Source organism: Fukomys damarensis, unplaced genomic scaffold, assembly GCF_012274545.1.
Source record: "Fukomys damarensis isolate Sample0158 unplaced genomic scaffold, DMR_v1.0_HiC HiC_scaffold_11, whole genome shotgun sequence".
NCBI classification, from domain to species: domain Eukaryota; kingdom Metazoa; phylum Chordata; class Mammalia; order Rodentia; family Bathyergidae; genus Fukomys; species Fukomys damarensis.
In genome coordinates this window covers 37,613,653-37,679,198 of record NW_022900923.1, presented here as the reverse complement: position 1 = coordinate 37,679,198, position 65,546 = coordinate 37,613,653, and the positions used below count along the sequence as shown (strand labels likewise).

At 38.1% G+C, this 65,546-nt stretch overlaps 1 pseudogene; it reads right to left on the bottom strand.

Annotated features, from left to right (window-relative positions):
• Positions 1-42,577: 42,577 nt before the first annotated feature.
• On the bottom strand, positions 42,578-44,849 carry LOC104870001 (annotated as a pseudogene).
• Between the last annotated feature and the right edge of the window lie 20,697 nt (positions 44,850-65,546).

Sequence of the window (65,546 nt, the reverse complement as noted above, 5' to 3'; positions counted from 1 at the left end):
AGGAGTTGAGAGGCCATTTTCTGGTCTTCATGTTCTTAAAGGGAAGTCCCTAGGCAGCAGGGGGCACTTGAGCCTCTTTCAAAAACTAAATTTCTCAGATCCATAAGGGACTACAGAGGTAATTAGTTCACTCTCTTCGATGCACCCATGAGACCCAGAGCAGTTAAGCTAACTCCCCAATGCCACACTGCACACCCTGGCTCGGTGGGCGCTGCTCTCCCAGCTGAGGCCGGCTCCGGGCCTCCGGTTTCGCCTTACTGCAATCTGGCCAGGGGCCGGCTTGCTCCACCGCCGGGGATCGGCTTTGTACGAACTTAGGTTTTCTTCGTAGGTATTTTTATGCTTCCACTTGGAAGCGGAGAGCTGACTTGATGACGTCCCCTTTCCTCCTGACCACGAAGTTTTGGTCCCATCCTCTTTGGCCAGGTGGCTTAAACTACCCAGATTAATGCGAGGAAGTGAAGCAAAGAGGCCAAGCGAACAAAGTGGCTTTTCGGACAATTCCGAAAGGCAGACACCTGGTGTCGTTACCTAGGATCTTTGAAACACACAAGTGTTTCTATAATGATGTCATATATATAATATATGTACGTACATAAATATTCGTATATGCCATTCACACACGTGCTCCTAGTCCCCAGAATCCATCACGTGTACTTTTAAAACAAATGCTTTGAGTCCAGCGGCTTCGCCGCTTTAATAACTGGAAATAAACTTAGAGGAGATTGCTAGGAGAGACAGTATGGAGTCAGCCATACTTTTTTAACCATGGCAAGATTCCCAGATGGCTGTACAAATATGTAATGATTTAGCTTCTGACATTTTGTTTTGATTTTTTTTTCATTTTCATATTATTTCAGAGTAAAATTCCTAAAGGTCAAGATTATATTTAGTATGCTAGCCAGTTTCATTTAATCTACTATAGTTTCAGTCGAAATGGTGAGTTAAAGAAGCCAGACAGGGAAAAGAGACACCTAGGAAGGCTCAGAGGATCTCAGCTCGGTGAGGAGATGTGTGAGCTGACGACAAATTATTTAATCTCTCCAATTTGTGAGTATCTTTGAAAAAGAACAGTCAACCCCTATCTTTGGGGCCACAGAGAGAATTGAATAAGATAAAGCAAAGTGCTTTAAGCAGAGACTGCTGTATAAGAGATGCTTCTTAAATAGTTGCTGTTACTCCTCTGTCGCTCAGTACTTTGATTTCCCTGGCAAAGGGACTAGAACGAAGAATTAAGTAGATTATAGCTCAAACATTTAAAGTGTCAAAGCTATGAAATTAAGATACAGAAAGTTACATTTTAAGAAAAGGTCACCCCGCTTTTGAAGAGTCACTGATTCAAGCGACTGAAGAAATATTCATAAATGTGCCAGGGAAGGAGGATACAACTGTTTGCCAAGATGCAAAGTCCCTGCTCTCATATAGCTTACATTATAATGAGAAAGGCCAAAAGAAATAAAAAATCCAATAAGTACTTGCTATGACCGATGATGAGTCACAGAAAAAGAAAGCTTGGTAAGGAGACACTGGGAGGGAGAGTGCTCTTTTATTAAAAGTTTGTCTGGGAAGGCCTTTCTGACATTTAAGAAGAGGGCTTGAAAAAGTGACAGAGTGAGACGTGTGGCTGTCCAGAAGAAGAGTGTTTCACACGGGGAGGAGCAAGTGCAAAGACCCTCAGCGGAAGTGGAGTTGGCATCTTTGCAACAACAGCCAAGAGGTCAGGGAAGTTAAAGCCAGAGAGCACAGGGAGAGTAGCTGGTGAAATCAGGAGAGAGGGTAAGGCACAAGTAGGGGACGGAGCAGCAAACTTAACAATCCTTGAAATGATTTGTAAATGAAATGGAGAGCCACTGGAGGAGTGAGCAAATCTGAACTGAGTTGGGGACGAACAGCTGCAGTGTGGAGAGCAGGTGGAGCAACTGAAAGGAGAATATAGTAATGGTCCGGGCAAAATATATTAACCCAGACCAGGGTGTCGACAGCAGAAGTAGTAAAAAGGGGCAGCTTTAGAAATAACTCTAAGACAGCGCCAGCTAGACTTGATGATATATTAATATGGGGTTGGAAAGGAGGTAAAGATGAAGCCAGTGAGGTTGGCATTTGAACCAGATCACGGCCCAAATCACACCAAATCAAATCAGTCAGTCAAGTAAGAACAATGCTGCTTGAGTCAGGCACAGGCACGTTTTGCAGGAGAAAAACAGCGACAGGGTGAAGACAATTCGACCTGAGACCAGGAGACGTGGGTAAGGGTCTACTTGCTATCTTTTGCAATACCTGTTAGAATTTGTAGACTGATAGGCAATCAATAAGACAGCCCACTTAAATAAACTACACATCCAACTGCAAACTGGATATTCCACCTTTACAAGAAGACACATACACTGTGTGAACACTGATTGACAGTCAGATGGATCAAAAATGAGTTCATGAAGACCTTTCGGCTGCAAAGACTTCGTCTAGAAAGAATCTGGTCAGTGGCTACATGATGTGCAAAGTGTTGAAATAATCCGTGTCCTATAGCTCTACTTAAAAACTACAAAACTACAGCTAGCTAGTAATACAGTATTCAAAAGTTGGGAAATGTCAAAACTGAATCCACTGCATTTCTGTTAGCAGCATTACACATCACTTTTGTAGTAGGCAGGGAAAATTGCTCCGAGCCACTGGCCTCCTGGCCAGGAGCAAATGCTCGGGGGAACGCCTAGTAGCCTGCCCAAAGAGGCTCCTCCAGTCCAGGGATCATCACAGCAGGAGCCAGCTCAAAATTAGTTTCTATTCATTTCTCCACCAAACTTGTTCCAAAAATCCTCCCTTCATTCTATGAAACACCTTACAGTCCTTTACGTGGACGACTTAGTGTTCATACCTAATTACCATGCAATACATAATATTAACATCAAATTAACTTTTCTGTAACCAGTATTTGATTATTATACTTAAAACTTCTCAGTTGTGTACGGTCTCCATGTGTTTTTTTGTTTCTTTGTTTCTTTGTTTATATAGCTTGGCTGGCCCCACACAAAAATTAGAGTTATATTGATTAACCTTTTTTTTCCTCCATAAACTAACTCAAAACAGATGTTACATACCAGATTCCATGTACATGCAATTTATCTGCAAAGAGAGAAGCTTGCAAGAAAAAGATAATGTTTTTCCAAAGAAGAATAATGAAGGGATATTGAAAATAATTCTCCTTGAGAGAGATCCTAGCCACTGGGGTGGACGAGAAAGGTCTAGCCTTCTTTATGCAAACACAGTGCTGGCAACAGGTGTATTTAAAAAGCTGGTAGTGATATTGGCAGCCACTGAATTTGGCAGCTAAATGGTGATGAGGCTTAGTCAAGCTGTTGAAATATCTGGACTGAACTAGGCCAAGAGGAGGAAGTCAAAGTACAGATTGCAGACAACTCAAGAGAGATCACTTTTGTCTGACCTGACTATAGTCACTGTACAGTGTCAGTAAACAAATTCTTATCCTGCTTTGAAAACACCCTTGAAAAGTATTAGGAAGTTGTTTTCACACCTTTTATAATCCCTTGCAATGGATTATTAATAATCATATGGATGAACTTCACATGAAAAACAGTAAAATCAACCTTAATTTTATAGTCACATCAAATCCCTAGAATTTAAAATCAGAGAAATATAACTCTCCTGTGTCCCAATTATCTACTTATAATATTTGGGGAATACCACTCACAGTTAAAAATAGGGGCATACTGATAGTGCCTTTTCCCAGCTATTTTTTCAGTACTTATAAAACAGGAAATGTTTCAGAACACCATATATATTTTCACCTTCGGAAAGGTAGTGTTTTATATTAGCTGCAAAAGAAAGAAATATACAACTAGCAGTCTGTATTTATATAATGATTCCTTTGGTCAACAGAATGCAACTGAATTTATGTTTCTTGCCTCTGACTATAAAAGCCAAAGGGCCAGTATGCAGTCATCCGTAAGTCACAGCAATGAAGGAAATATATTCAGAAATGATTTTCCTTTTTATTCGTGTACGCCCTACCCTTGATGCGGAGCCAAACTGAGAAGCCATTTCACAGAACATAATTTTCTCAGCAGTAGTGGCTTTTTTAGTCACCGCCCATGTTCACAAGCACCCTTTAATTATCTGTGCTTGACAGAGAGCCGGGGCAATACAGTAATCAAATTTCAAAGATATTTTTTTTTTAATTGGAGGTTTCTTTGGCATATTTTGTATGCTGCATGTGTGTGTATGTCTAACTGGGGAGGAAAAAAAAAGGTTATAAATACCCTGTGATTTCACAGAGCTCGATGGAAGATCTTAGAGCTGTCCAGGTGCCCTGTCCTCTCTCCTCTACTCTTCCTGATAGATGCCCTCCTATGACTCTCGCTCCAGCTGTGGAATGCGCCAAGTCCACTTAGGCCTGAGCATTAGAGACAATGGTCTGTTTCCTAATCAGAAAGTAAAGGATAATAAATAATTCTACTTACTTTTAGTATTCCCTCATAATTTGAGATGCTACTGTTCAATACTCAAAGGTAAATCCCTAATAAAATTCGTGTAGTACAAGAGGTGCAAAATTACATTTAGTATTGCTTTCATCTTTCGAACCCACTTCGTTCATACTTAAACCTTAATTGTTGATACATTTGTTCTATTTTTTCTTTAGCTGTTCCATTTCATGGCACTTCAAAACGCATCAGTAACTATTTCTTCAGTTCAGTCGTAGTTTTAGGGTACTGTGTTTGGAAACATAGGATGTGAGTACAACCAGATTTGAAAACGTGTCACATCTTATCCACAGGTATACCGAAAGCAGGCTCTGGGCTCCCTATAACAATAAGCCCAGCTAATCATGAACAGCTCAACCTCCTCCATAACTCTGCTACTGAATCACCATTCCATAACATTCTTTATTTCTTTAATGACTGTCATATGAGCTTTTCCACGCAAAAATTAGCATGGAAAGAGCACCTGAAACAACACTTCTATTTTAAAAAGTTGTCATTTCCAAAGCTTGAGAATGGGGGGAGGGAGGCAGATATGTGCTTTAAAACTTCTTTTAGTTCTACCTCTTTTTAATAGGTAAGGACAAGAACCTTTAATTTCAAAAGCCATTTATTTGAAGTACTGTGCTGGTGAAAACAAGCCAACATTTATCTACAGGCTTATGGGATCATCTATTCTTTGAAAGGGTAAAAGACAAACAGGAGAATGTCACCCCATGGAAACTGCAAACAATTTTAATTGGATTGTATTGTCACATTTTCCAGTTGGTGTTATTTATCACTATATAACTGATACATTTAATCAGTAGAACTTTGAGGTTATTTTAAAATCATGTATACTGAATCAAGCATATTATCACAGTTTTAATGCATAACTTAAATCTTGGCAGGTAGCTCAGTAGTAGAGCTCTCACCCAGCATGTGTAAGGACTGAGGTTCAATGCCCAGCCCTGCCAAACAAAATATTAAAACGTTGCAAGCATTGTCATATTATAGTTGAAACAACCAGAATATTTAATTACTCTAGTTTTGTGTCTTTTTCTTGCTCAAATTGAAAGTTAAAAATAATCATTTTTTTCAGAAGATATAAATAAAATACTACTTTGTGTTCTAAGTTAAATGAAAGTATATTTCATCAGGATTACATCTTATGACTCCTGTCTAATTAGGTATATTTTACTTTTTACAATAGGAAATTGAGGAAAATATAGAAATACATATGACACGGAAAAAACATGAAAATGAATCATGTCCAAGCTTAATTTTAGTGTTTTTGTATAAATTTTTATAAATACATTTCTACAATTACATAACCAAAACTTCACTATTAACTGCTAGGTAAGGTTATTAAACTGCCTTGCAATCTAAATATGTAGAGATTATTTTGTCAGAATAATCATATCATCTGAATCTTTGCTGTTAATTATTTTAGCTACTATAGTCTAGAATCTGCTATCCCTTTCAGAGTCTAAGATTTTAATATCCTTTTTAAATATTTCATATATTTGTCTTATGATTCTTTAAAGTGCTGCTTCATAAACTGTACAAAAGCAAATGAAAATAATACTGCTTGTTTCCCAACATATATTGAGATACTTGCTGATTAAGAGATGTCCATACCTTTAATGAAGCAGCAACTCAAGAACCAGCTGTAGGGGCAGAGCTGCTTTGGGGTAGAGAATTTTGTCTCTGATGCTCTACCTGGGATCATGTATTGTGATCCAGTGAAAAACTAAAGGTGGTGGGATTGACCACACAAAGTTTTTTATGTAAGTTACTGAAACAAAACAGAAGGCAGCCCGTCTCTTTGCCTGGTTTAAATATAACCTGTTCAGGACCAAGAAGGTGAGCTCGTATCACATACACTTAACATACTAGCTTATTTTCGGGGCACCACCGGGGAAACATCCGTAAATTTACGCGGGCTTCACTCTTGGTGCCGTCATGAATTTGCTATAAATTTGGAGTTTTCTGCTTTTAAAATTAAATATTGCTGGTGTGTATTTTCAAACTGATACTTGCAATTAACATGTAGGCTTTCTTTCCTCTGGCTCTTAAATGTTCTTTGATATCTCTGTAAAAGTATATGTGCTTTTAGAAATGCGATAAACATAACGCCTACTTAATAAGAGCCTAGGGGGGATGAAGGTTAGAGAACAAAGGATGAGCTGCTCAAAGAGAGAATTACAACTGAGGAGCTACTTTGGATCGAGTAGAGTAGTCCGGGAACCCTTCTCTGAGAAGGAGACATTTAAAGTAAGATTCGAAGGTTCTCAAGGAACCAACAAAGCACAGCACCTGCACTAAGATCCAAAGGCAGCTACTTCTGTTTCTGCTTCCTTCTACCAGGAAGAACAGCACGAAGGAGTGTGTTGTTTCCGGAATACAAAGATGCTTCCTGAGCGCTCTGGTTTTACCTCAGTAACTTGAAGGAGCCAAGTTACCTTTGGTCTAATAAAGTTTGCGAACGTGTTCGTCAACTTTCCGTTACTACAATAACACATACAGTGGACCCTTGACTTACTAACTCTATCGGATCCCAAGGGCTGGTTGTAACTAAGTCATTATAGCGGGGATCTGGATGTTAACCTGGGTACACTCTATTGATAACAAGAGGCAGGTGAATTTTCCATTAACCTAATAAAGCCAAGTTGTTTGTACACCAGGGTGGTCGTAACTTATGGGTCCATTGTTCCCAAGAAAAACTTGAAAAGTTTTACCTTTTCTCCTTCCCCAGACATATTAAATTACTGCCACATATCAAGGCTATATTGGATTCTGTAAATACAACATTTTATAGTTTCTAAGACTTTTTTTAAACAGTCAATATCTGTGAGCTTAGAATGCATCTTATGTTCAACAATATTTTAAAGTCAACAAACTGTAATAAGTGGTGCGTAATAATGAAACTATTTTAAGAGAATTAAAATATTTTAATCAGCCGGGCGTGGTGACGCACGCCTGTAATCCCAGCACTCGGGAGGCTGAGGCAGGAGGATAGCTGTGAGTTTGAGACCAGCCTGGACTACATAGTGAGTTCCAGGTTAGTCTCAACTACATAGTGAGACCCTGGCTCTAAAAAACAAAACAAACAAAATATTTTAATCAAAATTGGGGTAAAATGCAAATCATAAGTAAATTGTAAGGATTAGAGAGGAAAGCACTAAATTAATTAGTATTTCTGTGTAAGTTGTTCTATGTAGACTATGTTCCAAGCAGACTGTCTTACAGAGGATAATGAGTAGAGAGAGAAAAAGAGACTATAACCTCCATATTTCCAGCAGACGCTGTGAGAAAGAATAGCAAATGCCCAGAATAGATGGCAGTAACAAATCGCTGTGATTTGTTTGAGGTAGCTCCACGAGTGTGGTTCCCAGGACTTTGTTGGAGCCATTGATAGAGAGGGGAATGTAATCTCAAAACTCCTCAGTGCCTTCTCCAGCACGACGGGGGAGTGTGCCTGAAAATAAAGTGGATGCATGGGAAAGAAAAGCTGAATAGGGAAGTCAGATGCCTGACTTGAATCATCCACACCTGAAGTCAGACACTAACTTGGTCACACAAGTGAATACATTAACTCTCAATTTTAGTTTGCCAATTTAAACAAGGTTTCTATCCTGCCATCTAAGGAGCTCTCGCCAGTATTACTTTGCATGGCATATTCATCTAGGAAAGACTAATGACTGGTTTACAAGATCGCCTTCCTTGGAGGAGAGAGAAGTGAAAAAGGATGGCCAGTGGTAGACCCTGCTGCTTTGTGCCTTCTCTGTGCTCGGCTTCTCTTGTAAACCTCTGCTGTCAGAGCCTGAGTGCTGTGCGCTAATAGGTTGGGTCAGAAGAAATAGGATGGCGATTCCTTTTGCAGGAGAACTTCAGCAATCGTGTGGTCTTGGAATCAACTGTAAGACTTGATCATTCAGCAGTATGTCCTGGGGAGGCCAAGAGTATAGTTTTCTAAGTGCTCTCCAAATCCAAAAGTCAGAGAAACCTGCTGCCCTAGGATAATATCTCACTCCGGGCTGGGCAGCAAACCCACACAGAAAGATATCCTGGATTTTTTACAGCCTGTCTAGACTTTCTTAAAGATTCCATTTGCTCAGGATTCCATTTATTGCCTGCTGTGAGACTCCGTGACCCCTGAATCAAGAATTCCCTCTCTTACTCCTTCCAGCCAATTCAGAGCCATCTGGAACATTCTCCAGTTTCAGTTTCCTTATCTTCAGATGAGGTTTAATGACATTTAACACAAATAATTTCCATGAGTATTAAATGGATAAATACTAACCAATAGTATTGTTGTTATTAAAAAGAAAATTTAGCTCAGTGGTGCTGCTGTCACCTGCCTCACAAGCCCAAGGTCCTGAGTTTAATCCCCAGTACCAAAATAAAAAAGTAAAGAAAAATGAAATAGACATACTAGATTCTCCCAACTTTAAAATCATGAAGAACACTTTTTTGTATAAAATTCCTGTAACATATATTTTAAGAACACTATATTTAAATATGATTACAGTACAAATGTTAATTTTACAGACTGATGATTTTTGACAAATACATAAACGTGTTCAAGCAAAATATTCCTTTTCCTTACCCCAGAAATTTTCTTTATTCCCCTTTTCAGCCGGGCCACTTCACCCTAGGTGACGTCTGTTAGTATTCTACATTTCCTCCTTAAAAGGCTCATAGAGTATGTATAATCAGTATGCTGTATCATCAGGGTTTCTCAAAAGGTGTTCTATGTTATAATAACTTTGAAAGCTTTTTAAAACCATCAATCTCTCACCTGCAAGACTATATGATTTCAGAGTGTGGACGAAGGGATTTCAGGAATCTGGTTTTTGCTGTTGTTGTTCGGTTTTTGTTTTTGTTTTTGGCTTTTTGAGACAGGGTCTCACTATGTAGCTGAGACTGATCTGGAATTCACCATGTAGCCCAGGCTGGTCTTGAACACACAGCGATCCTCCTGCCTCAGCCTCCCAAGTGCTAGAATTACAGGCATGAGCCACCATGCCCCGCTAGGAATCTGTTTTTTGTTTGTTTGTTTTTATACTGCAGCACTAAGGATTGAACCCAGAGTCTCTATACTAGGCTACAGCTCCAGCCCCCCTCCTTTTTAAATTTTGGGACAAGATCTTGCTAAGTCACTAAGTTGCCCAGGCTGTGCTCAAATTTGCAGTCTTCCTTCCTCAGCCTCCCAGAGTGTTAGGATTTCACCACACCCAGTGAAGTCTGCATTTTTAATATGCTCTCAAGTAATTCTAATACATAGAAAGGTTCCAAACCACTGTTAAGACCAGCATTTTTTTTTTCCTTCCAGGGATGTTGTCCATCCCTCTGCCTTGGGTAAGGAGATCAATCCCCAGATGTCCAAGTGCAGATGTATATAAACTCTGCCTGAAATAAAAACATTGTCTTAAGTCATAATTGTCAAATGCATCTGTCAGATAGTAGAAACGGTAATTGTCAGTTGCAGGGACACAGATTAGATATGCTATTGGTTTTATACAAATCCCCTATCCTGCTGGAGTTATAGCTCAGTGATATAGTGCTTGCCTAATATGCATGAGGCCCTAGATGCAATCCTCTGCCCTGGAAAAAGCAAAAAGGAGGGGAGGTGGAATGTAATGGGATAACAATTCCCGCATCTCTTTCCACTCCAGTAAATATATCAGGAAGTTATGGATAGATTATAAATAACTTTGAATATATTATATTATTTTTAAGAAACTGGTACCTTTAGTATTCTGTTGTTCGCAATGTATTATTTGCTGTGTATAAATAAGGTTATCACAGTGACCTCATACATGAATACTGGAGATGTTTTATTTATAGTTTTTGTCAGTGCATGTTTGTTACACATAATGAATACATTCACATTGGAGAGGTGGTACATATACTCATACATATCGAATCTTAGTCATTTTTACATCCCCTTCCCCTCTCCGTCCAGCCCTCCATCCCCTTCCCACCTGCAAAGCTCTACTTTATCACATTTTTAAAAATTTTGCTCTTTAAATTATTTATAGTTTGTTTTTTATACTCAAAGGTATGGCAGTGATAGTCAACATTTGTAAGATAAGACTACTACAATGAGGTAATTCAGAGTTTGAACATTAGATAAGAGATACCTTCTTTTGTGATGACTTCTTGTTTCTGTTAAACTGAGTTTTTGGGAATTTCTCATGACAAGCACACATCATGAAAAAGCCAGTGTAAAACCAGGAGTGAAATGAACATGCCCAATGTGATTTTGAGGCTTGAGAAGTTGTGTAGCTCCTAACACACTTTCTCATTCCATTTAGTAAGTAAATGTGGTTAAGAATAAAGTAAAAAATTACTTGTTCTTTCAAATTATAAGTATTTTTTTCCAGTGGTTACTGGGTTGTTAGGATATAGGTATTGCTTTGCTTAAGTAGACACAGATATGTGAACAAATATTCAACATTACTAATCATCAGGAAAATTCAAATTAAAACACAGTGAAATATCATCTTGCATTAGAAAGATATTACTTAAAATATTTTTAATTTAAAAGAAGAAGAAACAGAAAGTTTTGACAAGCATACAGAAAAGTGAGCACTTCTATTGTCTTGGTGGGAATGGAAATTAGTAGAGACATTTTGGAAAACACTATGAATATTCCTCAAAACATTAAGAATAGAACCACCATAGGAATCAGCAATCCTACATCTGAGTACATATCCAATATAGTTGAAATCAGTGTACAAAAGAGATATCTACACTCCTGTGTTCACTAAGGCATTGTTAACAATAGCCAAGATATGGAAAAAAGGTAAGTGCCCATCAACAGATTAATGGATTTTTAAAAATGTGATATATAGGTTTATATAGACACATTATATAGTACACCATAAACAGAAAATATAGAGTATATACATAGCATATTTAATATATGCAAATTATAGCAGAATACACACACACATGGGGATATTGTTCAGCCTTAAAAAGAAAGGCAATTCTGTCATTTGTAAAAACATAGATGAGCGTGGAAGATGTTAAGTGAAATAAACCAGGCCCAGAAAGAAAAATGCTTTATGATCTCTTTTACATGTATAATCTAAAAAAGTTGAACTCATACAAGTAGAAAGTAGAATAATGGTTACCAGATGCCAGGGGACAGCGAACAGGAAGAAAAGATGTTGGTGAAAGGGTACAATGCCTCAGTTAGACATGAGGAATGAGTTTTGATAATCTATTGCACAGCACTGAGACTATAATTAATAATGATACATTGTATGTTTCAAAATTGAATAGTGAATTTTAAATGTTTACATCACAACCCCTAAGTATGTGCAGTAATGGGTACAGTAGTGAGCCCAATTTGACTATCCTGCAATATGTACATGTTTGGAAACATCACATCGAGCCCGTACGAATATTAAACTGCTTAGATTTAATTATTTGAACTAAACTGTTATGTGGGATTTTAAAATTTTGTTTACATATTTTTCTGTTGTTCATTGAAGGGCTGGAAAATGATGCTGGGAAATTTGGCTTTCCACATGCCAAAAATTGAAATTAGACCTATACATTTCACAAACAACTATTCTAAAATTAAAATGGATCAAAGATATAAATAGTAAAGCAGAAACACTAAATCTGCTGCGAGAGAGAATAGGTAGAACACTTGAGGACATAGGAGTAGGCAAAGAATTCATGAACAAAACCCAGACCACACAGGAAATTCTACAAAGACTCAACAACCACAAGGAATCATCTCTCTCTCTCTCTCTATCTCTCTCTCTCTTGCACAGCAAAAGAAACCACTAACAGAATGAAGACCCACAGCACGGGAAAAAAAATTTTACCAGCTATTCATCAGAGAAAAGACTATTATCTAGAATATATGAAGAACTCAAAAAAAAAATCAGACCCCCCCCAATTTAAAAATCCAATACAAAAATTGCGCATCTGAAATGAAAAGACACTTTTCAGTTGTAGAGGTAGAAACAGCAAATAAATATAACGAAAAAATGTTCACCATCACTGATCTTTTGTGAAATGCAAATCGAAACAACCCTGAGATCCCAGCTCACCCCAGAAAGAATGGCTGTTATCAAGAAATCAGTAACAAATGCTGGCGGGGCTGTGGGGAAAACAGAATCCTGCTCCACTGTTGGTGGGAGTGTAGACTGGTGCAACCACTGTGGAGATCAGTGTGGAGATTTCTCAAATAATTGAAACAAGAGGTTCCATTTGACCCAGCTATTCCTCTTCCTGTTATCTTCCCAAAAGAAAAAGCATTATATCACAGCAATATATGCACACCCAAGTTTATAGTAGCACAATTTGTAATAGCTAAATCTTGGACACAGCCCAAATGCCTATCAACCAACGAGTGGATAAAGAAGATGTGGGATATATATATGAATGAATACTACTTTGCTGTAAAGGATGAGCTTCAGACATTTAGAGATAAATGGATGGACCTTGAAACCATACTCTAAAGTGAAATAAATCAGACACACATGATTGACTGCTGCACTGTTTCGCTGGAGTGAGAAACTGAAAGTGGAAATATGGACTAAAATTGGGGAGATGGGTCAGTAGTGTCCAAAAGTTGTGGACTTCTTCCTATTCTGGGCAAGGAGGAGAGATAATCCCTATGTCCTGGACTGAATGAATGTTTGAGACTTTGCCTAATGGGAAAGACATCTTTGGAATGGTAGGTTTCCTAAGTCATAGGCAAGAATCCACATAGATGACTAGATGGGGACTGTGTTTATTAGAATGACGCCTTTGAAATATTAGTGGTCCCAGCTTCTGGTTAACTGTCTAAAGGCCTGCATTTTAGTTTTAGTTTTAGTTTTTTTTTTTAACATCAACTTAATCTGGCAGTCTGAACACTTTTCCCCATGGAACGCTGACTTTCATATTCTTAGAAAAATATCCCACAGGACTGGGCTTTCCTTAACTGCCTATCTTCCTTCTAATCTATGTAAATTTCTTCAGTGGCTGTCTTATGTAAAATATAGTAAAAATTGTGTACATAGTTTCTATTAATGTTAAAGAAAACAAACAAAAAAAAAGAAGACAGGGAAATAAGAAGTAGGAAGAAGTTCTAAAAGTTCCCCAAATTATATATTCTGTGGCTTCAAAAATATTTCAATATATATGCTAATTTGTTTCATTTATACCACTAGGTCATCTTAGTTTATTGAAAAGAAAGTTCTGTGCTATAATCTGTTTCTCTTCTGTAAGAGTCTTTTTTGGCTATGAATTGTACTCTAACACTTTGGCCATTCTTTTAAGATTATGGCACATAATCTTAATAAATAATGTTACTCTTTAATTAATTTGTTAAGAAATTTTGCTCTATTTTTTCATAGACAAAAGAAGACTTTTCAAAAAACATTTTCTTTATTAATATTGTGGGTTGGGGTGTAGCTCAGTGATAGATCATATGTCCAATATTAATATCTACTTATACTACATTGAAATAAAAAAATTGAAGGGCTCTGTAAAAAAAATTACTAAGACACCATGAAGTGAGAAGATTTGGAAATTTCTGCTTATTGATTGCAGCATGTCAGTGAATGGGATCTGAGCTGAGAATCCATATTCTTAACAATCTGAATTTTAAGCTATCTGAATTTGCTTTGTCTTGATTTTATTTTTCTTTGTTTCTTTTTGAGTCAGGGTTTCACTACAGAGCCCAGGCTGACCTTGAACTCGCAGTGGTCCTCCTGCCTCCGGCTCTGAGTGTTAGGAGGATTACAGGCATGAGCCATCATGCCTAGCACTTTGTCTTGATTTTAATTCGTTTATTTATTCCTAAGTACTTACTGAATACTCGTTACAAATTACAAGGTATCAAAGGACATATACTGATAAATGATACAAGACTTCTAAGTATCCTTTGATTCTCTCCACATAAATATACTTTCTACAAAAGGAGCTTCTTAGTTATGAGATCTTGTCTACCACACATGTAAAAATACCACATCCCTGAAGAAAGGATAGCTATTAGTCCTATTGCATTACCATTTTCTACTTCCCCAAATTATTCAATCTATCAATAATTCAAGAAAACTTCCTGTGCAATGTACTAGACAATTTGAAGCTGTCAGAGCAATGGCTTTAGACAGAGCAGCAAGATGATATTTTATGGCTAAGAAACTAGAAGCACACTCATCATTCACCAACAGATTGTTTTCCTTCCAGGGTAAAAGATGAGTCAGGCACTATTTTACCTTTAAGAGGATGCACTGGATGTCTCAGCAAACAAGGGAAGAGCATTTTAACCTCAGAAATGATCTTAGACTGCTGAATAAACACTGTTGAGAAGCTCCACTGTAATTTTTCCCTTTTTAAAAAAATTGAGTAATACTTTTTAATATTTTAATGCAGAGACTGCAAATCCCCCAGTAAACTAATGCAAAATTAATACAAGAAAATTTTACAGTGATCAAAGAATTATTTTATATTCTATCTTCTAGCCGCTGTCAACACACGCCAAGGAGGTACTAAAACAATTCAGATCCTCAAATAAGACATAAATAGAACCACAAAAGAGCTAGAATAAGGAGAATTTGCCATAGTTAACCAAGTTGAAAGTTAAACCTGGAATTAAAAAAAATTGCTCTTAGTCCAGTTTATATTTGCATAATATGTTCATATTAAATCTGATTAGTTTCATTGGTATTCTTCCAAGGAAAGAGATGGTTAGAAAATCAAGCGTATTTACAGCTTTTTGTCCATGGACTCACTAGAGCCATCTCAGTAAAAATAATTCTAACAATAAAATTTCCATTTTTAATTGCAAAATGTAAATGAAATCCTTAAAAAATCTTAGGTTTAAATTAACATGATTACTAAGCATTAAGATTCTGTAAGGAAAAAATGTTTTCTCCTTTCTCTAGCCCATTTTTTTGGCTCTTAAAGTACTTTTTATAAAATCTGGAGCAAAATACTATAATTATAAGCTTATATTAATGTAGTTTTTTTTCTGCTAAGAGCTCACCAAAGAGTCTAATGAGCCACTGTGTTAGCAACTACTGTCTTTGTTCATATAAACTATACCCAGGTATTTGGTGGCTTAAGGCCTGACCCACCTCCATGAAGAGACATTCACTGGGAAGGACAGTAAGCAATTAAAAAGAGTTAACTTCTTATGGTTTTCCATTTAGTATTTTCAGGAATTACAGTCAGTCAAAATGGTTAAGGATACTAATACTACTTTTGTTCTTCTGCAAATCAGCTATACTATTTTTCTTTTTTTACCTAAACTAAGTTTCTTTCCCCAAATCTCTCATGCATTTCTCATCATGACACTATTATCGGGGCTAAGGGAGCTAATCACATACAGTCCCCTGAGGCAGGGATAATACAGCTCATTAATTCAGGGAGCAGGACAGATTCAAGAGAGGTGAATTTCTTGTTCCCTCAGTCTGTTGACACTCACTGACTGCACTGAGCAGTAGACTATAACCAGGCAAGAGGAATGTTTCAAAGAATCATTAGACAGCAGTTTGAAGCAATATGATACAGTGGGAATAGCATTCTTACACTCTTCTTACCAGAATAACATTCTATATTCCAGATTAAAGTTACAAATTCCAATGGAAAAAATTAAGATTTATTATTCCAAAGATAAATGACACTCAACAAATGATTTCAAGAGTCATAAATTGAATTTTACTTTTGCAAAATGTTTATAACATCTTCATAGAATGTTTAAGTCTGGCTCTCCCACATACATGTTACATATTCTACACATAATTTTGAGTTACTGAAAAAAAAACTGCCCTTGGAGCCAACTGATACAGCTTATTAGGTAAAAATATCTGGGAATGCAATCCTGATCTATTATTTTACCTATCTAAATTCAGCAACATGATTCAACTTGTAATTTATAGGATTCCTTTCAGAGTAGCATGTGTACTATTACTTTTACTATTAACAATTTGTAGCAACCTATGTTAATAATTCAGAGGCAACTCCCTCAGTTTACAGATCAATTTAGTCCATCCTTGGGAATTACATCACCCAAATATCAAATACCCAAGAAGAAGAACTTTAAAAATAAGCGCAGTGCTAAGATTTGATAAAGAGACAAGCACATGTTTAGTCATTTTGTGCGTGAAATTTGTCAGGATAAAAGTAGGCCGGGGATGGGGGGTGCACACCTGTAATCAGAGCTCTCTGGAAGGCTAAGACTAAAGGATCTCAACTCCACCCCAGCCTCAGCAATTTAATAATTCATTGAGATCCCTTTCTCAAAATTAAAAAAACAAAACAAAAAAACAGCTCTTTTTAAAGGGCTGAGGTTGTAGTTAAATACAAAAGCCTTTAGTTCAATCTCCAGTACCAAAATAGATAGACAGACAGATTTAGAAAAGTATTCAGTTCAAAAGAATATTTATTTTATTGTACTCTTTTATAATTTATGATTTCCTTTCTCATTGTAAGCTCTATCTCCTTCTAATAAGGAAAATGCAATATAACCTTTATTATGTATTTTCTTTATGTGATCCACTAATTTTTGGCAATTAATACATTAAAATAAAATGTTTTTTAAAAGTGTTCCAGACACATGGTTAAAAAATCAAGGAGTTCAATAAGATTTAAAATGAAAAGCCACAATCCTCTGTCGCCTTCTTTTCCCAATCTTATTCTACAGTTGTAACAATTTTTAAATGTTTCTGGTTTTGGTTCCCCTGGTAGAATTCTCTGTTGATATTTTTGATCAATTTTAGACTCCATTAGTTTTCTTCTTCAATAAACAAAGATTAGGGAAACTAGATTCGCCGGTCCAAATTTTGTTAGCAGTTCTGGGGATTGAACCGGGACTGCCCTCAGTGCTCTACCACTGAGCTGTATCTCAGCCATTTCATTTTATTTTTTACCTTGAGACAAGGTTTCACTAATTAGCCCAGGCTGGGCTCAGAATTGCTGTCTTCCTGCCTCCGCCTCCAGAGTAGCCGGGACTTCCAGCGGGCGCCACCAAACTCAGCTCTAAACATTTTTATAGCGATCATCGGCTCATCGCTACATTCATTCACTTGACCACTAATTGTTTCTTCTATGCCAAGGAGCTCTTGTAGATGCCTGGTTGCACCAGCTAAGCAAGAGACAACAATCACTGCCTCTCTTGAAACAGAAAATATATATCTTAATGTAGTAAATTCCATATAGTAGGTTAGAAGATATCAGAAGAATAAAAAGAGGTGAAACAGAGCAAAGTAACGGGGCTGGAGGGCTGAGGGAGGGGCAAACAGTTTAGGTGTGAGGGTCTTGACCATCCAAATACTTGGGGGACTTCTCCTTCCCAAGGGAACCAAACAATCCTATAGGACAAAAGCGGGAACTAGGGTGTTTAACACTCACGTTTGAGGAAAGACAAGAGGCCACCCCCTGAGGAAGACAGGGAGAAGCAGGGAAATAATGAGGGTCACAGGGAAGGGCAGGGCGGAGGACAGCAGCGGGCCAGCAAGTGCCTGTCAGGGTCTAGAAAGGTCCTGGGCTTTTTCTCTGCGCCATCTCCGAAGTCTTTCTGTGGTTTCCAGCGGAGACATGACAGGATTTTTCTTACAGCTGAAAGGATCTCTCGGGCTTCTGAGTGTGACTGTTCCATACAGGAGCGAAGCACAGAGCAGGAAGATCATCCAGGAGGCTGTCGTGGTGATTTATGGCGGGGACTGTGACAGCTGGGATGAAGATGAGGACACGGACACGTTGAGGAGCTGTGTCCTGTATGGTACCGTGTTTGGAAAACACAGAAATAAAAAATCCAACAAAAATCTCCTGCTGAATCAGATTTAGGTTGTAAGAAAAAAAAAAAAGACGGATAAGACAATAATTTAAGTATTTAAAGAATTATTCTCATATACCAGTCATATACTGTACTTATAGGCTTCTGTTTTATCAGTAGGCATCTCTTACTGCCTCTGGTCACACTGGAGTACATCTGGGGTAAAACCCGATTGTGACTCTTTTCTCTCTAATGCAAGAATCAAGCCCCAACGCCCGTTTTCCTTGCAACTACCACAGAACTACGTGACCCACTATCCTGCAATGAGAAACACCTATTCAAGGTCCAGCTGAAATGTGGCAACGTGAGAGAAAAGAAGAAGACTGCTCCTTTTATTTTTTAATTGGTAACAGGGAATCGAACTTGGGACCTTGCGCTTACAAGGTAGGCAGTAAAACCACTGAGCTAAATCCCCAGCCCAGACTACTCTATTTTTGCTGGTGTGTGGATGACAACAGGTATGAGGCTTTTTGGTGGTGGCAACGACAGAGGAAGCAGCTTTCCAGTGCGGCCTACTCATGCTCCTGGCACAAAATTGTACTTGATTGGGTGGCAGAGGTCATTTCTTCCAGTGTTCAGTGGACAGCATCAAAAGTTTTTATTAGAACTATTCTGCGACATGCTTTGGGACATTATTCTTAGAAACAGTCCTAAGCCCATTTTTTTTTTCTCCTTAGCTTTCTCGCAGCTAAACTCTTAGGTTAGCTTTCTAAAATAATTTTAATAATCTCATGTCTACTTATTAAAGTCACATTCGCCTCCCTTTGCTTTTATCTAACACCCTTGTGAAATCCAGCAGCTGGAGATGGTATTTCTCTTAGGCAACTTTGTGCTGCTCCAATGAAGTACCACAGACTGGGTGATTTATGAAGAAGAAGAAATTTACTTTCCGCAGCTCTAGATGCTGGGAAGTCCAAGATCAAGGCACCAGCAGGTTGTTCTCTTTCTCTTTGAAGAGCATGAATCCCATTCATGAAGGCTCCACCCTCGTGACCTAAGTACTGGCCAAAGGACCCCCACCACCACCACCATCACATCAGGGCTTGGGATTTCAGGGCACCTTAGGGCAACACAAACATTCATTTCAGGAACACATATTTAGTTCAATAACCATAACTAGATCTGCTACGCTCGGTCTATAAATTAATTCCAGAAGTAAAAAATCAGTACCACTTAAACTATAATTTAATCATGTAAATCTTGTTTCTACAAATCCAATTAGTGTAACAAAACAAGCCTATGAGTTTGTATAGAAGCCTTTCTTTGTGTTTTGTACTGTCAATGTTTATGTCATTCTTAAAATCACTTAGCACCTTCAGTCCAGGAACACAATCAGATCTCTAGATCTGTTTTTGTGTTTGTTTTTCCTTAGAAACTCTGTAAAATTACTCATCCTCTGGTTCCAGTCAGGGCTAATTGTGGAGTAAGCCTTCTCCACGGTTGATTGTTGGACTTCTCTTTTTCGCCTTCCTTTGTTATTGTCTCTCGTTCTTGAATCTTTGCCTCTCTTTTTGCTGTTTAATTCTCTTATTTTTAAAAGTATATGCTCAAAAATTTTCCTAAGAAGGATGATTTGGAAGATGATTTTCTACATGTGTGCCTAAAGAGATGTTTTTATTTTGTCTTCAAAGTTGGTTTAATTCAGAAACATGAATTATAAATACTTTTGTTCAGGATTTTAAGAGCATTATTCAATGATCTTTTAGCATCTATTTGTCTGGTTTCTTGTAATTCTCATTCTTATGAATGTGACCCCCCCGCCAACATACACATGAGAATTCTGTGAGCTAGGTATACTTACTGTAGCCATTTCACAAATGAGGAAAGGAAAAGTAAGAAAAAGACTTTCCTAAGATCATATAAGTAGAAAAATAAAAGCCAGGCTGGTTCTAGAGACTCAGTCTAGAAATCAGCGCGGCTTCAAATCCGACAGGAGGGAGAGTGCTGCTTGTTTGCAGAAGGGCAATGGAAGAATGCCAGCGTTTCTGGAGAGGAATGTCAGGCCAGAAAGATCGGCCAGGAGGTGGAGTGGTTTTGAAAGCGTGGTATTTTTAACAGTATCATAAGGTCAAAGCCACTGAAAGGTTTAAGCAGAGACTTACAAGGATAGTGGACAAAAAGTAGGAACAATATATCAAAATTAACTTTGATTACTATGTTGTCACATCCAGTAGATACTTTTCCATCTTCACTTTACTCAAACTATTTGTACTGTCTTCTTAGAATACGATCATTTCTTGGCTTCTACAGTCCCTCTTGTTCCAAGTTCTCGTCCAACCTCACTGACAATTCCTTCTTAGTCTCCTTTGGGGGCTCCTCCTCCATTATTCAGTGTCTAAGTGTAGCAGTTCATTAGACACATGTCTGCATCTGTCCCTCTGACTACACGTTCTCCCTCTTCCGTCTCTTTTATTTCTAGGACTATAAATGAGATCTCGCACTGAACCCTAATTTTATTTCATTAGCCCATATTCTTCCACTGAGCTCCAGATTTATTTATACAAGCACCTCCTTGGATTTCTGCTTGCATTAGAGATATCTCAAAAGTAATATGCTTCAAATGAAATTTTGATTGCTTCCTTAAGCTAATTCCTTGCCTCACCTTCCATACATCTCTTTCCCTCACTTTCTATGTCCAATCCATCAGCAAGTCTTGTCAATTAAACCTACAAGATATTTCTAGACTTCATCACCTCTCCTTACCTCAGCTTAAACCTCCATCATCCTCTGTCCCACCACTGAAGTGTCTTCGTTAGTCTCTCTGATTCCACTACTGCCTCCCCGTAACCCACTTTCCACACAGAAGTCAGGCAAACCTCAAGACCCGCTTCACTACCTCTAAAATCCTTTTGTTTTCTTTTAGAATAAAATTCAGGTCCTTCGGTTCATTCAGCTAACAATCAAAAGAGCTAAGTTTAGTATTTTTAAAAGATGACTTTAGCCAATTAGTGAAAAATAGAATGAAAATGGCCTTGAGTGAATACAATACAATGGGTAAGGAAGATTTGGCAAAAATTCAGGCTTTCTCTGATGATGGCATGCACTACAGTAGGAATGGAGAGAGCAAATGGACAGGTTAAGATATGTTTGTGTGTGTGTGTGTGTGTGTGTGTGTGTGTGTGTATAGTACCATCATAAAATATACCCACAGAAGACCGAATAATAGAAAATTGCAGAACAAATACATACAGTTATATCCTGATGCCATTGTAGTTTGGAATCTGAGGTACCTGTGACCTATATAAATGACCAGCTGAAAGTACAAGTCTGAATATTGCCAAAAGACAAAATTACAACACATATAATTTAAAGATAGAATTGGCTGTGTCTTGTGATTCTAGAATCAAAGACCATGTCACTATAAATAAAGTAAGTCTTCTAATGAGCTGGGCAGAAGAGTTTAGCTTTATAGGCTGAAAAGGTTATGAGAATAAGATTGGATATTTTAGTTACCTGTCTTGTAAACGTTGACTTAGAGGGGACTTCCTTAATATGTCAGCTGAAACTGGCCTGTTCGCAGATTTGGCCATTTTCTGTTTTCCTCTCGTCCTTCTCCCTCTCTTTCTCTCTCCTGAATTCTTGGAAGGTCAGATGAATAATTTAGTTTCAGCTCAGCAACAGGAAACTTCAGCATGCATCACTCCATTCTGTTATGGACCAATGGACCCGGGCCAATAGCTCAGTACAAACCACGGGTCTCCTGTACATTTTATTTAACAGTATAGAGGTCTTATTAATTTTTGAAACATAATTATAGAAGTAGTAAATGAAGCCAGGATCACATATAATGTTTTTGCAGGAGATACAGAATCCAGATTAGTAAAATGCCATTGAAGAGTACCAACATTTTAGAGCAAGGTTTGCCTTCCTGATGAATATTTTCCCCCCACACATAGTATCCTAATTGTTGTAATCTTTGCCAGTTTAGTAGAAAAAAAAGGCCATTTCATTTTAATTTGTAGGTCTTTACTTGTAAGACTGTGTTCATCTTTTTCATCTTCATTGATAATTGACACATGTTTTCACCACCATCTGTTCCCGAGTTTGTAAATTGTTCTGCAAGATTTTCATACACTAACAGGGAAATGTGAATAAGCCTGAGTATTCTGATAAATTCAACCATAGATACATGAATCATTTATTTAGATTTAGCAATCTAAACAGTAATACAGTCAACAGATAAGACAAACACAAAATGCCAAGTGGGATGAATAAGGTGTGAAATTACACACTTGTAAATTACAGAACTGTTGCCGAAACTTCCTGCGTACACCTATGAATCAAAAAACACCAGCCATGCTTTTTTGAAATGAGGAACTTAGACTAAGTATGCAAGCTAAGAATCCTTGTAACTCCAAAATTCTGTGATCCATTCACAGTGTAATATGATTACAACACCACACAGAACTGTCTACTTTACAATGGAAAAGGACCTTGGTGACGCTGTATTCATTCATTATACTCCAAGTGTACATCTTGCGCTATATTTTTCGATTGGAGTTTGGAGATGATTGCATTGATATTGTATATTATGAAGTACTTCATATTATCTAACATAATAACCACTCAGTAAAATATTAAACAAAGTCTCCTCTAACATATTCTATTGTGTAAAAAGGAAGAAAATTAAAATTGAGAACTAAGAACAAGATCATTTAAATAACTGAAGAACCTACAAATTAGTAAATAGGATCATTAGTTCAATCTGAAAATTCAGAAGTTTTGAGTGAAACATTTAGCCAAAGGGACTAACATGGTATAGTATAGTATAGTATAGTATTGAATATAGTTTAGTCACACAGTACTATGAAAAACATTTTTTGTCTTTTACTGTATTATGGTTTCATCCTTCTTAAACCATACAACACCTTTCACCCAGGATAGGTTAAATGTGGAAACAGACCCCCCCACCAATATTCAGCTTTTTAATTCCAAAAATAGACAGGAAATTCAATGTAAGAGTAAGGTGTTTTAAGCTATAGAGAAAATCATATCTCCATGAAGGAATGGTGTGTTTCCCACGCCAAGGGGAGCCATCTTTCTCAGACTAAGGCAGGAGCTGGAGACAAAGACAGAGAAGGAGGAGAGTAGGAGTCAGTGTGTCCTCGGGGATGGGGATTCTTAGCTGCCTTCTACTCAGTGGCTGCAAATGCTGGAAGAAGGTGCCATTTGAGACCATAGAATTCACATCCTAGGGCCTTTTCCTGTTTCCTGCTTGGAGATCTGGGAAGAGAAACTTAGTTTTTCATGACGATGTGGATAAGACCCGGAACCTGTGAGCTGGGGTGTGACAGGCCTGGGGGAGGGACACTGAGATTGCCGCTCACACAGCATCTCACACACGTGCCCCCAGCCAGGTCTCCTTGACCCCACCTAGGAAGAACCTTTGGAAAATCAGTGCCAAGGTGGTCAGTTGAGGAAGAGTCCTAGAATCTGGGTAAACTCTAGGAGTTATGAGGAGGCAAATTCAAAATGTAACCCCCAGTTACATTTGAATTTCGAATAAAGAATAAAATTTTTTAAAGTACAAGCCTAAGGCATACTTACACTAAAATTTTACTTAATGTTTATCCAAAGTTCAAACTTAACTGTACACCTATATTTTTATTTATCAAATTGGAAACTATAAGGTAAAACAATTTTCTACGCTAATATATTATTATATTCTTCTTAAAGCAGAGAGACCTAAAAATTGGTGGCTGGAAAAATTACTGTCTATCCTAGATGAGGCAATAGATTATATTTCAAATTGCAATTGTTACTTACCAGAAAATTTATTGTGTGCCTTCTCTGTGCTTTAAAATGTTTAGTTTTTGTAAGTATTTATTTCTGTCTCTAGTTGCATAAAGAATCAATTTATGTTTCACAAAATGGCAAGGATGATATTGAGACATAAACTGATATTTACCATTAGAAAAAAAAACCCAAAACAGAGAACTACCTAACTTTACTGACTGACCTTTCTACATTATAAAAAGATTAACAATGTTTTACAAGGTTTGGGTTCCTAACCTAGCCAGTTACTAATTCCCAGAAAATTCCTCACCTAAGGGGTCGCTGTTATAATTGAAAGCAGCTTAAAATTCATGACAAAATTATGACATAATCAGTGTTTTATTGCTGCGACGTGAGACATCCAATGTCACTTGCCAGAAGATTCTGTGCTGCTCTCAGTTCTCATCATTTTTTAAAAAGTAGTTTAAAGAGTAACAGATTAGAAAGTCTACTAGAGGAGCCAACGGGAAAGCAAGCTGAATTCTGAGCATTCCATCAAGTTTATAATGTACGGTAAACCTCAGGGCTACCACTTTTCACTAGCCCGGCAAATTAGCTTGTCTACATCTAGGCTGGAAACCAAGCCAAGAATTAAGTATTAAAAGAAGTTAAAATGGTCTCTATTTAATCCATAAGGTCTGCAGACCAGGCCACACCTCCTTTAAGAATACAGAAGGAGAAAGTGTAAGCATCGACCAGATCCATGCTTGAGGCTCCGAGGAATTTGCCAGTGAGAAGCAAGCTCAGATGCCTCTGTGATTTATTTGGTTAAGTGCCAGCATCCAAAGTCCCTGGGTCCTGCTTGAACCTTCTGCATTTTGTACTCTTAGTAAAGATTGATGAGAGATTTGTACTCACAACTGCTTAGATATAGTCACAATTCATTATTTGGAAAGTTCAGTTTTTTGTCTTAAAGAATATTTATTCAGTAGAAACAAACTTTCTACATTTTCTTGATTCTACTCTACTACCTATTGTATTAGGGATTTGAGGACAAGACAGCAAAGCAATATCAACTATATAAAAATGTAATATATATGTTATGTAATGAATAAACAATATGAAATGTGTGTATTACATATAAATTTTAAAATTAAGTTTATTATTCATTCAGTTTATATTTGCTGAATCCCTACTCTTGCCAAAGACTATTGTAAGTACTATTTTAACAAGACAGATAAGAAGTTTATATTCTAGTAAGTAGATGTATCTTAGATGTATCCAACAATTGAGAAGATATAGTAACTGAGGTGAATTGTTTAGAATTAGTGGCCCTTGGGCCAGGGATTTAGCTCAGTGGTGCCGCACCTGCCTTGCAACCATGAAGTCCTGAGTTTGATCTCCAGTACAAAAAAAAAAAAAGAAGAAAAAAGAAAGAAAGAATGAATGAATGAATTAGTGGTCTTAATTAATTAGGCCTTAGTGGAAATGAAGATATACTTGGAAAATTTTAAAAGAATCTTGGCTCATTTTTATTATTATTATTTATTTATATATTTATTTATTTTGTACCTGGGATTGAACTCAGGTCCTTGGCGCTTGCAAGGCAGGCCACCGAACCGCTGAGCTAAATCCCCAGCTGGCTCATTTTTAAATAGCCTTCTTTATATTTGTATGTAAAGCATCTTGTCATTGGCATTGAATCTGAAAAATACTATGCTTTCCACTGGCTAATATTTGTGCCTACCTTTATACTATTATTTCATTGAAATTTTAATGTAGAAGTTTTTTGTTAGTTGGTTGCTGAAAGCAACTGACTCTCCTGTACTGAGAAATCTAGACTGAGTCACCTGATTACAGTTTGAGGTAGCAACTCTATAAGAACCCACAGAAAATGTTAAAGATTAAAACATTGGTCCCTAGATACTAAATACATTTTGATTTTCTTGGAATTATCTCAGGTAGTCACCCAGGTAAAGTGAAGTACACATGTACAGTTTCTGACTTTTGATTCAGTGGTTTAGATATTACTATAACTTCTTCTGTTAACTTCTGTTGACCTGACAGTTTCCACATTTGAAAGGGGTTTCAAGTTGCTGATTTTGTGAGAAATGAAGAATAGTCACTGCCAGTACCATCCTTTTTTCAACAATTAGTATTTCTAATCACATTAGACATATTTTCAGTATCTAGAGAGGATGCCTACTCCCTACAGCTATCATGAACCATTAACTTTAATTAAAATTTACAAGTCTAATGTTGTTACATCTGCTAAAAGCATTAAATTCCATGTTAATTACCAAAATGTTAATGTTGCATTAAAATAATGTTCCCTTTTGACAGTTCATCTATAGTTTAATTATTTATTTTGTTGGGGAATATGTTCTAAAAATTGAAAAGTGAGCTGACTATGAAGTCAAATTTAAAAAAGAGAGAGTAGCAAAGCTTCTAAGGGTTAAACATAGTTCAAAAGAAGTGACTCATGTTATTCTGCATTTAAAGGACATATGTCCTTTGGTCTTACATGTGAAATCGTTTTTAGAAAAATACTTTCTTTTTTGCAGCTAGTTTATTCATGCATTATTCCTGCATTCCCAAATGTCTACAAAGCTACACAATCCTTTATCCATATAAATCATTTAAAAAGAAAACTTCAATCTTCTGTGTTCACTATTTAAATATTGATTTATTGTTTAAAACATATTTGCTCCAGAAAGCAACCCAGTGTACCTCTGAGCTAATAAAATTAGTCAAAGACAATCTTCAGTTATCTACCTGGAATCAGTGAACTACCCAGTGTGAATATTATGAAACAATCTCACACCTCACTGAAAGGAATTACATATTCTTTAATATTAAATAATATTTAACAATAATAGCATTTTCTTCCGTCCTACTTACTGGACATATCCTCTAGATATGTACGTCTGTGCACCAAAGTTAGTTTTACATGAGGTGCTCCCTTCTCATACAGAAATCCATGTGGAGTTGACCAAGATGATAATGCAGTTTATAGTTTGTAGGCCACAAAGGTCTCTATGAATATTTTATCAGGGTGTCCCCAGTGTCTGATACTATGTTTGGTATATTGTAGGCTCTCTGTAAATATTTGATGGTGACTGAATGCTACTTTAAATCTTGTTTTCATAAATTTTATTAAATTTATCAATTTTTAATTTCTACTTTAAATTTTATTTTATAAAATATTATTATATGCTTTTCTCTTCTATTTTTTGTATGAGTATACAATTTATTTAAATAAATATGTACTTTCAAAGGTATGAGTACTCAATTGTACATAGGGGCACGTGATTCTTAAATACTTTCTACGTACTTGTCAAACGAAGCTGATTATTTGGGCAGAAATCGGTAGGATAAAATTCTTTCTATATGACAGTACTAGCTCATTTTTTAAATCCCAAGTACTGTAAATATATTGAGCCATGAGAAATCCTGTTTTTGAATTGCTGGGCAATGAAGTCATATTTTCTGTAGTTCTTCCCTTGAGTTTAATGTGATTATTAGTGGAAGATTAGGACTTGTGGGGCTCGATCCAGTTCCTCTAATCTTTACTTCACTATATCTCAGGGACACATAGCTGGGCTATAAAGCAACTGTTGAAAGCCTAGGACTCTTGTATTTTTCTCTCTTTGTTTATACATTTACAGTTATGGTTTATAAACATTTCCATATACATTATCTCTAATTATGTCAGATTTTGTTCCCAAATGGAGCTGAAGCAACTTACTGAGAACATGTGCAAAAACCTAAAACATCTGGACCAACAGAGGTAAAAGCCAAGATGAGCAGTTAGAGCCAAAGTGAAAAGAATGCAGGTGAGCTAGGAGAAGGTTCTTAGTGAGTTGGAATTTGGCCTTGAGCTTCCAGAATAGAAAAGCAAAGGGCTACCGTCAGTAATTACGAGGGTCTCACTGACCAGAGGAGCAAGAAAAAAGATTTACTAGGCCCAACAAAGTCATCTCACTTTTCAAAGTCAACCACACACTGTCAGCAATGCTGTTCCTAAACTCCATCTCTAGCTTCACAAGAAATTATGGTGTGTGGCTCTTTGCAAAGGGACCTAGAGAAATAAAGTATGGTAGTTTCTCAAACTTAGTTAAGAAATGAAGTTTTTCTTTTGTTATTGTTACTGATAGAATGAAAGTTAGGAGTGAAGCTGCTTTCACTGAGCTACAGCCCTGGGCAGAGTCTCTCTCACCTCTAAACTTTCCCGTCTCTCCTGCCAGGCTCTGGGGCATTGTGTGGCCACAGTGCCGTCTGACAGTTAAGAGCTCAGACTCCAGGTCCGGCTGCCTCCTCCACCCTTGACCAGAGATGGAATCACAGAAACTTCCAAACACCTCTGAGCAACAGTTTTCACCCTGTAAAATAGGAATATGCACAGGATCGATCTCCCTGAATTACCATGACTTTTAAAAACATAAAGACTGTAATATGATTAGCAAAATGGTTACATTAACTATAATCATTATTATAATTATCAGCACAGAAGGAAGGACATAGGATTTGGAATCAGACAGACCTGAGTTTTCACCTTTGTTCCGTTAATGTCTAGGACCCTGAGAAAATTTCCTTATCTCTTTGAGCCTCACTTTCCTCAACACTTAACCAAGGGTGATGATATCCACTTTATAGGGCAGATTTAAAATTAAATGATACCATACATAGCAGGTGCTCAGCAGACTTTAAAATGAAACAAAATCATCTAAATACTGGTTAGATGAGTCTTCTTCCCACAGCTAATACCAACCTTATAGTAATTTCTCTCTGTCACCACAATGAAGGAAAAGACTCAGAGGGAGCCTGGGATTTTCTTGAGTGTGTCTGTGTCTGTAGTGCCTGGGACGCTGTCAGCAGATGATCACTTAACGGGACCGAAGGACTTGCCCACAGTCTTGGCTAGTGCGTGATTTAATCCACACTCAGATGCAAGCTACAAGGAGCTGACAGTACCTAGGAAGAGAAGGCAGATGTGAAGAAAGTGTGTCCGACAGAGAGACCTGAGACACTGAAATGCTTGAATTTTAGGTAGAGCAGGAGGGAGTAGGAGAGGGACATGAGGAACAGTGACAGACAAGGTGGGATGTTCAGATAGAACGGGGTTGCAAAGCCAAAAATAGAGACATCTGTAAGCAAAGAGTTGTGAATGGTATGAGTGAGACTGCGAGATCAAAGGAGGTGGCAGCTGAAAGTGTCCCCTGGATGTCGTCACATGATGTGATACCTGAGGGGTAGATGAGACAGAGCAAGCTGACACGAATTAAAGAGAAAGTGGGAGGCGAGAAAAGAAGCTTGGTTCATTTTTCCTCCCGAGATATTAGGCAGTGGACGTGGAAGTGAGAGGCAGTGTTCTGTTTCGTTGTGGTTTTGTTATGATGGGTGAAGTTGAGAAATATGGATGAAAGGGGTCTGTGCTGAAGAGAGGCTGCAATGGTGGAAAGACAGATGAATCAGTAGGATGTGGTTATGAGAAGACAAGAGGGCCAGAGACCCAGGGTACAGTTATTATCAAGCATGGCTCCGTAGCTGAGGCAGGAGACTTGCAAATTCAAGCCCAGCTGGGGCAGTGTAGCAACTTAGGGAAACCCTGTTTCTAAAGCAACAACAAAAAGTGCTAGGGATCTATCTCAGTGCAAAAGTCCTCATTTAATCATGGGCACTGTAAAGAATGAAGGAAAGAAGGAAAGAAAGAAAGACAAGAAAGAAAGAAAGAAAGAAAGAAAGAGAAAGGAGGGAAGGAAGAAAGGGAGAGAGAAACGAATAGCTCTAAGTGTAAGATCATGCATCTCCTCCTTGAAACAATACAGCACAAAGCCTGTCAATAATACTTAACAAATACCTGTTAAATGTATGAATAAATGAAAGAAGATTGAGTCTTGATGTAAAACCATGGCGGTGGACCTACGGTGCACGTGCTGCAGTGGGCTGTTTGTATCACGGAAAGCTCTCAAATGTTCGCCGTCACTGACCTAAAATATCCCTGAAGTTGCATGTGTTCCAAGGTGAATCATGGGGGTGCTGTGCTCATGGGTGGATCACTCCATTGACGAGTTCGTAGCAGAATGTTAGGTAGGAGGCAGGGCCTGGTAGAGCCGGGGGATCAATAGGACTGTGACCTGGAAGAGTAAATTCTTGTCCTCAGCTCCTTGTTTCTCTCTCTTCTTCCTCCCTGCCATGTGTTGAGCAGTTTTTCTCCACCAGGCCCTTCTACCATGCTATTTCTGCCTTGGAGCCATGCAGGTAACCATGGACTGAAATCTCTGAAGCGATGAGCCAAGATAGTCCTCTCCTCTTTTAGATTGTAGAGGTCAGGCATTTTGTCCTAGCAATGAGAAAGTGACTAATACTGATGCAGATGCTTTTTTTTTTTTTTTTTCGAGAAGTGGCTTTGACCTCACTTTGTAGCCCAGGCTGACTTCAAACTCATGGTGATCCTCCTGCTTTAGCCACCCAAGTGCTGGGATTACAGGTGTGCAGCACCGTGCCTGGCATAATGCAGATGCTTCTGCACATAGGATAGTCAGCAGTTTGGGTCGCTTTTGAGAGTTTCCATTTTAGAAGTAGGATTCACTGGGCACAGTGGCATGTGTCTGCAATTGCAACACTGAGAGACTGAGGTAAGAGGATCACAAGTTTGAGCCCAGACTCAGCAACTTAGCAAGGAATTGTCTCAAAATAAAAAATTTTGGCTCCTTTGGCCCAGTGCAACAGAAGAGACTGGCAGCAGCTTGCAACCCTCTGGTAGGTCCGCCCCTTAGGCCCAGTGCAGCAGAGAAGCCCAGCTGTGGGGGCCTCCAACAGAGCGGTCCCCCGCCACCCCACCTCACGAACAAGAGAAAGAGGGCCTCTCTGAGGCTCCTAGATGAAAATTGAAGCCCCCTGGAAAAGTGAAGAAAATCTCTGCGATAAAGGCACACCGTATCACCATAGTTGATAAGACAGAGGGACCAGAACCTCATATCGGAAACTGGTCTAACTTCAGGGGAAAGACAGTGGAAACTTGCAGGGTTCAACCCAGCAGGAGGTCAGAGATCCCAACTTGGGCCTTGCAGCCAGAAGTCAGCCTGAACCTCAGGGGACAGCTACTGGCTTGCTGAGACTAATTAACTCAGATCTGCATGCTCCTGTCCATGCTGTCTATTGTGTCAACAGAGGCATATTCTGAAGGAGGCCCTCCATTTCTATTTGTATTTTTTATTTTCGAAGTCATATTTTTCTCTTATCTTTAATTATTTAAAAAAATTTCAAAGTTATTAAGTTAGACCAGGATGACAACTGAGTTTGGCAAAGTGGATCTCGAAGTTTTTCCTACTGAAAGAATAACCAAAGAGGTTGTTAAAGTGCAAACTCCTGGACCTTTTCTCAGAAAATGTGATTCAATAGAACAGGGCAATCGGTCCTAGAATGTGCAAGTCTCCTGTACAATCCTAATGCATCCATCTTTGGATCATCCTTAGAAATTGGGCTAGACTGTGCCTTTAGCCTGGCCAGTGTGGAGCAGAAAAGCTAATGACTGGAGAGCAGGAGACCGAGCACCAAGAGGCCTGGATATAGGATGACTCATGTAAATGGCTACTGAGGTCACTCAGGATGGAGACCAGACAGGGTGGAGAAAGGACTGCAAGCCAGAAGACAAGGTCATCAAAGAGTAGAGGAAGAGGTCTTGAGAGATGTGAAACTAATGGCTCCTTCACCACAGACAGGAGACATGGCCTCATGGCAAGAATCTCACTAGACCACAAGTATTTCAAAAGACTAAGAAACAATGGCCTGGTGTTGACTTTCAAAAGAAAGTCAGTCACTAAACAACAGTTAAGCAAATATTTATAAGAGAAAAAGAAGGTTCTATTTAGTAAGCCTTCAGAAAATCCACATATTTGGGGGAGACTTTTGTTTTAGCAAAAGTATAGATCATGGGCGGTACAAGATTGCCTACTAGTATTTGGCCTTAGATGTCAAGAGTTCAAAGAAAAAACTTAGACATATAAATGCAGAAGTGATTAGAATATAAGTAATAAAACTGTCCAGTTGAAATCCCACTAGAAAAGAAAGTATATTTTAAAAATAAGAGGATGAAATTCTAACTAGGACAAGAGTTAAGATTTGAGGAAGGAGGTAAAAGCCCTAAAAGAGGAAAAACAATCAAGAATGAAATAAAATTTAATAAGGTAATTTTAAAAAGGAAAGATTGACCGATATTTTCAAATTCTACAGAAAAGCTGAGTAAAACAATACCTGCCAAATAGGAGGTGAGCTTAGTAACAGAACTTTTAGTGATGTCCTAAGACTGGAAGGCAGTTTACTTTTGAGAAATGAAAGTTGGAAACAGTGAAGGACATCATAGACTTTTTCTTTGGAAATGATAGGAAAAGTAATACAGCTAAAATGACTTATGTGAAAAGTTATCTATTGGCTCATGCAAATAAAAATACTCAGAGTGTTTGTAGCTTTAGTCACTGCACAACGATGTCACTGCAGCCCAGCCTCTCCCCATTTCTGTTAGTCTTCCTCCCTTGCTCTCGTCTCAGCTGAGCGCTCACTTCTGGGCAGGCGAGCAGCCTGTTGCAGATCCAGGGCGATATATTTCTAGGTTCCAAATCTCAGACAGGAAACTCCACTTTCTCCAGGCCTGGGAAAACATTCCAAAGGTCAAGACTGACCAGCTCTAATTTGGCCTGACTTGGGTCAGTTGTGTTTCTCTAGATCAACCAATATTGCCTAGGATAATGGAGGGGCGAGAAACATCAAAGGTTGGGTACATCCGTAGGAGGCAGGGGGGCATGGTATTGATTACCAGAAGAAGGAAAGAGAGATACTTAAAAGCAAACACAACAGTCAGTCACTATGGCGATTGTGATCTGCCACCTTCAGAAACTTGATTGCAGAGGTGACAGGAGAAAGAGAGAGAGAGAGAGGGCGCTAAAGTGGGTTTGATCAAAAGTTTTAGAAAAAGGGGCAGCTGAATCAGGGAAGCTGAATATGGGAGAGGGAGAGGGAAAGGGGTGAAACAAAGCATTGAGGAAGAAGTTGATTACATCACAAGAACAGCAGGAAAAATTAGCTTTGAGCTGGAGGGGACGCATCTCTTCCTCTGAGACCAGACACGAGTTGTAGGCATTGGTAAAGAGTTAATGGTTACATAGAAGAGCAAGAAGTTCAGGAATCCCCATAACCCCTGCTATGTCTGTGATTTTATAAGAAAGATCACAGGCAGAAATGGAGAAAGACAAGTTATCTGGGAAAGGAGTGCAAAATAGTTTCTATGGGAGAAGGGGAAAGACTGAATACATGGGCAAATTCTGATAATAATGTTAAGTTTTAAGGGGTATAGTTCTCAACTTGATTTTTGTCTCTTACTATTAATGCCGTTAGGAATCACAAGGAATAAAACAGGACATAGGTATCAGATTATACAGTCAAAACTCAAGATGAAATCTGCAAAAATATGAATATACAGTGCTTTTGTTCATTTATTGGTTAACATGGGGAGCACTTTAGTGAAAATTTGTCTTTACAGGAAAATTGATTAATAAGATCACTTGGGGTTCTGAGACCTCTAGTATCCTCTATGTTGGTGGAACTGACCTTGAAAGAACACAGAGCAGGATTTTCTTTGTTTTCTGAAAAGGGTAAAAAAGAGAAAAAGAAGTTCAAAGAAAACAATAAGCTAAGACTGTATTTTTATATGAATTTTGGATCTTTAGCAACATTTACAGTATTTTGAAATGATTGGTGATATGGCTTGGAACTTGAATGTACCCCAAAGGCCCAGGTGTTAAAGGTTTGGTTCCCGTAGTGGCAGTTCTGGGAGGTGGAGCCTTACAAAAGGTCCTTAGGTCGCCAAGGGCTCGACCCTGAAGGCAACTGATTGTGTGACATCCCTCTCTTACTTTCTTCTTGTTTTACTCTCTACCCATGAGGTAAGCAGTTTGTTACGCCAAGCACTCTCTGCTTCTGCAATCTCAAATGCCCCCAAAGGCCCGAAGCACTAGGTCCATTCAATTTTGGGCTGGAACCTCCAAAACTGAGCCGAAAATCAACCTTTCCTCTACATAAGTCATTGATCTCAGTATAGTAATGGAAAACTAACTAAAACAATTGCAAATGTAGATGTTTTTTTGTTTGTTTCAATGAATACTAGTGAAGGACTCTTTCTAACTTGGTTTGATACAGTCAGAACCAAAGCAGTGCTATGAACATGAAGCATGCAAGCTGGAGGCATTTGAGGATCATTGCCCGAGGAAAGTTGGTACAGGCTCAGAAAATGTACTCTAAACTAAACTCAATTTTTTCTTGAAGGACATACCAGAGGTGATATGTATTTTCTTTCTGATCAGCTTATTAAGATAATATTGGGAAAGAGTAAAATAAAATGTAAAACAGATTGTATTAGCCATGTTATATAACCGTTTAGTTCCTAGAAGTTATTATTTGGGACTCTATTGTCTTGACAATTTGTCTTCAAGACCTTCATCTTTCTTTTCTTTTTTTTTTCTTATTCAAACATACTTGGCCTTTGCTTTTGGAGATTAAGTATATACTGTGCAATAAGAGAATAATGATTTTTAATTGTTGAACAACAATCTACTGTTTAAGGTTATCCTTTTATCTGCATATAACTTTGATGTTACAAACTACAAATGGTGAATATACTGGTTGTCTTAGTTACTTTTCATGTTGCTAAGACAAAATATCCAATACCCACCAGTTAAAGGAGGAAATAGGCTTACACTTTGTAGATGTTTCAGTTCATTATTGGCTGCTTCCACAGCAGGGTGGCACAGCAGAGGAGCACTACAGAGGAGAAACAGTCCATGGCAGAGCAGGCAGGAGACAGGAGGCAGCAATAGCTGCAGCAGCAGTGTGCATAACTTTCCTTTTTGTCCTAAACAGGATTCAAACCTTCTAGATGGTACCACCCACACCCAGAGTGGGTCTTCTGTCTTCAATAAATCCATTCAACCTCACCCAGAACTATGCTAATTTCAGCCAGTAGACTAATTTAGTATACACACCTTTGATCCTGGTATCACAAACCCTAGATCTAGCCAGATCCATCTAAGAGGACACGAGGCTCGGGGAGGGGGCACCTAGACTGGTGTAAGATAGATCACAATTATCATTCTATGAAAAATTTTGTTCATCTGAAGGAAAAAATGATGCCCATTAGTGCCTGTTCCACTTTTAGGACAGATTTATTATAGGGTTATTTTATTCTCATAATAATCTGAGAAAGCACGGAGAGATATTAGCTTTTCTGTACATCTTCTAAAATAAGTAGTTTGACCAGGGATAGATGGATGGATAGATGATTGGATGAATGGATATATCAGTAATCTCAATCCATGTGCTGAAAGTAAGAGCATGGCTGAGAGATACTGAGAGATCCTCAAAGTTTTCAGGCAACAAAAAATACTCATTGTAAACCTCCTCCCTTCACATAGGAGAGGAGCTTTTCTATGTAGTACAATTTCCATTTTTTATTGGATTATGCCAGGAAAATAAGAAGGAATCAGGATCTGTCCTCTAGTATAAAACCAGTTCTGCAGACCCCATTACCTCTTAAAGAAAACCATAGAATTCTTTTCTAATTAATTAGTTAATTTTAGTAAAAGGAGTAAGTTTTATCCATATGTTTTCTTAATTCAATACATTCAGTATTAGTTCTACAATGTACCAGCTACTTTCTGGGCAAAGTTGGTACTTTATCAAATCTGTATGATTACAAAGAATCAATGAGCAGTAGGAAAAAATACCACCAAATAAGTTTTCCAGTCAATTAGTGTCTGTCCAGTTAAAAAAAAAAAGTCCCCTTATTATGCTTGACCTGAGCACCAAATCTTACAAATTACCCTGGTAGATGGTTTAGCAGCCACCACCTGCCATCCCAGTATACACATCCCTTTGAAATGTGACTGTTACCTCTCACATCCACTCTTTCATATCTGGATGATGTTTGGGACTTGCTATGATTAACAGAATATGGAAGAAGTGACACTGTTGGATTCCCATGCCTTAGACCTTACAGTTTCCATCTTGAGCTTCTTTGAGTACACTCTTACATGATGACAGCTCAGAGAATTTCAGGACAAGAAACTAATTGGGGACAGAAACTTACCTGTTCCAGGTAAGCCCGAGGATTGAATGTTACCTGGGAACACCAGCAGAGAGACTTCCTACTTAATACACAGAAACAAGAGAAATAATTATTACTCTTGGAAGTGATACACAGGGAGTGTTTGTCATGTATCACTATCTAACCGGTAAAGATCTCCAGAAGGACGAGAGCACTCCAGAAGTTTCTGGAGCTGTCACTCATTGCTGAGTCTAAAGAAATCTTTCAGATACTTCCAAGACTATAAATAGGACAATGACTTTTTAGATTCTTTTCACATATCGTTGGAATGCTTAGAGTTATTGACCTTTTCTAAAAGCCATTTCAAAAGATGCATATATTTTGCTTTTGGAAACATTTCAGCCATGCATCATTTTTTCCAAATGAGAAAAATATGTATGACTTAAAATTGTACCTTTTGGCAATGAAAAGACTATTGGGAAAATGCACATAATTTCTAAAGAGCTAGGGAATGAATTCAGCCAATCGCTACTTTTTTTTTTTCTCTGTGTGGATTCAAATTACATTTTCCCTCCTTGCAGTCGCCATTTTGGGGAGAAAGGGTACAAATGATGGTAGATTTATTTTCTTTTGCAAAATTTGAGTTTACTTAAGCATCATTCACTTTATCTCTTTAAAGCAGACCAATTTTAAAGAAATAATTCTTGCAAATAGGATAAGAGAAAGCAAGTTTTAAGGAAATCTTTTTTTTTTCTTTTAATCAAGCACCCAAAGGAAACCTTGCTTCTGGGCTGTGTTGTTACATAGGTGAAATTGCCTAGAGCAGGTCTTCAAAAGTCAAGTTTACTAAAATGTGTGCCTTTGGGAGCATATTTTCTAGAAACAAATTGCTTTCCAACATCTCATTTTATAATTTAGTTGTACTATGCAGTAGATGGATATTTTTAAAAATATTAATCTGAAAAGAAGTTGATATCAAATATCCAATTCCTGAAAGTTACCCAAATTAAGGTGATTTTTTGCACATTTAAGTGTTACCACCACTCCTAATTCATTCCAGCTCCACCCCTTGAGCTTTTTAGCTCTTAAAACTGTCTGGAAACCAAACCATACTTTAAAAATTATTTTTATGGGGGGAAAATGAAAACACATTTCACTTTTCTTTATTGGAGATGGTGCACCTTTCCATGGCTCTTGTAGTTTGTGAGAGACCAGGAGTGGGCTACACTATTTCTGCATGATCTCTTACCTGTAGGAAAAACAATAGTTAGAAAACCCCTCTTTCCTGACCTCAAATTTCTTTCCAATATTACCAATGTGATCTGCCAGTGACAAATCCAGCTTTGCTCTCATCAGTGGTCCCTGATGCTCCTATTCTTTTTAACTTCAGTAGAAGAATTCATGTATTTTTACTTTAACTCTTTCAGACCATTTCCAGCCCTGTTTCTCTCATCAAGCCATGGGATGGGAGAAGTGGTGGTGGGTACTTGTCAGGATAAATTACAATTTTTGGCAAGCAGCTGTGTCTCTTGCCCACTCAGGAACTAGAATACTGCCTTGTAAAACAGTGCAGACCTTCTATTAATACTTAATTATAAGGCCAAAATAAGGACACCGTTTTATAGGATCTTTTAAGGTATATACGTTGCATTTTCATCTTGGAAAATATCAAAAGAAATTAAAAATTTCCAAGCCGCCAGTGGGCTGGTTCTGATGACACCAGCCCAGCGGTGTTGTATGTGGTCAGGGACTCAAATCTCAACATCCCCTGGGGAGTTATGCTGGATGTTTCCTTTGTCTACTTTCTTCTCCCTCTAATGTAAATAGAAGGTTAATACACCTCAAACCTGAGCCAGGATATCACAGTTCCCAGTCTCACAGTCCAACACCATCAGGGTTTGAAGAGTGGCTTGAAATCATTAATTCCTGGTGCTGGTTCCTCAGCAATATAAGCATTTCAGTTGGAAGGCGAGGCCCTCACATCTTCTCCCCTTTTCTGAGCTGGTAACGCGCAGACTCCATCTCACCTGTTTCCAGTGTTATCTCTGTTCCTTGACCATCGCCCTGGCCTCTTAAGCAAATTATGCTGGGCCATTACAGGAAAAGGGTCAGGTAGTAAAATCATGAAGAAACCGTTTACACTGAGAAAGGACTTGGTGTGGATGATACATTTCTGTAGATCAAGATTTGATTTCTCTGATCTACTCTTAAATTTCAATAATTAATTTTCAGGATCAATAAGCCCAGGAAAGAACTGACTGACAGCATCAAAACTTAGGTGTGACTTGCATGAACCAGAAAGAAACACTTGATATTTTACGATAATAAATGTTGGTTGGCATGGCAACTGATGAATCTATGGAAAGATAAATATGGTTATCTATGGTGTGTATGTAAAACATCTAAGGGATTGGTTTGAATTTAGGGCCCTTGAGACTAGGGCTCTTATTAAAATATTTTTTGGAACTGAACCTGGTACACTGCTTCCCTAGCTTTAGAATCACATTATAACTAATTTATTTTAGTTATGGAAAATAAGCAAAATGTCCAGAGAGTATTACAATCATGCAGTACACGTGGCAATGATAATTTTTTCACTTCTGTTTGCATTAAACTTGAAGCCACTTGGACTTTGATAAGCAGTGTGAACCTACAACTGAACAAAAATATTCAGGGGAAAGTTTTGCATTTGATATTTCAGTTAATCTTCACTCTTACAAGGATATTAGGGAAACCTGTCAGGAATGTAGCAAATAGACACAAACCAAACTATAACTATCAGTTGTTCATTATGTGTTAAGTGGCAAGCATGTGCTAAATAGTTTGTATACGTTTGCATACGTTAAATAGCTTGTTTAATCCTGACAATCTGGAAAGTAGATTTCATTAGCTCCATTTTACAGCTAAGGAAGCAGAGTCTCCGCGACCTAAATGGCTTCTCCAGGGCTTAACACTATTAAGCGATAGTCAGAATTTGAGTAGTTGTCTCCCATCACAACTCAGGTTTCCCTGCCTCTGTGAAGTTTGGTCTCTGGGTCATCGAAGACATGGTCTCTGATTATTTTAATAATCCATAATCCACATGCTGGAGTAAAAAGGGATTGTGGTTCTTGAATGCAGAGGGAAACATATCTGGTTTTCCATGGTATTTCATAGAGGCCTTTGGTAAAATTAGTGTATCTTTTATGCCAGTTAAGATAAAAGGAACAAGGTGTTGAAGCTAATAGCAAATAATATTTATGGAAAGATTGCTTTGTGTCAGATACTGATTAAACATTTTTCTTAGAATTATCCTTTAGTCATCACAAAAGTCCCATCCAGTAAGATTTATTACCAATTTTACTGACGTAAACCTGGAAATCAGGTGGGTATGGACATTTTTCACCGGGGGGACCTGGTGTTACATGATGGGCAGCTTCAGATGCAATCTGTGTCAGATCCTTACAGTTCTCAAATCTTGGGTTCTTGGTGACCTTCTGAGTCATCAGTTTATATGGAAAGTTTAATCTTACCAGGAAGAAAGAGACTTATCACGATCCAGGCCTTCCAACAAACACAGTTCCTTCAATTAGGGTGACAATAAAAAACAAAAATCAAAAAATGAAAGATTCAGCCACATAACTGGTTTACTGGGGACCAACGACAAATAAAAGAGATGGAAGGACATGCAAGATGCATGAGTGTTCTAGTGCTGCTGTAGCTAATTACAAATTTAATGACCTAAATCAGTACAGCAGCTCAGCCCCTTATCCCTTGGGGGTAATTTTAAGACAGTCCACAGATACCTGACACTGCAGATAGGACTCAATACTACTTGTATATATATTTTCCCATGCATGCATACTTATAACAAAGTTGATTTTATAAGTTAGGAACATTAATAGATTAACAACTACCAATAAAATAGAACAGTTATAACAATATACTGTAACAAACATTATTATGAATTTTTATTAATGGGGTTTTCCATTTAATATTTTCAAGTAACTGTTCTCTGAAAATAGTTGTAACCATGGAAAGCAAAAAACATGGGTAAGGTGAGGGACTACTGTATAAATTTATCTTATAGTTTTGAAGGTCAAAAGTCAAAACTATGTTTCACTGAACAAAAATGAAAAAATGGAAATGAAGTGTTTGTAAAGGGGGAGGGGAGGAGGGGTGAAGGGAGGGCAGGGACAAGGGGAAAAATGAGAACCAAGACCTGTCATGTAAAGGTGCAAGATCCCAATGATGAATGTAACTGTACTGTATACCTAAAGTGTACCAATAAACTCAATGAGAGAAGAAAAAAAAAAGACCTATGTGTTCTTTCTGGAGGCTTTGGGGAAGAGTCTATTTCCTGACCTTTTGCAACTGCTAGAGCTGTTGGCTTTCTTCAGCATCCTTCTTTTTCTTCATCTTCAAGGCAAGCAATATCTAGTTAAATTTTTTTTTTTACTTTGCATTACTTTGACACTGAAATTTCTGCTTCCTTCTTCTACCATTGAGAATCTTTCAGATTATGTTGAATTTACATCGATAATGAAAAATATTCTCCCTGTTTTAAGGTCTGTTGATTAGGAATCTGAATTCCACCTGCATCCTTAATTTCAACTGCAATGTTCATTTTCTTCTGTCATGTAAACCAACAGATTACAGATTCTAGGGATTTGGATATGGGTGTCTTTGGGGGAACCACTGTTCCACCTACATACAGGTGTACCACACCAGTAAGTGGCCTAATGGCAGAAAAGAGGAAGGTATTTGGTACCAGGGAACTAGGTTGCAAGACAATAGTGCCACGGACTCTATTGGAATGCTGTGGACTGAATGCTGAAAAACTGACAAAAAAAGTTGAGAGGGTCCAAAGTATCGTGTGTGCAGGGGCGAAAGCATTTTAGTTCCTAAAGTGTTTGACCTCAGGATTAGAACCACACGAATAGCCAGGCTAAGTCTGACCTACTTAAGGGGCTGGCTATGGTTTGAATGTCCCATGTAGAAAGCATGTTGAAAGTTAATTGCCATTATAAGATGTATTGAGAGGGGAGATCTCTAAGGGATGATTAGGTTATTAGAGCTCTGCCTTCATGGACAGATTAATGTTATGGTGGGAATGGTTTAGTAGTGGGTTGGTTAGCATGAAAATGGGTTTGTTTTGAGTTTGGTTTGCTCTTTCCCTTCTTTTTCCTGCCTCATGTGTCATGTCGTGATGTAGCAGAGAGGCCCTCGACAATGCTGCCAACTTCCCAGCCTCCAAAACTTTGAGCCAAATAAGTATCTATGGTTCATAATTTATCCGATCTGTGGCATTCTGTCCTAGAAACAGAAAGTGAACTAAGTTAGTGTACACAAAGAAGGATGAAATTGTATCCTAAGGACTTTCAAGGCCTAGTGGGACCTGAACTCTGCACTGCAGATCAAGAATTAGGCATTTTATTTCTCACTTATGAGACGGACCATCAGCTCTGTTCCAGGGTCACAAGAGGTTGTAGGAGGTTTCACAAGTTGATAGGCATGATGAGGGGGTGGGCTGATTTCTAAATACGTGCAATCTCCTGGACCTACTCTCCCTTAATTTTCTCACATGCCTTTTAAACTCTACCTTGAATTTGTCAGTTTGTTTTTGAAGTTGTAGGGGGCCTGAGGGCTAAAAAGGAAGTGTATATTTATTGGCCATTTGTACTTATTTGAAAAGTGCCCATTCGTTGGCTCATTTATTGGTTGGGATTTTTTGAGTGGTGCTTTTTTTTTTTTTAGTTCATTATGTATTTTATTTTATTTTTTTATCTGTATAAAAATCTTTATTTCAAGTAATTTCTTCAGACTTTCAGAGGCAAAGTGTGAGTGAAATCCTCACGCAGATAACAAAGTGTCCGTGAATGGTTTGTGGAGTCACAAACACACTTTGGATGCAGACTTATTTTAGCGAGGCCAATCTTGCTGAGATCACACTGCATACTTCGATTATCACACTGGATGGGAATGAAAGGCCACCCTTCATCCTGCTCCTATTTACAGTGATAGCCCTGGGTGTAATTATACCTGTGTTTACACATCAGGACAGAACGATAAAGGTTATACACTATACAGTGTGCGGTCAATCTGGAAATGCTTCCTTAAACAAAAACTAACCCAGACTTACTTTACAAATTAAACTCTTAAAAGCAAAGCAATGCTTTTAAGTAGCCCAGTGCAGCTCAGCCTAATGGGAATAACGCTCCGTGAACTGCCCGACATCACACTCAATCCCTCTGCTCGGAAAGAGGGATCCAAACTTCAATGACTGCAGAACAGGGAACAGTGAGGACAAGCCCACCATCATGCTCACCTCAAACTGACTCCTTTCTGAGGTTCACTCCAAAGCCTAACAGCTACTCAACAGGAGAGAACTGGTGACTGAATTCTGGGCTTTTCCTCTGCGCTTTTTATGGGTAACAATCGAGGCCTATGACAAAATTTCAAGCCCTGTTTTCCTAAACTTGACTTAAAGCATAGGCCCCGGCCCCAGCAAGCCTGTCAGTCACTGAGGTTAGGGCGAAGGGGGCTGCTGACGGGATGGCCTCTGGGCGTCACCTATATGGCGTGATGTCCTCTGAGGAGCCTGAGTCCTGTCAGCCATCGTCCTGAGCTCCTGTGTCCTTGTGGAGATGTGGCTGGTGGGAGGTGCTTCTGCTGCGGGCAGAACAGAGATTCCCTCCTTGTGCTGATTATCAGTCTCTGCCACCACGGGGCCACAGCAAGAGAGAGGGCCTGGTTGAAGCCTTTGACATACAAAGCAGCACCTTGTTTCACAGGGGTAGAAAACAGGAAGTCCGCTCCCTCACTCCACTGACTGAGGAGTCTCTTGAGCTGGGGCTTTGCCAGTCACAACGCTTGGGTTTCCAGCCATTGAACTTCCTTGACGACGAGATCAGTGTTAATAACTGGTTCAAATACAAGGCCCAGTAAAACAAACAGTTGCAAACAAACTGAGGAATGAGGGGCCAGAGCATGGCCACAAAAAGCCCCTGTGTTGACACTTTCCAAAAATGGCTCCACATCCTCTGAGGCACTGTCTTCAGCTCATTTCTGGACCGGATCCTACAAAAAGAGAATAATTCAAGAACCGAGAGTAACATGGCATTGACGAGGAGGAGCCGTGATGTCCAGTAAAGGACCTCCAGCCAGGCCCAGGCACATTCAGCAATCAGCTGGTATGGAAGGAAGGAGTATTTGACAAGGAACTCTCTCCACTGCTTCCAGGTGGGCCCCCTCAGATCCAGAAGCTTGGTGATGATGTCCTCCCCGTCCTGCAGCGGGCAGAAGGTGTGGATGAAGGGCAGGAAGGTGTCTGTATAGTCAAACAGGTACAGGTACTGCAGCCTGAGTCTTGGAGAGCTCTTTAGGGTGTAGAGCAGGAACAGGGACCTGCCTGGGTCCACAGCCTTATATTCCCAGAGATTTTGGGGGGCTTCACGCCTAGAGCTTTGACTCGCTCAAGCTCCGCGAGGACGGCTCTTCTGTGGCTGCTGTTTTCTATGGTGTATGGTGCTCCTGAAAATTTTTCCTCTGTCAAGGTTAAAAGCAATCTTCTACTCACTGTTTCAGATAAAAACTTGTTCCTCTTGATGTTACATCATTGCCTTTTCTCTTTTACTTTCCTTTTTAGTTTTATTTTAGGATTCCCTGTTTTTAATGTTCATACAGATTTCTTTAACTGAAATACCGAATAGTTTCTCTGGTGTGAAAAACTATAATAGTACACAGGATCCTAATGAGACAATTAATAATGTGAAATAGGAAGTAAAGGGCTAAAGGTGTAAGGAAAGTGGGAAGGGTGGGGGAGAGGTAATAAGGGAGAGGAAAAAAATATGAGAAACTGAAAAAATGGAAATAAAGTGTTTGTAAATGGGGAGGGGAGGAGGGGGTGAAGGGAGGGCAGGGACAAGGGGAAAAATGAGAATCAAGACCTATTATGTAAAGGTACAGAATCCCAATGATGAATGTAACTGTATTTGTATACCTAGATTGTACCAATAGCCTCAATAAAAAAGGAAAAAAAACAAACAAAACAAAAAACAAACAAAAAAACCTGTCCCTGTAGAGGGAGGCCCAAGGGCCCAGATGCTCCAGCCAGAGGACAACTTCTTCCGCCGTCTACTTGGCCACGGCCTTGTGGACCAGGAGGTCGTGCTCAGACTCCTGCTGCTCCAGGGATACAGGAGCAGGACCATAGCCACGCCTGTTAGCGCTGTGAGCACTCCGGAAAAGAAGCCCCCTCCTCTCGGCTGATTCACTCGGCCTGTGTTGGGAGCTAAAGGGATCTGGTCATTGCCGTATGTTTGGAAGGCTGCGAGACTCTGCACTATGTCGTTATTCTGCTCTATGTCTTCAAATCTCATTCTAATGGCATCAGGAAATAACTTCTCACTAGCGTCCCTGAGGAGAATGTTGACTTTGGGGAAGCCTTCCCATTTCTCTCTGCATTCTGGACACTCTGTTTTCTTCGACGACACCCACCACAAAGCTAGGCAGTGCCGGCAAAAGCTGTGCCCACAGTTCAGGGTGGTGGGGTTAACAGGATCTCGTAACAGCAGTGGCATGGGAATTAGCTGACAGAAATCTGAGGGCTAGGGCTTTCCAGAGGGTCATCTTTCTCTGGACCCACGATGTTGAGGTCATTTTCTTGAGACTCTTCCATCTCTTAGCAAATTCTGGGATCCACAGATAAGGAAAATTTCTGCCTTAGGAAACTGCAGTAAAGCATCACGGAATCATTCCTTCCATCCTGGGTCCTACCCGGCCATCGCCCCCAGCACTGACTCCCGCGGAAGCTTCATTATGTATTTTAGATACTGATCCTCTTTCAGAAGAGTAGCTGGCAAAGATTCTCCCCCATTCTGTAAGCTGTCTCTTCATTCCGTTGATTGCTTCCTTTACTGTGCATTTATTGATTTTTGTTATTATTTCCCGTGCTGTTGGGGTTCTATTGAGAAAGTTTTGGGTTATGCCTATTATTTCAGGTATCCCCTTTATATTTCCTTCTAGCAGTTTCAAAGTTTCAGGTCTGATATCTAGATCTTTGATCCATTTTAAGTCAGTATGCATATTCCTAAATAAATAAAAAGAGACAGACCATTTGATCCAGCCTGGACATATTACCATAAGAGTTAAAGACAACATACTATAGAGATAACTACATGCTTGTGTTTATTGTGGCACAATTCACAATAAATAGCGAAGCCTAGGTGCCCATCAACAGATGAATGGAAATGTGGTATGTAAATAAATACAAAGGAATATTTTTCAGCCATAAAGAATGAAATTATGCTATTTGCAGCAAAATGGATGGAACTGTAGATTGTCATTCTAAGCAAAAGAAGCCAGATTAAAAAACATCACATGTTTTCTCTTGTATGATGAATCTAGTGACGGTAGGGAGAGAGGAAGAGGTAAACAGAGAGGGGAAGGGAGAGAGAGGGAGAGAGGAAGATGAAACTTGGAAGTAGAAGGAATATTATTTGAGATAAAAAGAAGAGGATGAGGGGAGAGAACACGAGGGATGGAAATAATCAGAGTATGTTAAATGCATGTACCAAGATCCACAAGTGAGACGCACTATTCTGTACGACTAATATACACTGATACTTTTTAAATGGATGTGTAGCTTTCTGAAACTGAAAACAGAGGCACTGCCCAAAGGAAGGGAAGCCCAAAGCCTATTCTGAGTGGAAGTCGGTGACATCCAAGACTCACAGCAAGCAGACAGCTGCTGGCATCTTTCGTGCTGCAGGAGAGACCTTCTCAGACTCAGAATTCCAAGCCAACAGGGTGACTGGCTAACCACAACAGAGCTCACAGGAGTTGCCATCAAATCACAGCCAGCAGTGATAGTGGTCCTAGAATATCCAACGATGGACGAAGTCAAAACAGCTACAATTTAAAAATAATTCCACTGTCTTCTCATCTCTAATATCATCTCTGTCATTACAAAGGAAAAACAAGGAGAAAAGAGGAAGGAACCAAGAGTTTGATGAAAGACAAAAGGAGAAAGGAACGCAATAGGAAATGATCATTTGTGACATTATTTTTTAACTTACCTTTACTCCTTTTAATATTTTACAGAGAGGAAACACCAAACACTATCTTACATGATAAATATAACTTTCAACATATCATTTTAACAATATAGATCAGTTGGTGAATTTTCAAGTCACTAAGTGAGACACCTGCTTATATAGGAGTACACTCTCATGTTCATCAGACTATAACACAAGTAAAAACACTTGTGTGATATTATATAGTTCACAGAGGTCTGTATTCTATTTTTCTAAAAGGTTTATTACCTGGCAGTCTTTTTCTCATAGGCCCTAGAGATGGACTTTAATATTTCATATTTGTATTTTATAAACCACCATAAAAATATGTTAGTGGACATGTTCTATTTTGAGACAACTGAATAAAATTATACTTAATACAAAATCATACAAAACATTATTTTGGACCTTCAAGGTGTTTTGTCTTTATTACTTGTATATATACAATTTTAGCTTTTTATCTTCATTATGTAAAATTAAAATCATTTCCTTCCCTCTGAACAGATTCTAAAAGCAAAAAAAAAAAAATACTGTTGCTATTTTCCATACGGTTTTATGCGTCACATAAAATCTAATCTGTCTACCTACTAGAATCAGAACGTGAAATATCTTAGTGATTTTCATGCAAGTGCCCAAAATGCTGTACGATGTAGTATAAGAGAGTGTAAGTCAGTAAAATATGGTGAAAAGAGTCCATATTTTGGAAATCGGCAGAAATGGTTTGAATTTTGCCTCTACTATTTATTAGCAAGTTACTGCCTTTTAATTTTCTGCATAAAATGGTTAAGTGGAAGTATTCTTGTGAAGCCTACATTTGATAATGAACTTCTGTATAGAAAATTAGACTTTCTGTGAATGTCAGATCTCTCCTTTACCTACCTCACCCACACACACTTAAATAAGCTTCATTGCACAGGGTTGTCACAGGTAAGGATATTTCCCTTAAAATATTTACAAAAGGATGCAATGAAACATAATATAAGTCTGTTGGAACTGCCTGGGCAGAAACAAAGATCAAAGATCAACATGTTTTAAGGAATCCTGCCTAGTTCTGATTCGAAATCCACCAAGAATACCTGTAATGACTCGTCTTCTAAGGCAACTTAAGATCAGATTTGCCACTGTACTCAGCACCAGGCTGGCGCCTGTGGTTGTCAATGAGAAAGCACACGATACTGATTAAGGAGTGCCTGCTGTTAGCTTCTTTAATTTCATTACATCTGTCTTAGTCTATTGTTGTAGTCAGTAGTTTGCATGGAAATAGATTTAACACAGCACACACAATTTATCAGATTCTTTTATAATATTCACCCCCAAAGTAAAATGCAGAAGAGTGCAAGAGATCTGTCTTCCCGCTAGAGACCCGAAGAATCCAGCCTAGGGCGTGGATTCCACAGCAGTTCTGCACAACTGCAGGAGTCCGGCTGGAGGCCTAGAGCCCATGGCAATGTCTCATGCAAGTTCATTTCAAGGATCTGCACCAGGAAGGCCCAAAGGCCACAACCTAAAGTCTGTGCCGATGGGGTGATACATCTGTGCCACCAGGCTGAGGAATCTGCCCTGAAGCCAGGAAGCGATGCTCAAGGCAAAGACCAGAGCTTCCCTGAAGAGAACGCAGACATTCCCAGGTACAGCAAGGACCCAAGCTCCTTCAAAGAGGAGAACAGCTATGTTTGTATCGGGAATATGTACAGCATGCAATCCTCCCTTCCCATTCTTTTATGCCATTGGTAACAGGAGGGTCTTCTACATGCAGAACTATGCAGATTTAGTTCAGCTGGGCATTCGCACTTAAACTGACAATTAGTTAAACCACCATTTTCTTATATACCACAGTAAACTAATGGTCCTATAAGAAATGGCAGGGTCAAAACTAGCACCCAGGCCTTCAAACTGAAAGTTCTGTGTTGTTTCTTCTATGACTGCTTTTTATTTTAAGTGGGGAGGAGAGGAATTACTTGTACTGGTTCAGGGTCTCCACATGGAGCTGCAGCCTTAGCTTTTTTATTTTAATTTTTAAACAGCATCTCACTAAGTCACTAAGTTGCCCAGGGTAGGTGCTTAGCTTTCCTTTCCTGTTCGTCAGGAAAGAGGACCATACTGGTCACCTGTCTCACCTTCCTCTTTCATCAGGAGCTTCCTATTCTATCATACAATGTCTAATATACACTTAGCAGCAAAGTAAAATATCCATAAAATAAAATATTAAATATATACCGAGTGCTTAGAATAGACATCTTTCTTCTATATCAACTGTTTGCTTACTAAATCTAAAAAATAACAGCAGAAATAAATTCCTATGTGAACTAAAGTGAAAATACAAATAAAAATCTGCCTCAAAATAATACCTTTACTTCAATTATCACACCTAAGAAAGTTTTTCACACATGAGACCAGCATGTTCCATGCCCAAGTATCACTTACACTGACAACACACATGTTTTGTTTTCTTGTCTTCTTTGGTAGGACATTCTTGATATCTTACTGGTCTTCTTTCTTAGGAGATTCTTGTGGTGTTTCATCTGTCTATTCACCAGTCTGCTCCAGAATCCTCTTGTGGAGCTCTTTGGGCAGACACATACTGTTCTCCCTCTGTTGTGATTGATCATTTATCAATTCCAGCCCCAATCCTCTAAGACAATATCTTTGTGTTATTTTGTGCTTGTTATTTTGTCTGCTAGCTATGAAACTGTTTATGCCTGACAGGTAAAAAGACAATATAGACCAATGCTTTGTGTTTCCAGTGACATCACAGTTGCTGCATAACTCATCAATAACATCTACTCCACCTTTTGTTTTTTTGTAAAATGTGACCATTTCTGGCTTCAATTGTGTTGCAGAATCACTATAAAACTTTCTTTCTTTTCTTTTTCTCTTTCTTTCTTTCTTTCTTTCTTTCTTTCTTTCTTTCTTTCTTTCTTTCTTTCTTTCTTTCTGATAAGGTCTTGCTATGTAGTCCAGGCTAGCCTTAAAGTCATTATGTAGCATAGACTGACCTTGAACTCACAGGATCCTCCTGCCTCAGCCTCCCTAGTGTGAGTGCTGGCATGCACCACCACTTATTCTCACTATCAATCTTATCACCATGGTGCAACTTTGACAGTATTATTACTACTTTGTTTTTCTTCACCATATAGGAGGCCAATGTTATATCTTCCTGAAATCCAAAGATGGTACTATACATTTCTGTATTGTGAACTTGCAACATTTTTCCAGGAATCTCAGCTTTGTTCTTGCAGATAGTTCCTGTGCTCATCAACTGGGCATTCTTTTAGCAAGGGTAACATTGATGAGTAGTGAACCAATTGTTGAATGTGACATTTGGGTTACTTTTTGGAATACGTGCAACAAGACTGTTCACAAAGCCATAGGGTTTATTACTGCATGAAGAAAGACCTGCTGGCTGAATTCCAGGGTAAATTTCTAAACTAAAGGTGTAAAATGTCTTCACATCCACCAGGCCATATATTTTTATAGCATATTTGGAAGGTTTATTTGGTACATATTGTCAAAAGCTTCAACAACTACAAAATGATGCAAGTTGTTCAACTGTCATGTATTTGGATGGTGTATAAATTACCTGACAGTTTGAAACAAAGCTTTCAAAAACAAAAGTGAATAGCAATCAAATTGTCAGAATTATTTTCTTTGTGGGACTTTTTATCAGCAAATTGGAAGGTAATTTTGACGGAAACAAAATCCCTTGAATGTCATCATTTTTCTAAAAATCTCAATGCGATGTCTATCAGTTCTCATAAACTCTGACAATTAGAATGATAAAGTTCTGCTCCAAAGGCTTTTTGTTTAGACAGTGAGATGTCATGGTAAATATATCTTTGAATATTACTATGGACGCATAAAGAATGTTTTACTTGTGTTTTATTAGTAGTATATTTCAAAACATCTTGTAGCATATTGTCCATTGCAATTTCCAGTATCCAATCGCAATGCTGGCATTCTATCCAATAGGTTTCACCACTGGCAAGAACCTAATAACATTTTCTGACCTAGTTCTAATGTTGGATTAGTTCTAATGTCTGGGTACATATGACCATTTTGTAACATTTTGACTAGTCAGATATGTATTTACTTTACTGTTTGTTTCCTCATCTGAATTAAGGTCTTCATTCTGTATTTCTCTGACTGTCATATCTTGCTAACTTTATCTTACATGATCCAAGTCACCATTGGTAGCCAAGTCACCTGATGACTCACTTTCAACCTCCTCCCAATATTGTAAAAGTATATTTCCATGGGATATTGTACTGACTTGGGCTAATGCTACAAGAACAATCAAAATAAACATTTAATTAAAAATGCTACACAAAAATATAACACAGGTCATAACTGGGTAAAAGCCACCTGTTTACACTTTGACACACAATCATACACCTTGCTGTTCATTGTACCAAGTAGGTGAAAGCAGAGGTTGCTTCCTGTATTCCCCAGCAAAGCTACTGAGATGTACAGCCAGCTGCCACTACGCTGAGGCACATGTTTTCATTAAAAAACTATGGCATGAGCATCTGTAACCCAGTATGAGGAACTGAGTTAAATTATACCTTTCAAAAGACTGCAGATTCAGAACACAGTCAAAGTTACTTAAGGGTATAATGCCTTTTCATTTCTAAAAAATTTACTCCAAAAATGCTAAGGGTCTTGAAGATACAATAAATTTGTAAACTGAGCCTGTGCTTTTCCTTTCATAGACCTCCATCCTGCAAGAGGCAGCACTATTAAGTGGGAAATCTCCCTCTAAATTTCAGATGCACACAAATGACTTACATCCAACAAAGTCCATGAAATGGGCAACCTGACAAATAGTAGGAATACACATTCTACTTCACTCATCTTGAGGACTCCCTAAGATCACTTAAAACCCCCCAGTCCAGACCATAATGTGTCTCACTCTGTGAGCGCCTGTGCTTCTCTTTAAGTGTGAACTTCTTCTGCCTAATCAACCTTCCTCTGCTTCTCACTGAGGCATGCTGAGGTTCCTTTCTGTGACTTAAAACAATGACCCTACAACTCCTCAGCGCGTGGGGCATGTTGAGGTTCCCTTCTTCTGTTTGGTGGATCTCCTCAGGGCCCCATCAGGTCCTAATAGCAGAATTTTCTATTGAAAACTATCTCATGACATTGTAGCTTGGAAGTACTGAACACACTGTTGTGTCTTTCTAGAGGAAGTGCTTGTGTTTGTGTGCTTGACTGAGCTAAAGTGCAACGCAGGTTCCTTCTCTGTGTCTTTGTTTTAGTATCTATTTGCTTGGCACCTTGCGTGTTTTAAATTACCCTCTGCCTCGTGGCATTACTGAACATGAGCAGACTGAAATTTACAGTAAAAGTTAACAGTTTGGAAACGTGGTATGAGTGCTGAGTGAGGTATGACTGCTTTCAGTTCAAGTGCTAAAATTGCCAATAAATCAGGCAAAAGAAAAGAGAGGACAGAGCAGAATTTTACCAATATGAATAGTTTTCAGGGCTTACCACACTATTAAATTTTTTTACAAGTATTTTTAAGCTCCTTTGAGATTGTTCACTAAATTCACAGATGCGTATAATATCTTGATGGAGTCAAGCAAGGTTCAATTTTAGAATAAAATTTGAAGCACCCACTTGCAAAAAAATTTTAATTTTATTATTTTTACTACCAGGTTAGGCAAGCAAATTTGACATTAATATGACACAAGGTCAGAGGGATGGTTCAAATACAGGTTAGCAGCTAAGTTTCCAAAGTTCAAATATGCACTAAAACTAACTACCTAAATAATATATCAACACATTTTCACTTAAGCTTTAGCTTATAATCACTTAAGTCATTGCTGTCCCATTACTCTGGAAACATGTAGTTTCTCTACTGAAGTTGCTTCCAATAAAAAGAAAAAGTGTTAGTCTTCCTCTGTATGCTGTTGGTTTAAATGTTCATATGATAAAATTCCTTATTTCGACAGTTACTGTTCTCAAACTCAAGAATTCTAGGTGTTGGTAAAGTCTGATGCATTTAGGATTGTTTCACTGCCAGGAGTAAGGAAACCCAAGATTTTTCTGAGATCACCTCTTCCAATCAGGCTGAATCAAGGCCACCTCACCCCTCCCCTTACCAGAATATATAAAGAGACCATTAGCTCCCTATATAATGTAGGGTGGCCCACTATTTGGTTGGGTTAAACACTTTTGAAAAAGAAAAGGCAGGATTATCACTTGCTCTGTGTAGTCCAGAGTAATTTAAGCAATTATCTCTTTCTTGTGATAGTCACTCTACTGAAAGAGCTGTCCTGTAGATTATCAATGACCCAAGGAGCCAAATTTAATCAATTTCTAGGTCTCAGCCTACAGGCTTTCCCATGGGGTTTGAACCACTGATCAGTCTGTCATTACTGAAACCCTATCCTCTCTTGGTTTCCTTCACGCACAGTTCTACTCAGTTTACACATTAATTCCCCAAATATTTCTCTAGTAGAGTCTCTTTCCTTTATCCATCCCTCAAATATCAGTTCATAATCAAAGAGCAAATATCTTTAAAAAATACCTTGGGACTAGAGGTTCCATTTGACCCAGCCATCCCTCTGTTGGGTATCTTTCCAAAAGAATTAAAGGAATCATACCACAGTGATATTTGCACACCCATGTTTATAGTGGCACAGTTTGTAATAGCTAAATCTTGGAAACAGCCCATTTGTCCATCAGTTGGAAATTGGATAAAGATGATGTGGTTTTTCTATAAAATGGAATACTACTCGGCCATAAAGAATGAGAAATTGGATTCATTCGTAGGAAAATGGATACATGTTGAGGATATACTCCTAAGTGAAATAAATAAGTCACACATGTGTAAATACCGAATAGTCTCTCTGGTGCAAAAAGCTGTAATAGTACATAAGATCCTAATGAGATAATTGACCATGTGAAATAGGAAGAAAAGGGCTAAAGGTGTAGGGAAAATGGGAAGGGTAGGGGAAAGGTAATAAGGGAAAAGAAAAAAATATGAGAAAATGAAAAAATGGGAATAAAGTGTTTGTAGATTCTCCCCCAATAGAATCATATCACTAACATTTACCCCTCAAATTTTAGAGATTTTAAGGATTTTAAACCTTTATTTTTCCGCTTGTGAAATGACATCGTTACACCTGTACCTCTCCCATTACTGCTTATCCACATTTCTCCTTTTGAATAGTGAAACCAAATTCTTACTTTTATATTGTCCAGGTTAATATATCTTGGATATTTTTCTCTATCCAAATAAACTATTCTGTGTTGGCCCATAAGTTGACTCCATACAATGGAGCCACTATGAGTGATGAGGTTTCTTAAACAGAATGTGCTCGATCTGACATCTCATATTGAAAACACACATTGAATGCCTAAAAGTTTAACGATTTGCTGTTCTTCACAGGTACTCCCCAGCCCTTTCTCCTTTGGCTTGCTCCTCCTCCCCACCGCCATTGCTATTGCTCCCGTCTTTCCATATAAATAATTACTAAATTTCTATACCGTAGTACTGACTTATTACCCCTATTCTCAGGCCTGTGTTTAAATTTCCCCGATTGATCTGTAGAGTCTGCTGGTCCATTAGTCTACTCCTGAGATATTAGGCTAATATGAGAACACGAATTGAAAAACTCATCACTCTCAACCAACTCCGGCACCAGATGTTAGGTTGTTTCAGGAAAATATAGAAGTACCTAATTTGTATTTTAGAAGTTTTTTTTTTCCTTCTGTGATATGCAGTAAAAATCCTTTCTTGCACCGTTTGCACAAATATAATTGCTAATGCTTATTTCTATAGTGCTTATTTACCAAAGTTGCTGCTTCATACATTATTTTACCTTTTCCTCACTACATCCTTATGAGATACCTACTGTTATTATCCACATCTCATAGATACAGAAGCACTAGAGTTAAATTCCTCACATTAACTAAAACCTAGGAGGCCACAGAATGAGATTTAAGCCACGCTTTTAACCATTACTCTATGTTGCCCTCTGGAAGCATCAGCAGTCTACATTTTCCACAATGTTTTTGTCAAAGTTGCTTCTAAATGGGAAATGCAAAAAGATTGTGAGTTCTGTATCCAGCTAGTAAGAAGCAAAGATATTAATTTTAGGGGTGTAGAGCAAGAAGATGATGTGACAACTAACACTGAGTTCATAATAACCCTTCCGCTTCTTCAGTGAGTAAGACCATCTCCTCCTTTTCCTTTCTTTTTTGGTACCAGGGATCAAACTTAGGAACTTCTGCTTGCAAGGCAGACGGCGGTACAACTGAGAGCTAAATCCCTGGCTCCAGGACCACTTCTTCTTATCACCCCATATTTCCCTTCGACATTTAGCCCAGTGTTTAGGGACTCAAAAATATTTACTGAAAAATAATATAGCAAATGTATATATCATAGTAACCCCTATGTGTTAGCCAAAAAGTGTACACTAATCATATGAAAGAAAGTTATTTAGAACTGGCCATGTGATGAGCTACAATAAATATAATTTGGCCTTTCCTATGTAAGTTTTCATTCCTATAAGATTTTATTTAAAATAGGAGATGATATAGCATTATGACATGCTCATCCATAATTGACCTTTAGTTGTCAAATTATGAGGCTGAAAATTAGACCTGCTAAATAGACCTCTAATGCCTCCATCTTTCAACTAAGACAATGAGATTTCTATGGTCAGTAAAAATTAATAATTCATTTCAAATAATTCAAGAATGAAGACTTAGTTAACACTATATTACCAACTCTTCTGATTACGTATTCTTCTAGGACTACCATAATTTTGATTTACTGACAGAGAGCATATGTTTTGTTTTCATGACATTTAGCAAGAATATGTCATTAATCAGCCTTTTGTTTTCCTTAAATCTGAAAATTTATTCCCAAAGAGTTTCATAGAAACTCTTAATTACTGAAAGTCATGTTCTGCTACTACATAATGTTCTGAATAATAAATACTATACTTATGGGGATTAATTATTAAATCCACCTAGGAATCATTGCTTTCTAAATGCAAATAATAATAATTGCACATAATAATGTTTAAGATCTAGGAGAGGTACTGAGAGTTCATTAATGCATGAAAAAATAGTAATTGACACAGATTTGATACATCATAGTAAAATAATTCTATAAATTTATAGAAGTAACTATTGGTCAAACTAATGAGTATGAAATATTAACTGCTGTGAATCTATAATTCTTCCTGACCTCTTTTAGGGACCTGTGTGAAAATCTCTCTCAACTCTAAAAGTTATATTTCTCCCATCCAAGTACTAACCAGGCCCAACACTGCTTAGTATCCAAGATCAGATGAGATTGGGCGCATTCAGGGTGGCAATGGCCGTAGACCAAAACTTACATTTCTACACAGGCAAAATAGGTAAGACTAGAATGGAATGAGATAATACAGCAATATTAGCTTTGTAGTCAGATGACTTTAAATTTGGGCTCCAGGTTTCCTACTAGCTGTGTTACCTTGAGCCAGTTAGTCATCCTTTTGGACCTTCAGTTTCTTTATGTATATGAGAGAAAATATTACCCGCTTTAGGTAGGTGATTAGGAAAAGCTTCACGGGAGGTGATTAAAAAAAAAAAAAGAATGTGGAGTGATGTAAAGGATTAGTGTTTCTAGTCAGTGTAAAAAGCCTTGAACTCAAAGACTTTCTTTTTTGGGATTTAGGAGGTGTGGCTTTTTGGATCCAATCAGGTCGTGAGGGTAGAGCCTAAGACAACGCATTCACCTCTCCTGCACAGGAGGACATGGGGAGAAGGTGCCCTCTGCCATGTTTGAACTAGGAAACCAGCTCTTTCAGATCAGAAGCCAATTCAGCTGGCAGTTTGATCGTAGACCCTACCCCACCCCAGCTCTGGAATTGTGAAAAACAAATTTCTGTTGTTTGTAAGATACACAGTCTGTGTTACAGCAGTGGAATGGACTAAGTCAATAAGCATAATGAAAAATGCAAAACTTCGCTCACAATATCAAATCTCATCAATTAAAAACTTAGGCGATACCATGTCCACATAAGAGAAATATGAAAAAACGATGTCACTCAGTTCTAGAAAAAAGTGTAGAGTTAAAGACAAGTCTTGGGCAGTTTGTTACAACTTAATACAAAAATGACACATTTGTTACAGTGATCTCACACCTGGTAATTTACTCTGTGTGCTTACTTTTATAATTTTTCCAGTATGAACAGCAGACTTATTGCAAAAGTATTGTGTTAGTAAAGGAAAATAAAAGGCAGTGACAACTGATGCTTTATCAATTAGAGCCAGGCTAAGATATTTTTTAAATCACGTAAATATTTAAGTAGAAACCCTTAAGTCCATGATTAAGGGAAATATGTCACGTTTGGGATATACAGCCTTTCTAATCAAAGCAAGATTTTGTTCTCTTCTCCTTTACATCCTGCATATTTTTAATATAGCTTATATTTTTATCATTTTGTTTGCTGTTGTGAACAATATTTCTTCTTTCATTATAATTTCTCAAAGATTTGGGGGCAGCATTTTACCTGTATGCACTGAATATGATGTGCTGCTTATTGTGAAAATAAAGTTTTATTGGAACACAGCTGTGCCCATTTGTTTACATGCTGCCTATGCTACGTTTGTGCTACAGTTGTAAGTGAATACTTGCAATAAAGACTACAGGAACAAAACCTGAAATATTTACTTTCTGCCCCTTTTATCAACCCTTGATATACAGAAAAGATATTCAACATTGTGTTTTAAATATAAGCAACTCCTCTACTGAATTTTCATTTTGTTTTTAAGCAATTTTCTTAGGTTTTGGTAGATGTAGAAATCATATCACTTACAAATAATGGAAATATTGACTCCTTTTACTTTATTTAGAATTTTTCTTCTTTTTCTGTTCTGATTATATTGGATATAATTCCCAGGAAACTATCCACGATTCTGGTGGTAGTTGTCATCCTGACTTTAATGGGATTGCTTCTAATACTTCTGTAGAAATTGTGATTCTAAATTTTACTTTAAATATGTATTTTATCATATTAAGAGAATACTCATTGATTCTTCCTTTACTAGGGTTTTTTAGATAAGAACGACCAATGGCATTTGTCAAAGAAACTTTCAATATTCTGATCTTTTTTAAAGAAAAAAATCCTAATCTTCTCCTGTACGTTTTCTAAGATGACGGACCAGAAATGCATCTTCCATATCCCCTTCCGGGCAGGGGTTGCTGCTCCGCTGTACGAAGAGCAGTTACAGCTCAGCCTCCAGCTCCCAGCGCTGGCAGTGGGGCCTCAGCTGTGCCACAGTGAGGAGGGTCGAGCAGCTGGTGACTGAACATGGGCAGAGCATAAACTTCTTGCCAGGCTAAAATTTAGTAGCGCTTTCTTGAGTCCTCCCTCTGTTCAGCCTCACCTCCTCCTCCTCCCATGCACATATTTTGCACTCCAATCCCCACCTCAGGATAGACTGCCTGACCACCCAACCCGCTACAGTTAGAAGCCGCAGAAGGACAGAATCTAGGGTCCCTGTCAGGGCCTGTTTCTGACTTCCTCATGAGCGTACCTGCTGGTCCTGTCCCTCTTGTTCACTCAACTCGAGACACACTGGCTTTCTTACCATCCTACAAAGTGTCACATGTGCTCCCGGCCACACTACGCCTTCTGTCTAGAGCGCTCTCCCTCAGGTATTCCCAGGCCTCGTACCCTCGCTTCACACATACCACTGTCCATCACAGGGGCTTCCTACTAGTTTCAAATGCACACCCTCTCCCCACACCCTGTCCCAGCTTACCCTGCTCAATCCCTTTCCCTCGCTCACGTTCTTCATAACATACCGCATCTTGGCACGCATGTATGTGCTTATTCGTTCATCTTGCCTCTTCCCCACTTCAGTGAAGGCAAAGCTGAACCTTTGATTCACTAGAAAATTCCCTGAAGCAAAGTAGGTACCTCAGATATGTTTAACGAAAGCATAGGCAATTATCTAAAAATAAAATTATGTTATCCCATAGGCACCATCAGATCTTAAACAAATTCCTGTAAAAGTTGCAAGCAAAATGAGATTGCAATTTGATCTTGACTCTGGCATTCATTTAGAAGTGTTTTCTTCTGACTAGTCTTCAGGAGCTCCTAAAACTTGGGCTTCAATTTTTTTTCTACTGCCATTCTTTTTCTCTATCAAAAGGCTAGTGTACTCTAAATCATATAAATACAATCCATAAAGCTTAATAATAAAAATGATCCTCTTGTACTGCACATAGCTACAGTGATTTAAATTAATTTTAAACAAGCATATCTGACTACATGCTTTTTTGTTTGTTTGTTTGTTTTGTTTTGCTTGTTTTTTTAAGACAGGGTCTCACTATGTAGTTAAGACTGACCTGGAACTCACCGTGTAGCCCAGGCTAATCTCGAACTCACAGCGATTGTCCTGCCTCAGCCTCCTGAGTGCTGGGATTACAGGCATGCGCCGCCATGCCTGGCTGACTACATGCTCTTTAAATAAAAAGCATTAATGATAAATCAGAAGTCTGCCTTGACTTTTACCAGGAAGCCTGGATCCCTCCCTCTTCTTTTCTCACTTTATCAATAATTTTCATTAATGATTTAGCATAGATTCACCCAGATCATGATCCATATGCTATTTCCTATTCAGTTAAATTATGTGTATATTTATGTGTTTTAGTTCATTTCTTAGAAATATCAACTGATTTAATCCTGACATCCACCATATATATGCAGTAGGTGTTGTTTAGATAAAGTATTACGTATCTCATAGGGTTATTTTGATGATGAAAATAGCTCATTTAAATGATACTGTGGCTAAAATTACTATTATTATTATTATTATTAACAGTAGCATGAGGATCAAACTCAGGACCTTATGCCTAAAATTATTTTTAAAAACAGCTTCATGATCAATTAATTATATTTCATGCTTTTATTAATTCTTAGTTTTCTTAAATAGAAGTTTACCATTCCTCTGTAAAACAAAATATATATACTGATTTATTAAGGAGGAGAAAATAAATAGGCTTGCCATTAACTAAGTTGTACACTTGGAATCTCTTTTCTGGTAAAGAAATATAATTAAGTGGATGTAACTGTAAGGTTGTACACGCTTTTGCATACATTTGTTTTCTTAATAATTAGTGTATGGAATATTCCCTTGGAGAGACTTTTTCCTTCTTCTCACTCAATGGCTTTTCCTTCTACAGCATGGGCAGGGGGAACCACTCTCTCCCTCCCTCAGAAGTGTGTGTAGTTCAAGATTACAGAGAAATGCATTTCACAGAAAATATACAATAGGAAAAAAGGATACATAGGCACACACACAGACTATTTATGGTCACTGAAAATTCAAGCGGTAAAAAGTGGCGTTGGTCATACATACATCTGTGTTCTGACGGCTGCCAAGAGGGGACACTGTCCCCTTTGCTCGTTCCCTCTCTGACCAGGCACAGTGGTTCCAGTCCCCAGCAGCTCACCTGAGGGGACAAAGTTCAAGTCATTTGGTTGATCGATTATCCTGTTATCTCAGGATCTGGATGTGCTTTTAACTTAGGACCAAAAGGTTATTCTCTACTGCATAAAACTCAACCAAGAGTTGTTAAAAGAGAAAAAGGAAAGAAATAGAACAGAAAACTTGCCAACTGCCCTGCTGGGAATGCTGAGTTTAATCAGACTCTTCCCAAATTATCATTTCTCTTATCTTCTGAGGTCACCAAGGAAAGAAAACATTCTCTTCACTATGGGAGTTGGGGCAAGTTTCAAAACCTGACTAGGTCTCCCTCTAGTGTCAAACTCAATTTGTTGGTTCTGAGATACAGTACTTTTTATTTTTGTATTTGATTGTCTCCTAAAATGCAGGAGGTAAATATTTTTCAGAATGTGAAACCTACAACAAATTCCTTATTCAAAAAATGCTCTGTATTTATATACATATTATTAATGAGAATCCTGACTAGATAACAAGTTAATAACTACAATTTCAGCTCTAGGGTACAAATCATAATAGACTCCCAAAATAGACCCCAACTAAAGGAGCACTGAATTATTAGTGGTTTTCTATGTGTATAAAGTCATGAATTCCATGACTGCATAATTCTAAAATTAATTCAACACCATTGCTAAGTATTTATGTATTTTACTGTGCATTTTGTGTTTATAATAGTTGATGGTCAGAGAAGTAACATTTAAAATAACATAGCTAATAGTAAAAGGCAAACTTGGAGTTTGAAATCTGTGTGTTTCCATGGCTTTGAGCTCTACACTGCGTTTTGTTAACCTAACTCGTCATGTTTCCCTATTCTGGCTATCGTGGAGGATGTCGTGAATGGATTCAAAGTGTTTACGGTAATTTCCGTCAAACAGAAACATTAAATGTCACTTCATCCACTCATTCACTGGGTCTGGCACTGTACAATGTTCAGCTTTTCCCTAAAGTCAAAATGACATTTCAAATCAATTCAGGACATGGAGACAGCTACAACAGCTCAACCAAAGATACTCATGAAAGAGGAATTCCAGAACTGCTTCAGAAAACGGCTAGCGTATGGGATGAGTGAGCGAGGGAGACTATTTTGAGGGTGATTAATGGCAGTGTGTCTTTTACTATAATAATTTTTTAAAATTTTAAACATTTACCATATTTTAAAATTTTTAGGGAGACTATTTTGAGGGTGATTAATGGCAGTGTGTCTTTTACTATAATAATTTTTTAAAATTTTAAACATTTACCATATTTTAAAAATTATACCTTTTACATCCTTGTTCTAATGTTGGTATTTTGGGGGCCAGGGATTTAGCTCAGTGGCGCTGTGCCTGCCTTGCCCTTTCAAGGTCGTGATGTCCTGAGTTCAAACCCTAGTACTGCAAAAATTAATTAATTAATTTTTAAAATTTTTTAAAGAAACTAATATTGACATTTTTGGACCTGAATTGTATTGTGAGTATCATACAGACTGCTGCTCTGTCTTAACTGGAGGAGAGTGAGCTCCTTTTCGTATCATGGTTGGTGCCTTTAAATTAGTGGGAAGAAATGAGTTAGAGGGTCCTCCTCTCCTAGGTTTGCTAACTAGACACAAAGACATCATAAGAAAATAAATTTAAGGTGTAACCCAACATTATTTGAGATATTCATCTGCTTCACAAATCAAGAGAAATGCTGTTGGAGGGAAGATATTTCACATAAAATCTTTTAGTATGACTTTCTTATGAGTTAATACTGGTAAGTTATTTAACCTTAGTAAAAGACAAAGACCAGGTGAAATTTTCTGTTTACAGAAAATATGCTACACTTTCCTCATGTGGAGAAGAAGGACATAAGGTGAGTCCAATCTTTTCTCCAATTATATTTTTAATTATTTTGTTTAGCATAATAGTAGCATAATAGTACGTAAGATCCTAATGAGATAATTGACCAAGTGAAATAGGAAGAAAAGGGCTAAAGGTGTAGGGAAAGTGGGAAGGGTAGGGGAAAGGCAATAAGGGAAAAGAAAAAATATGAGAAAATGAAAAAATGTAAATAAAGTGTTTGTAAATGGGGAGGAAAGGAGGGGGTGAGGGGAGGGCAGGGACAAGTGGAAAAAATGAGAACCAAGACCTGTCATGCAAAGGTACAAGATCCCAATAATGAATGTAACTGTACTGTGTACCTAAAATGTACCAATAAATTCAATTAAAAAAATCTGAAAGCATTGAAAAAATACTACTTATTAACCATTATACAGTGGTTACTTTTGATCCCACTAGCATGTGCATTACTTAAAAACAAAAGGTTTTCAACATTTTCACCTGACTGAAAATATCTTTCAAAGCTATGCTTACCACATGCATTTGTACTACATTGTCACTATAGGCTGTGATTTTCAACAGTGCTTAGAATAAGCTGTTTTATTAGTTCAGTGAGCCAGAAGGAGCGTGTGTGTGTGTGTGTGTATGTATATATGTGTGTGTGTGTGTGTGTGTGTGTGTATGGCGTACACATGAGAATATTTATGATGGTGATTAATTACAGAGAATGGAGTATTAGAAGCATGTAAATGAAAACCCACGTAACATATTCCATTATTAACATCCTCTGTGAAGTGGGAAGTACAGAGGGAGTGGGACAATGGAGCATAGGGAAGTTGGGGCAGACAGGTGATGAATCTGTCGTAGAGAAATACGAAAGAAATTATCATAAGCATTAAGCTACCATTCTAACGTGATGAATCTAGAGTAATAACACTGTATTTGTAATTATAATGATGTCCTTATAAATTATAGATCAATTCAGAAAGCAGCACTTTTGTACTTTTAAGTAAATGTAGACAATATAGCCACAACTGTAATGAAAAGAGGGTGCGTTAAGACTCACTGGAATCTTAAATCCTAAAATACAACACTGTTTATATTACTGCAAGGCAAGAAGTATTCCTACCTTTTCCATAAGAAGAAGAATCATTGTGTTGAAATTCCTTAACTAGCAAATAATAATTCACTCACTCCTCTATCTCTGAATGTCAGCTAGGAAGCCCCCGCAAGGACTTTGTACGCAGGGTAAAAGAACCAAGGCATGGAGAAACATTTCAGATTTCTTGTGAATAGAAACAGGTAGTGTGATGGCTTTGGCCCTCAGCTACCCTTTTCAGCTTTTTTCTCCCCTGTAGATCCCAAGCTCTTTATAAACTGAGTCTTGTGTTTTAATTGCCTGTAACACTCCTGACAGTGCTTATGTGCAGAGCAGACATTTGTCAATTTTTTTAAAATGACTGTTTTTAGAGGCAGGCATCTTGTGTCTCAGAACAAAAGAGAGTAGGGGAATCATACTGGAAAAAGAAAAGAAAAAAACAAACTAGAAGCCTAAGTGTGAGTCGGTATCACCTCTGCAGTTTTAAAAACAGACAGATTCCTTGGCACAGTGTCAGACCCGTGAGTCAACAGTTCTGGAGCAGGGCGGAGAAACTTCCATGTTTAACATACATCCCAGGGGATTTCCTGTGGAGCTAGGAATTAGAGCTATTGGTCTGATTCCTAACCTTTTTCTCCCCCCCTTAGACTAGTGTTCTATAAATTCATGCAATAAATAACACCTTCTTGCTTTATATTTCTCAAAGTGTGTGTGTGTGTGTGTGTGTATAACATATCTCATTGGAGCAATACATATTCAACAAATTATATTCACCAAATAAATACTGAACACATTGCTACATTGTTAGAAAATTTGACCAGCTCCTTTCACAGTCGATTCTTTTCCTCCTAAGCAGGGCCCGCTACCAACTCCAACTCTCCTGCATATCATTCTGTCTGCTCACAGCCCAGACCTCTCATGCAGATTACTGAAGTCCAGCTGACGATCAGGTGCCACAGGGTCGGTGTCTGAACCTTGGTCTCGACGACAGTACTCAAGCGAGGATCAAATCTTTCCCAACATCCTCTAGTTAACCTGTTCACAAAAGGAGAGGTCCGCAGTACAATAACGCAGTAGCATTCCGGGACGAAGCAAGCCTTGACAAAGCAGTCAAATGCAGCTCACCCGCGAGACGCCCTAGGCAAGCTCAGCAGCTGACAGATTTCTCCATGGATTTGGGACAGAGCTGCCGCGTATGGGTGCTGACGTTCGCGCCGCGCCAAGGCACAAATCGAAGAGAACAGCAGTTACAGCACAGACTCCTTTATTTCTACGACTACATTTAATGGACTCCATCAAAGATGGGCAATTTCTACACTTAATATGCACTTCTGAATACAACGTTTTTGCTTTTGGACTGATTGCTGTATGGACTAGGGAAATCTCCATTTAAAAAATCTTGTGGGCATCTGAATCTATTGGGTAAATAGAATGTTTCCAGTTTCAGTTTGTATCATCTGTTGCTTTTTTTTTTTTTGCTTGAATAGTATTTCTGATATACAAATTTAAATATACATTTGCTACTCTTTGTGATCCAAATCTCTATGTAATAACTAATAATCATTAATAGTAAGTCACAAAGTATATGTGGATATAAACTGGACATTTTATGGACATACGCCTATAATCTTAGTAGTACATTGTAGTAATTATTATTTTTGGTTGAGGAAAAAATTCATCAATGCAAATTTAAGTACTGTAAACATTTAACAGCTATCACACATAATTATTTCAAAATAGCACAAATTCTTAAGCAAAATACTAACAGTTACACTGTTTTTCTTTAAATATCAGAAATTATATGTTTTAACTGTCATCAAAACTTTGTTTTGTCGTGAAACAAAACAAAGAACCATGACAGAAGAAAAATTTAAAGTATTTGAAATATTGAAAATATATGTAGGAAAAATAGATGTCAATCTACAACAAAAAGTAAAATGAACATAATTACTACTTTGGGAAAAGTGTAGCATAGACTCATGTAGGCTACACAAAATAGAGGTGAATTTCAGTTTTACTTTACTTGTTAATCAAACTGATGATTTAAAGGAAAAATAAATTTTAAACGCAAAGAGTTTATTAAACTAAGTACGTTTAGAACATGGGTACATGGCCATAAATTTGCTTTAATGCCTCATATCTGCAGTATTTTCGGTTTATTGTCATCGTAGGGAGAGGTTCCATGTACACAATACAACTTGTTTCTTTCTTTAATCCCCTTCCCCTTAACTCCTCCCTCCCTCCTTCCTTTTCTAAATCCTCTTTCTCCACTTTCATTCTTATTGATATTATTAATCTTAGCTCATTTATGATATCTAATGTTTACATTCACTGAGGTTACTAGGTGCCTGTTCATGGCATATCGACTTATTGCTCCTTTCCCTTGCCCTTGTGCTCTTGTACAACTTCCCATTTGCTAGAGATCCTTCCCCTTGACTCCTTCTATTCAGTCTTTATGATGCCCCCTTTCTTCGTGCTGTGCCTTTCTCAAGTGACAGATACCATGCGGTATTTCAATTTCTGTGTATGATTTATTTCACTCAACACTATATTTTCCAGGTGCACCTATTTTCCTACAGATGTCTCGAGTTTGTCCTTTTTTATAGCCAAGTAGTATTCCATTGTTCATAGATACCATTTTTTTTCCACAATCATCTGTTGACGGGTATACCGCCTGCTTCCAGGATTTAGCTACTATGAATTGATCTGCTATAAACACTGTATGCATATATCACTAAAGTATGATGTCTTATATTCTTTGGGGAAGTTCTTTTTCTGTGGGGGGGTGAGATTCTTAATAGGGGAATAATTAAGATACAGACTTTCCAATTTTAGTTACTTGACAAATCTCCATACTGACTTCCATAATAGTTGTACTAGTTTACATTCCCACCAACAATGTAGGAGAGTTCCTTTTTCCCTGCATCCTTGCCCATAGAGAAGATTTTGTATGTGCTCAGCTCAAAGAAACATTTGAAGTAGTGATTATAACTACCCTGACCTAATTATTTAATGTATATTGAAACATTGCACTGTAGTACATATAT